We start from the raw sequence: 72,089 nt of genomic DNA on the forward strand, positions 1-72,089 counted from the left end.
TAATTTATTATGTTAAGGAATTTATTGTTTTAATCCTAGTAAATGTAATATAATTAGCTCAAAAGTTCCAGTTTGTTTATTGTTTCCAGAGTTGATTATTGTAACTTGAAGAACCTGTTTCTAAGTGTTAAATGAAACGAAAGAGATATTGTTTACTCAAGTGATATAAAATAAAAGTTTAAAATGAACTGAAAGAAATATTGTTTATTCAAGTGATACAAAATAAATGTAAAAGTGTATATTCATTAAGAAGTGTATTGTCAATTGCAAATAAATGAAGATTTATCTTATTTTGTTCTTTACTTGTGTACAAAATTATACCTGGATTGGGCAATAATTACTTGGACTCCATTTGGAAAAGAAAAATCTATATGTTCTAAATACCTAATGTTCATATCATAATGCTCTTTTAATGGATGATTATGCTTTTCAGCTGACATTACCATATTGCCAAGTGAACTAATAGTATGGCCTACGGTGTGGCCCACTAATCACATTTGTAAATGAATTATGCATACAATAGAGAAATAGCTCTTAAAATATCTTAGGAGTTGAACAATGTGTGTACACAAATAAACATGAAGCAAATCTTTGAACTTGTATGCCACACATGCAAGTGAATTGGTGGTTTTCATATGTAACTTGTGTACTCTTATGGCTTTTGTCTATATTACTTTTAGCCATTTCTATTCACACACCAGAACACAACCTTTTTTGTCTGATTCAGGTACTAATGCAAAACTTATTTCAGCTGTAACTGAAGTATACATAATTTTTCCTGATACTGAGGCCTACTGTGTAGACAGTATAGCTGTAAGTCATCAAATCAAATGGAAGACAACAGTGTGCAGTTGAAGAAAATGATATATACCCAGTACCATTTAGAGTGATCTTAAAGAAAAGTCACAATGCACACTGATACAAGTAGTTTTAGAAAATGCATTTGTTCCACATACATTTTAACTTAACCCAAAAGTTCAGTCTCTTGCCTAAAATTCAATCAGATGTATGCATTTATTCCATAAAACACAAAGATATAATGAACCAAATCATTTTCATTATTGAGTTAGGTAGTAGGCTATGTTAAAGAGTGCAATCACTTTATCAATTTTTTTTTTCCATTACATTTTTATTTATTATAAAATGACATTTCTTAGTGGAGTGCTAGCAACTGTAACTTGAGGAATATTTTGTACATGCTGGCCTAAGTGTCATGAATATACTGTGCTACATTTTGCTTTATTAGGTATAATACTATCATGAGACTTGCTTGATTAAATCCTGAATTTGTCAGTTACACTTACAAGTCCACTGGTAGAATTTAAAATCTGTGACAGTTTGGGAACTTTTTTTGCAGTAACTGCAAATCACTTTGCCTTCACAGTCAATGAATTCAAGCCATTGATAATTGTGAAACCATTGCGACTGAAAATGTGATTGTCTCTTAGTTGTGTCCTATTTGATAATTTTGCTGCCACAGAGTCTGGATTGTGTCTCTGAAGAAATAGTTCATCTAGACTCTGTTGCAGTATTACATTTTATATGTTCAATTTAATGAATTTTATTTCTTTGAATCATTCTTATGTCATAACTTGCGAAAATAGTTTAGTTAACAATATTTATTCAAACAGAAAAGATAACCTCACTTGACAAATCATCCTACTAAAGTGATCATGGCATACACTTTTATCTTTGAAATTCAAATATTGCCCACTCGTTAATTAACATAACTAATATTGCACATTGAAGGTGATCATATGTATCATCAGTTTTAAAAAAATAAAGACATAATACTATCATTTAATCACTGCATACAGGAAACAGACACTTGTGTCTGTAAAATGCCTTTCATTGGATTACTTTGGTTTATTAAAACCAAACAGCGATCCACTCAGGATTTTCTAGGGTAGATACAGAGAATATATTATGGTCATTCAGAACGCTATCAATACATCAGACCAGATTGGTTTCATTATTATTTAGGCAAAATAACTTAGTAAGTCAGATGGCAAACATGAGGATGGTGATAGGTTATGTGGAATTTGCATTGAATCATCTGATCCCAGAAGATTTGATACAATGTCACTGGTTGTGGTAATCATCAAGTGCAGTTGCACGGCACCATAAGACTTATCAAGATACCATAAGCTAGAAAGATGAAGAAAAAGAAAAACGATGACCCAAAGACAAATCCTGCAAACTGTGTGCAAAAACGATTCCACAGATTATAGATGAAAACTTTACTATATTTAGCTTCAAGATATTAATAAATTCGGATTACTTCCTCCAGTCTGCTACAGTAATTCATGCCCATTGCACTCATAAATTGATTATAGTCCTTGCAGTATTTTGTGTGGGCCACAATATTTTAATTGATGCAACTGATGCTCTATTCTTCAGTTCAGTGTTGATTCAAACATAGCAATTATCCTTTGGGATGTGTGCATAAATAAAGAATGCCTGTCCCTTCATTACCACACTTGTTGAATTTATCGTGTCTCTCTGAAAACTGTACCATGTGAGAAAGAATTTTATAAACAAACTGGACATAAGTATTGCTAGACATATACTCAGACCTGAGACTTCATAAAAGACTGCTTACTTGTGAGGCATTATTAGTGCTAGGGTTTGAGGTAATAACTTGCTATATGTTTGGTAAGGCAAAATAAGGGGCCTTATGACTTAAATTGAAACTGTGAAAAAACAAAAGGTTCAAATGCAATAAACTTTTGTTTTTCCTCATTTGTTATATTACAGTGCCATGAAAGGTCATTTCTTTTATCTTTTTAATCCCTTGCCAATTTTAAGTCATCATCACTAACCAAGTCTCTAAATCAATTATTGGCATATTTAGCTAAAATGGTGTCTACTGTTCCATTATATCACTGATTGTTTAGCTTGCTTGTATGGAGCTTAACACCATTTTTCAGGACATCATAGACTTTACATGGCAGCCAACATATTTATTGGAAGAAATCAACACACATAACGCTACTGGCAAGCTTTCCCATATACACACATTGGTTGGACTAGAGAGAGTTGATTAGTGATGTGTATGCCTAGACCATTCTATAATCCAGGGCCCCATGATTGAATACAGCTTAAAGAAATTAACCCTAATTCAATTTCCTTGTTGCATTTAAATCATAACACCCACCATGCAAAGTGACACGTCTCAAGATTTTCAAATTTGTATATGTTTTGCAACTTTTAATTCTGAGTTGATGCATGTGGATGTGGAAATTCAGTTACTGAATACTTAGCTACTTATATAAGGAGCTCTCACACTGGTAAAAGCATGCAGTTGGGATTTTATTTGCAAGAGGGCAATTAATTGTTCAAAATACTGTTTTAGCTAACTACATATGCGAAGGGTTGATGTATAAAAAAGAGGATCAAGAAATCCTAGCTGGTAAAGATAACTGTATCCAACTTGATAGAAAGTCAGAAGGCCTTTTAATTTTGTACAGCAGTTTCATTAAGGAACCAACTATAATACCATTAGAAGTTTATGAGCAGCAAAAACCACATTTAGGACCAACTAGACATCAAAACCATATGCATAGTTCCATTTACGGCCAACCAGACATCAAATAGGTCATCTAGTGAAAGCACAATGTCAAAATGACCAGCCATCTAGGAGAAGTAGCAAGGAAGGGGTTTTCCAGATGCCCATTAAAACAGCCATATTGGAGGTTAGATTGGCACTATTTTCATTTACGTCCAACTAGACATAAGAAGTCTTTCACTGATATGACGATTCATTCAGGAGAAGTAGTTATAACAAGATTTTCAGGATGGCCACATTGGTGGCCTTATAGGATGTCTGTACAGCACCATAATTCTCATTCAGGACCTGCTAGACATCAACATAAGTATTTTGTACACATGTTGACACGCTGACACAATTATCCATTCAGAAGTAGCGATAAAAAGTTTCTTAATATGGCTACTATGGCAACCACATTGTATGTGTGAGTGGCACCATCTTGTTTTTTCTTCCAGATATTTTCACACAAATATCATATTTAAAGATAACATGAATTCATACAAGATCTTGTCGGTTTATTTCATAACAGATTTTTCCCTCATATTAATATAATCTTTTGAAAACATTTATACATTATAGTTCTAGAAATTTTTCATGCTCTCAGAAACTATTAAAATCACAGCAGAAAGTGTTATGTTATATCTTTATTCAGCACTGAAAAATATTTATGAACTCTTAAAGTTTTTTCCCCTATATTAACTTAATTTAATGAAGATTTTCAGACTATAAACTTTCCATTGGATTTATTTTTTCAAACAAGGCGTAAAAAGTATGTTATAGTAACCAATTTTTACATTGCCTTCACCATCGCAGAAATCTCTATAATCAATTTCCTAGTAAAGAAAAGCCAAGAAAATAAATGGACAGTTAATATTCACTTCAGGATCACAGACCTGAGGCAAATATGTCATTGTTAAATCAAACATTTTTATTGTGTTTCCTTAGACCTAAATATATATATATATATATACTTGCTGTTACTCTAAACGAAGGCTGATGATCCAGTTGATAACCTTTTGGGGGTTTTAAGGATGTCTTTAAAATTAAGGCCTTAAAAATGTTGAGATCTTATATTAAAAATGACAATTTGAGCCTTGCAGATTCATGTCCACAGGTGCCCAAATAAAAAAAAAGGGGGGGGGGTGCAAGGGGCAAGCTTGTTGGTGTGTTATAAAATAACTGACTTATCATCGGTGTGCTGACAGGTAATGTGTAATTAAATCACTGTTGTAATATTAATAATGAGTGAGTCTGCACAAAGGAATTTCATACAGCTAAACTAACTCAACAACTAGAGGCAATTAAGAAATATATCCACATTCGTGATTCTGTCAAATGGCAGATACAACAGCATCAGGAAGCTCAAGTGGCATTTACAGAAGGTAAAGAGCCGCTATACTTGTTATCTTTTTAGGGATGTGTTTGGATTTTGCCCTCAAGCTGGAGCAGTCATAGGATATATAATAAATCGCCACGGTCGGAATTTATCCCCAAGCTGGGGTAATCGATGGGTAAAGTCTTATCCACAGTCGGGGATTTATTCAAGCTTCAGGTGCAAGTTTTTGTGCATCTCCATGCCCTTGCATAAAACACAGTTACACGTTTTTTTATATAGATATTTTTCAGTTGTAGACAGGAATAATATGTATTTGCGAGTGTTTGAAATGAATGGGTTCATTATGAATTGAGTGGCACTACATTTCAAAAGCAAAATTGGATTGAAATGCAAGAACTGTAGTACGGAATTAGTGTTGGTTCTGGATCGTAGAATGGAATTGTGTGTGTGTGATTGGATTTTTAACGTAGCTTGAATAATTTTTCAGTCATATTGCTACGATGTCTGCAGTGTGGCAGTTTATAGTGATGTATAGCACTGGGGCATCATGCTGCAAACATGTAGTATGATGTTCCACCCAGTCACATTATCCTGACACCAGGCCGATCAGTCCTAACACTAACCTCTTAATGCTGAGCGTCTAGCGAGGTAGCTGTTAATACCATTTGTGTAAGTCTTTGGTATGACTTGGCTGGGGTTTGAACCCATGACCTCCCGCTTCTGAGGCGGACGCTCTAACCACTAGGACACCGGAGTGGTCAGAATGGAATTGTAACAATTACAATGGAAGCAATTTGTATTATGCTTGTTGGGGCATTCCTCAATGATGGCTGTCAGTGACATCATCATGGGAATGTGTAACAGCCACATTTTGTAAGAACAAGGTGTAGTTGGTGAACAATACAGACACTTTTCTGCCATTTCCACTGGCATCATCTCATATGATGTTATTTAAAGAAACTTCCTACAACATACTCACAACATATAAAACCTATATGCAAATCTGATGAAAGCTGCTTGTGTTTCTGAAACACATATTCCATACTGGTGGCAAGAATGTCCAAATCTACATTACAAAAATGAAAACATTACCATATACCTAGGAGTTGCAAATGTATGAAATCCTCTTGTTGGGTAGTTTTACTAACAGGCTTTACAGCAGGGCCTTCCATTAGATTTAAATGTGGCAGGTAAGTTGACAAAGTAGGGTGGGGGGTTGGGGGGACCTACCCCAATGGGGATAATTCATTTTTTTTTTAAAGTAGCATGGTGTAAAGTAAAAGTAGATGGGCTGATAAGGAATCCACTGAATTTACAGACTAAAGGTTCAGACATTTGTTTTTAAGAGAAAAATGAAAGAAGGAAACAATACAACAGATATTTTAATATGACTTTAATGTTTATTTTCTAGATTTAATTAAGATTATGAATCAGAATCAGTCTCCAACTCCACTGTAAAGTTTATCTATTACTTCTTCTGCTCAGGCACCTGCAAATTAAAACAAAATTGTAATGCTTAAATAAAGTCATATCATCTCAGCACGAGTTACATATGCAGAAGTCATGTTAATCAGCATTATAAAAATGTATGAAATTTTCTTCACTGCACTTGTGCTTCCCTTACTATCGTTAAGCCATGATACAAGATAACTTTGCACTTACTTATCATTTCTGGCAAGTGGATGGTGCAATCAATTTGCACAAAGATGAATTTATTTCATCCAAATATTTCATGTGAATAAAAATTCCAAATGGAGGCACTTGTCCGATCAGACAAGATATATGCATATTGTAGTTAGCTGGACTCTAGCTTTGATAGTCCTGGGCAATAGGATAAGCTGATTTTGTTATCAGTTTAGAAATGCATCCGCTTTGCAAATACTATGCTTTAAAAGACGAAACTGAATCCAATATTGATGAAATAAGAGTCATTTGGATTACCTTGTTTTTTATCATTCTGCGTTGGTTGGGTGCATATTTGAGGGTCTCTGATATGGTCTCTTCCATTCCATTTGCCTTTGCTTTGCCATTAGTTTTCAAGCAGGCTTCTGCAAGAGTAATACAATGTTTTAAAAAAGTTTCACAACAAAGGATGCATTGCATTTTTCTAAATGCCAGCAATAATCAATGGAATATTTTTAAAACATGTACTTTGAAATGTGGTCTCAAGTTACTTTATCAATTCATTTAAAAATCTCTGGCAAGTCACATGAAAAACACAATTTAAATCAAGCCATACTTACTTATCAAAACCTGACATATCACAAGCTCTTGAAATGCTTTTTTCCCTTTACGTCCCTTTGGACTATACTCTGGCCAGTCTTTTTGTTTTAAGCTTTTTCATCATCCTGCAGACACTATCCCCAATTGTAAACCTGCCAAGGGAGCTCAAGTAGCATATCTGAAAATAATAATAATAATAATATTACTATTTTTTGATTTTGATATTATTATTAGTAGTAGTATTTCATGATCGATGTGACAAAATATGCTTGTATATAGTTATTTTTTGCCATGGTTTTGCAAGCAAATTTAATTTCTCTAACTTGAAAAAAATTTGATAACATTAACTATGCAACACAATGTACTAATAGCAATTATAAACCAAATTAACCACCGTGAATCTATTAACTTCATAAATGACATTCACTCAAGGATTGAATTAAAGTAGCCACATAATATGTAATAGTGTATATGTAGTAAAATACCTGTTACATGTTCATCTCTAAACATGTTTTGGCCTACATCCGTAAGACAAAACAGCCGACCACTACATGTTCACCCCACCCCCAAAAATAATTATACAGACACTGCAGAACTTGCATAATGCATATTGAGGTTCACAACAGCAAATAAAGGTTATAACAGTTTTTTTTAAATAGAAAATAAAGCCCCAATTTACCATCTTCTTGGAGAGTTTGGGATTCTCCTCCAACCTCTGGCAAAGGCCCTCTAGTTCCTCCACTGAATTACATGGCATTGCAAGAATTTTTTCTCTATATTCTGTGTCTGGGCCTTGTGTATGAACTTGGAGGGCCAGCTGCTCCAACAAATTCTCAATATTTGTGTCCAGTTTCATAAGTACATTGAACTGGAAATCTGTAACAGATTTGTGATGAAATTAGTTTTGAAAGATCAAGATCATTATTATAAACTCCTTAAAAAGATCTGTACAGTGAACATGGGTTTAACAATGAAATATATTTATGGAATGAAATACATGGTTTTTGTACAGTTTATATGAAAACTTTTCCCATAATCCTTTATTTTTTTATTCCCTGGATATGTTGTTTCACTGCTGGTGTCTGTAAAGTCTGCATTCAATGTAGATGGTTTAGGCGTCTGACTTACACAAGACAATGGTATACATCAGAAAGAAAAATAAAAAAAAACAATGGAATGATGAACAGTCGACACATCAATAAAAAACAATTCCTTGTTTATTTGCACAAATAAGTCTTGAACAGTATGTTTTATGACCTATAATTTAATTAATTAACATCTCACAATGTTCTGAAATAACAGTATCTAAGCTACAAGAGCTTGTGCTTTCATGTCATAATCTTCCATTTTGCAAACAAATTTTGATGTTGAATCAATGTATATGACCTTAGCATTGAACACTAACATTCAAAATGTCTACAAGATGACAAGACTATTATCAACTGAAGTGACAACAAACCAATGATTTTTACGTGCATTGAACATAAGCATTTTTAAATGCTATAAAATGTGTTTTTAGTGTATGGCCACAAATTACCCAACATTTTGACAAACATAAAACAGTTTTACTACCTTAGATGAGAATTAAATTCATAAATACAGTGTATGCTTGACCTACTCGTATTTAGAGAGCTGTAAATGAAATAAGAGATTATATAAAAGTCAACACCTGTAGTATTTGTTTCATTATTCTATAATGTACATTTTTTTCCATCCTCAATACTTACTACTTGCAGAGGAACTGGCAAAGAGAAATCTTTATATTCTCCACTCCAGAGTGGATGGGGATGGCGATGGTGTTGTCCTTCTGGATGCAGCTAAGAGTATAAAGATTATCACTACTCCTTAATTGCAGTAAAAAAGAAACAAAGAAATCAGACTGGATTTTTTGGCATGTAAACAAAATGCATACTGGTTGCAATGACCACTGTATATAAAGCAGTGATACAATATATCACAAAATGCATTCTTTTTTAACAAAACATCTAATCTCATATATACAGCATCATGAGTAAGTAAGTACTCTTAAACACATCTTATTAAACAGACAGAAAAATGATGAAATTTATACATACTTTTGATAAAGAATTTCCAATTGTGGCATGGTATAAAAGCAATTGATAAAAAATAAAAAGAGACCAGATAAACTAAATAGAACATACCAGCAGGATAAGAGGAAATCTTGGAGTCTGCAAAATACTCTCCATTTCAGGAGGTTTTGGATGAGATGGCTGACCAGAAAGGTTTCCACTTGAGATTTTCATCTTTTTTCAGTTCTTCATTTTCATCTGAAATGTCAATGAGAACTTGTAAATACTGTATGAGTCCTTGAATACACTGACTCCTTGTGACATACAGGGTTTGCAGAACAATCGCTAGCAATATTCACCACTTTTAAATCCAGCTGGTGAATTTTCACCATGAAATGCATCCGAATGCAGTGAATAATCCTGGATTAAAGACAAAATAGTGTACAGAAATGTGCAATAAATTAGTCAAGCTCCAGACAAAACAAAGATATGATTTATCTCTGATTCATAATGACTTTTCTTGTGCTACACATTTTACCAATGCAAATTACATTGAATTTTGTAAATTAAATGGTACAATTAAGATATGTATGTCAAAAAATTACTAATCTTCAGCTTTCCAATTAATGCTAAACACAAGTATCAAGTCATGTATTTAGTCTGTCACCACCAATAAATGCATTTTTAAGTAATCATCCTAGAGTGCACCAAAGTCATGTGAACTTGATCCAATTCCAACATTACTGCTGCTTGAGTGCTTAGATCCAGTATTGCCTTCACTAACTGATGTTATTAATACCTCTCTCTCATCAGCATAATTTCCATCATTTTTCAAAACTCCCATTGTAAAACCTCTGCTGAAGAAACTAACACTACACCATAAGGATTTAAAGAACTACTGCCCGGTTTCTAATCTCCAATTCATATAAAAAATCTTACAAAAGGTTGTTCAATCCCAGCTTGCATCTTGTCTGAATTCAAACAGTCTTTTTAGCAATGTACAATCTGCATATCGCCCTTGCCACAGGACACAAATTGTGTCTGCAAATAGATTACACTCCAGCCCAGTTGATCTATGTTGTGGTGTTGCACAGGGGTCTGTTCTTGGACCTGTTCTCTACACTCTATACACTCAGCTGCTCTCAAGTGTCATAGATCATCATCCAGTGTCTCACCAATTGTACACTGATGACACCCAAATATACAAATCTAGCCACCCAACTGAAGTTGATGCTATCATCCAAGGTGTAGAGATGTGCATTTCTGATGTGAAATCATGGATGACTTGTAACAAGCTGCAGATGAATGATGATAAAACTGAGGCCATTCTGATTACAACACAAAGACTTTCTCATTCACATCCTTTACCTCACACAATAAATATCAGCAACACCAACATTAAATTCACACAATCAGTACAAAACCTAGGTGTTACTCTGGACAGTACTCTCACATTGCACCAACATGTCATGAACATATGCAAGGCTGCATATCTTGAGCTGAGACGCATCAGCTCCATTCTCAGATATCTTTCAGTTGATGCCACTAAAACACTTGTGTGTTCATTACTACTTTCAAGACTGGACTATGGTAACTCAATTCTGTCTGGTTCATCTTAATATCTACTGCAGAGACTTCAAAAAGTTCAAAACATAGCTGCTTGGATCATACTTAGAGGACCACAATCAGAGCACATCTCCCCGCTGCTCTGTACCCAACACTGGCTATCCATTCGATCCAGAATCAAACACAACATTAGTTCTCTGTGCTACATTTCACTGACAGACTCTAGTCCAACATACCTATCTGACCTCACCTATGTGTACACACAAGCAAGATACTTACACTCCTCTTCCGACAATCATATACTCATTATTCTCACTATGAAAACAGAGTCACATGGACAGCATTCTGTTGCATACCAGGGCCCAGCAACATGGAATGAATTGCCCACTGAACTTAGACACAAAGACGCAGTGATCCCATTCAAGAGTGCTCTCAAAACTACTTATTCTGACTGCAAAAACAAACTTAATGACTTAATAATGTTAACTACCTTAAATATTCTCAGCATGTTTTTTATGTTTTCTAATTTCGTGGTGTTTGTTTTTGTAATCATATCATTGTGTATGTTTTTATGTTGTCTAATGTTGCAAAGCGCTTAGAGCTTCTAAAGATTAGGCGCTATACAAAGTCCTCATTATTATTATTATTATATTTAGCTTGAATAAATATTTTTTTAAATCAGTGGCCATAACTAAAACAATGGGATTTTGTTTTATGATCATAAAAGTATGTTGGACACCATCCATGATGTACAATGCTGTCTGACATTTCTATGCACCTAAGGTTTCCATCTCAAATATTAAAGCAAAATGCATACCAAATTTGACAGATTGACGAAAATAAAAAAAAGCAATGCTTACCATTTGAAAAGAGGCAATTGTCACTAGAATATTCTATTCAAAATGATATTAATTTTGGACACAGGGGATACCACCCCCATGTTTTCCTGACTCGTGATATGTCGGCCTATTCTGTGCACAGCTTTAAAAGATGTAATGTTTATCCATCGAGCTATAGAAATGAAATACATTTACTGTAGACTGTTTCTGTCAGCAGTTAAGTTGAGTAATTAGGTCAGGTTTATAGCTAGTTTACAAAATTCAATGTAGAATGCCAATAAATGACAAGATATATTTTTGCAAACTAAAGTGATCTTGAAAAAAGATTAGTAAAGTTTAACATTTTATAAAAAATAAGCTATTATGTGGAAGAGAAACAACAATGAAATAGGATGCAATGTGTTTGCGTCTTGTTGATGGGGGAAAATTACTAAAGAATTTAGAAACAGACTATACGCTGGGGAATTTTTTGAGAATTTATGTTCTGGCGACAAGTTTACATATTGGGTAGCAGATGATTTTGCATGTGCGGGACAACTTCTTGCAAAATTGGAAACTTGGATTAAAATGCAGTATTGTTTTAAGGTATACATTACCATATTTTATATAATGTATTGTATGATTCTAAAAGATGCATAGTTAATCGGAATTTCTGGGTTACAGATTCAAGAAGGTCATGGAGTGGGTCTACATGTTGACTAATAAATTACTATTTGATCCCCTAGGTGATATTTCAATTCTAAATTAAAACTAATAATACTTAATGTATAACCAAAAATGCGACAACCTGGTGGAGAGGCGAAAATGGATATAAAAAACTTCCATATAGCCTCAGCAAATTTAAACTGAATAAATAGGGAAAAAATAATTAAACTAAACAACAAGACAAATTATGATATGATTTTCATACAAGAAACACATAATAAGTTGACTAAAGAACTAATAACTTCATATGAGGAAAAATTAAATGGGGTTATAATTGTGAATGATTATAAGGAGATGTAAGGGGAGGGGTAGCTACTTTTATCAAGAATAAAATGGGAGTAACTTGGGAGCAAAAAAACAAGGGAAACTTTTTTGCAGGAAGATTGATACATATTGTGATACAGGACACTCATTTTATAAATGTATAAATACCTGCTAATAAAAACAAAAAGCAACAATTCATTGAAAACCTGTTTAAATATGTAGAAACAATTTCAAAGGCCCCCCTCCAATCTGTGTTGATATTGATGGAAATATTGTGGATCTGATGTGCAATCTTACTGCATGCAAATCTTTCCAGAAAGCACCTATGTACTGTTTAGACACCGGTATTTGGTAACAGCCATATCTAGCGCAAAATTCAAAATGGTCATAGGACAGAAGGTTGAGTAGCTACAATGTCATAGCCTCAATGTCTCCACGAAGTAGGGATAGTAATATTTGTGCTAGGGTTGTGCTATTCCATGTCGATTTACAAGTAACCAAACAGGATTTGATTTGGAAATATTTTTCGCAAAAAGATCTCTTCTGCCAATGGTAGCTCAATGGCTGGGAGAAATACTGGCAAGTCAGATGTGTATAAAATGTACAGCAATGTGTGCAGATAAAATTGTCAAAAATGTTTGCAGGTTTTAATGAAAGGGCTATATCAGCCTTGAAAGTGCCAGAAATTATCATTATAGATGTGGCTTGAGTCTACATGTTTTCAGTTAACAAAAACAGAGTATCAAAGCTAGTAACTGGCATCCTTGTTAATTTGACTAATAACTATTTTTAATTAACCATTTCAGATTTATAAATATATACTCAATAGTAGTGAAGTGGGATGATATAGCATCAATGGGACTTACCATTAAAAACCACCCTGGGACGATATAGCGTCAATGGGAAATTTAACATTATGGAAACCCTTGGGACGATATAGCGTCAAGGGGAATTTAACATGGGAATATGGGACTGTTTAGTGTCAAGGGGAATTGAACAGGGTGGGACTGTACAGCGTCAAGGGGAATTTAACATGGGCAAAAAAAAAAAAAAAAAAAAATCTTGGGCCTGTTGAGCATCAAGGGGAAATGGAACAGGGTCAGGACCCTATTTTAATAAGGTCCCGACCTGATGGGTCTATGGAAATGGAACAGGCGAATATTGAAACAGGGAGGGGTCTCTATTTTTTATTTTTTTTAAAACAAAAAAAAAAAAGAAAAAAAAAAGGGTAGGCAATGAAAGTCAAGATCTTTTCGAGACCTATGAGTGGCCCTGAAAAGGGCCTTTGGGTTTCTTCTTCTTCTAACTCTTCCACTTCTTCAACCATCTTCTAACTTTTACCAATATTCCTGTCATCTTCTTCTTTATTTCTGACTCAGGCATCCAGTCAGGATGACCTATCACTCGGAATTTCTCCTGTATTCTTATCCAGTTATTGTTGAGTTTCTCAAAGCTTTTTTTTCTCTTTCTATTTTCTTCTTCTTTTCTTTCCTTAGACCACTTTTCTTTGATGTTCTTTACCTCTTCCGTCAGCACTTTCCTCATTACTTCTTCCATTTTTGTCAACTGGTCGAACCCCCATTTTACGTATCACCACTCCATCCAATACAATACTTTTTCCAGGAAGCACCCGACTTGGATGACATGGTCCAGTGCTTCCTTCAAACTTCCCACTCTGACATAAGGTGGGTCAGTAAATCCGCTTAACTTGTTGACTTCTTCTTCTATCATCCCTGCGATGAGATCTCCGGCCACCTTTAGTCCTTTGACTTGAATAGTTAACAAGTCTTGCCTATTTCCATCACTCCATTCCTTTTCTATTCTTCCTACAACATATTCAACATCCATTATCCAAAAATAGATATCTCTTAATAGATTGAATAATTTTGTCACCTCCATCTTCTTTGTTTATTCCGTGGAATGGTCTGAACGATTGTTGTTGTTGTTGAGTTGAATTATAGTGGCGTGCGCTTCGCATTGAGCATGTACCACTGGTTTATGATGCCACAGGCACCTAACTGATTACTCCTTGGAGGAAGGAATGGAGCCACTTCCTCCAGGCATATCTGTGTTCACAGAACACTAATTGATTGGGCCGTCAGGTCAAGGTACTTTTGTGTACACATCGATCTGATTGTAAGGCCTATGTTTTGTTTGAGTGGGATTGGACAAAGCACACACTCTGTCATTCATTTGCATTGATTAGCGACTAGTGGGATTGGACCCGATCTAGTCCGTATTTTTAATTTATGATGCGTGCACTGCACGTATGTGTTTTGATGTCTGTCCGTCGCAAAGGGCGAAAGTGGTCAGGCTCGGGCGGAGTTGTCTTGCCACAGGTTAGCAGGGTTTTTCCGATCCAGGGTATTTTTGTTCTAAATTTCCGTCTTTGGAATTTTGAATCATAAAAACTCTGTGCTGTTTTTAAGAGAGATAGAGTCTATTGAGGTCGATGTTAGCTTTTAGGTGACAGTATTTGTCGATTGGTTTTGCAGCCTTGTGCTGCTGGCCCTGGATGGAGTTGGTGTTTTTTCCATCTTACTGAGTAATTGTTTTTGGGTCCTAATTATCTAGTTGTAAATTTTGGTTGCAGCCTTGTGCTGCTGGCCCTATAGTCACTGGTTTTTTTTGACTACCTTATACAAGTAATTTTTGGGGTGGTATTCTATATATTTGTTATATTTGCAGCATTGTGCCGCCGGGCCCGATAGTCGTTGGGTTTTTTTGACTACCTTATATGTGTAAGTTTAGAATCTTAATACGGGGGATCCCTGATGGTCTATTCTTGCGACCACCTTTTACGTTCTATTTTGGGACTATATGGTTATACCTAGTTTTTGTCTTAGCTGTCACCTATGTAGAAGATAGACTTTTGTTTTGTTTTTCCCACCACCCACCCCCTGTATATTTCTTCCTGGTATTTGAACTAGGTGTTTTTTAATTTAATGATATTTGTTTGTAGAGTTTTATCAGTCAGTGGGCTAGTTTTGATAAAATGAGTTTTTCTATTGTTCAGAATTTGGTACTTGTTTTGTGAGTGTATTTATTTTGTAATACTTTTGGCTAGATTCGGATTAGATTCCCTCGTCGATCACACTCGCCTCTCATAAATGGAGAGTTCGGGGAGACCGAATCCTTGTCTTCGCCATTGGTCCAAATTTGATATATATATATTTTATGTAAGTATTTATTAGTGTAATTTAGATAATTTCATTGCTTAGCCGGTTTCGGATTAGATTCTCTCGTCGATCACACGGTCTGAATGACGAATACTGTAGGTTCTTATAGTTAAAGGAAAACATCCCCCTAAGACTAAAATCTTATATTACCAAGATCATCACTTAAAACGTACAATTCACAATCTTCTCCTAGAGCAAAAGTAATCCACATAGTAAGTAATTTCAGACCACTGCCATTCAGGGTAACGTTCAAGAATCTCATTGAACTCTTTTGATGTAAACGGTCTAAAGCGATATTATAGTATGAATGCACCCTTGACCCAGAGAAATCTAACACACTGGTTGACTTTTTTCACTTATCTCTTGTGAATTTCTCGGAATAAAAGTTCTACAGTTATCCATTGAGATTTCACTCTGGCAAGCCCCTGCCAAACTTCCTTGTAAATCTTCTCTTGCAGTTCTTTAGGTAATGATTCAATATCGTTTTTGAAATGAAGTTTAAATACTGGTCTCGATGATGTCCAACATTTGACTCCTAACCAATCTGGTTTCTTCTTTAACCACATGGTAAGTTACTTCAATTTCTCGGTCCCACTAAGGGTAAGTAATGACAATTCGGTGACCAACGAGCATGTTCTAGATAGGCCGAATCTTGTGGTTCCCAGTGGTGAAGTGACACACCGCAACTGAAGCACTTGACTTTATCCCCTTCGTGCAAGTAGAAAAATCTGGCTCTGGCTAATTCTTTGGGGATCGGTCCTCCCATATACTTAGGCCATTTTCCTTTGAATGATTGAAGACGATTTTCAAAGTCGCAGTATTCCGACAAACACACAGGGAACGAATATTCGTCTTTCACAGGTTCGTTTCGATGAGGGCTGGGTGACATGGACAGGAGTTTGCTCAAGTCTGGATGACATCCGTAGGGGGGTAGACGTGAAGGTGAACATCCACATTTAAAATGAAACCCAGTAAAGTGTCCAAGAGGACGAGCAGCATCGCTTTCGCATCCCTCAGGTTTGACACGCACAGCATCACTTTCCATGAGAGGGGTAGTGAGAACAAAGTTCTCATGATGCTTTACGGCATCGCTAAGGTCACAGCGTACAGCATCGTTCCCATCGCAAGGCTCACAATCACATTCCACTTCAGAAGCCCCAAACTTGAATTGTGCCTTTCTGAACTTGTTTTGTGTTTCTCTGAAAGGATTCATCTTGTTCGCTTGGTCTTGGTAGTCACAATGAACTATCGATCTTGACCATAGCCCCTTTTTATACTAGTCACAATGCAGTCTCAAGCTTGTACATCGTTCCTTTTTTATATCTAGTTTTTGAAGGTACTGTCTCTAAGGTACCGTCATAATTGTACCGTAGTGTAATGGGTGGAAAGGCCATAGAAAGGTAAGGGCAGTGCAAAGACCATCGAGTGTGTTCCAGAATAGCTGAACCTTTATAGATACATAGATCCATTCGTAACTTCAGTCCACAAGCGAAACACTGTACTTCGTATCCCAATCCTGACTCAGGTCCGAAGTAGACAAATCCTGTTCTAGCTAAAACATACGAAGAAGGCAATCCTTCCCTATCCATAGGCCATTTTTGAAACATGTCCAATCGACGGGCACAATCACAATAGTCAGGTAAGAAGACTGGAAAATGGTAGGGTTTGAACTTGGAGTTCTCGCTGGATTTCTCACTCGATTCTTGCTGTGGCGAAGTCATCCTTCTGGTGGGTGGCTATCCTCTTACAACCAATGTTTTATACCGACATGTCCATACGGCAAAGTAAAGTGGGTGGGAAGCCGCACTCGCTTCTGCTACACGATTTGATAGACTTTTTCCAAGGGTCGACTGACGATGTGGTGTGTGGGTAAACGTACAATCTTGTTGGGTTGATAGGTGGTCACTTTCTCTAGACTGCAAGGCTTCTTTCAATACGCCAAAGTTGACCACTCGACTGGTACGATAATTCAGAGTAAGTCCTTTCACTTTACACTTCGTGTGCACTTCTTGTTTGTCCCAGTATTCGTAGCCGTAATTTTTGGGACCACCACTGACGAAACTTAGAATCTTGTCATCGGGGTGCTCGTCTGTCCAGGCTCCTAAACGGTTTCCTTCGATGTCAGGGTGCTGTTGACTCGGGTGATCGATATAAATGCAACTGTCCACGTCAAAGTACAAGACACGTTCCCCTAACAGTTCTAAAGCTTCGTACAATTTTAAGCGAGCATGAGCTGTCATGTAAGCTGCAATGATGACATTTCCAAAGGGGTCATCTTCTACAAAGTTCAGATCTTCTTCGTAATTCACCAAGATCAAATCCTCACGAACGACGTCCACGTGTTTCATGAATTTGGCTTTGTCGTGAATCATCTGAAAGTAGCGAGAAGGTTCGGTCAAATACTCCGTCTTGGGTAAACACGGTCATTGTGCCATTTTACCCCACAAGCAATTTAACATCACTTTGGCAAACGATCGCCTGCCTTCGTTTTTCTCAATGTGATCTAAAGTAATGCCTTCTTGTGCCCAGAATTTCTCTCTGAATGTCTTTTGGTCTTCGGGAGTGTGACACCAGGACAGATAGCCACTGGCTTCTTGCTTCAGTTTCAAAAAGGCATCCACGTAGTCTGCGAAAATGCCTTTCTGCGTGGGGTCACCCTTGTGGAATTATTGTGTCTTGGGAAAGTGGCAAATTTCGTACACTTCTAACAGTTGGTATCCCATGTTCAGAGCTTTGAACAATTCTACGCTGACCCATGTCCCCGTCAAGGCCCGTTCTTCCTGGGTGTGATGACAAGGTTGATCTTGGTTGCACGTTTCAGCACAAGTACGGCACAAAGGAAACATAAGTTTGCCTTGGCAATGGCGAGGTAAGACGGGATGGTATAGGTTCGTGGGAGGCAAAACTTTGCACTTGATCAAGCCTTCGTAGTGTCGAATGTTTTTTAGGTCGATGTGTTCCGTGAACAATTGTGGGTGCCCTGCAGGAAAGCAACAATATTTGCACACGTAGGGATACAGTGAACACACGTCCAAGTATTTGATTTCTTCTCCTTTCTCTTCATCAGCTTGGTACAGCAAACAGGTGGCATTGGTCCTTCCTCCGTACAAACTATCCCTCGGGTTCAGGGGGTCCATGAACTGGTAACTTTCCATGAGGCGTTTAAACTCGGGATCGGTGTTCAAACGGTGATCGTATTTGTGTTCCCACATTTCCACCACTTGGTATCCTTCCTGTTCTAACTTTAGGCGTCGCTGACAAATGGCCTGGTACAAGTCTTTCATGGTTTGTTGTAAGAACTGATTTTTAGTGCCGCGGTCAGGGTAACAGACGGGACATCCGTGAAATAAGCAACCGTTAAACTCGTACATGATCTTGGGGTTTTCTAAGTCCCAGCCATCGACCGAATGCATTCCGATGATCTTTTCGCCCTGTCCGTTGCGGGCATGCTGAATCCATTTGTCTTCCTTGTCGCACAAGTAATGCAACCAGCATGGGGCTTTGACCGAGTATTGATGTTTGACATAGTTGGTCGTTTGAGGACTGATGACAGCCACAGTGTTTTCAAGCATGAATCGTTGTCGTTAGACTAAGGAACACGCTTTGGCAATGGTGCAAGCTTCTTTCAAAGGATCAACCCCTCCGTGTTCCATGAACAGTTCTCGAAATTTTCCACAGCATCGCCGTGAAATGTCCACGTCGGAATGACGATACTTTAGCATTTCTTCCTTAAAGTCGAAAGGGTCGGAGGCGTGAGCCTGGTACCAAGCATAGAAAGTTTCTCGTTCGGTACGCATGTTGTCAGGGTCGTAATAGTGAGCCTGAGGCAAATGGGGTAGACCGGCGTGTTGATTGGCTTCTGTATTGAAAAAGTGTGGAAAGTACCCTTTAGCCATTTCTGTCATTCCAAACATTTTAGGCATTCGAGTCAAAGGCATGGCTAAGTAGCTCATCGAATCTTTAAACTGCACTTGTCCCACTTGCAAGAAAATGATTTTGGCTCCGTTCAAAGTGACTTTAGGACGCTCGGTGCCACGTTCCGTATAGCATCTCAAAAGAAACTGTCCATCGTATCCGGAGAAATTATGAGCCATCACCGTGGCATGGTGATGACATTCTCCATAATAATGTTCGATGTCCTCTTGGCTCCACGTCTTGTCGATGGGGTCTAAGACCCATTGTGTGAAATCGGCTAGTGTGTTCGGTCCTTGAAAGATTTTTTCACGCCCTCCAGGAATCTTACTGCAGTGAGGGCAATAACTCAAGATAGGTTCTTGAATCACTTCTCGCACGCTCGATGAGCCACGCAGAAATTAGGAATGTGAATACCGGTCTCTTGCATGCATTCGAAATCGAAAAAGATGAAATTGCCTTTCTTCTTCTTGTGACCATCTTCTTTCTCTGGTTGGGATTGGTATTTTTGCATGTAGCATTGGTGTTCCAAGTCCACGATGCAGTGACAAATGTGACATTTTTTCTTTCCTGAACATACGTGTGCCTTGGTACTGTTGATACATAGACCTTGTCCACACACTGGGCACAATCTCAGGAGTTGACAAGCACATTTCTTCTGTGAACCTTGCATCTTCAGATGTTGTTGGTAACAGGCAGGGCTGACAAATGTGCGCAGACAAGCAGGACAATGCACTGGTTCTTGCCCTTCGCTCAGACAGGGTTGAGAGGCCAAACATCCTGAGCATTTCGATCCACAATGTTTGTGTTGCTCTCGATTATTATAACCATCATAAGTCACATTTCTCACAGTAATATTTGTATCCCAGGAATCCAGTGATAGTGGTAATGGTATCGAAATGGTCATCGTGATGATAGAGGTGAATGTATTTTCCATCCTTAAAGTCTTTCCCTCGAAACAACAGAGACCCGCGCACTTCTTGAGGGTGCACTTTCAAGGTGTATCGTGGAGCTAGGGCATCTTGCAATTTTTGCATCTCAGGAATGCCACAGGATGTGTCTTTGGACAGGCATGCTTGTTGTAACAGAAGTTCTGCTTCATTTCGTTGTTTGGCTCGGTTCGATTTTCGAATGTTCTCCCAGGCTCTTTTCCATTCTACCGTGTCGTTCTTGTTGGCATAGGTTCATCCCACCACGATGGCTCGGGCTAAACACATGTGGTCTTGAAAATTGTTAATTTGGACAAGACTTGTTTTGGTAATGCGAAGGTTGTTGACCAATAAGGTCTTTCTGCATTGTCCGGTCCCTTGAGGAGGAGAGATGTGGGTCATGTCCAGTGTGGCTTTTCCATCGGTGATGTCAAACTGGTCATTAGATTGTTGCACGTGTTGAATCTTGTCCATGACTTTGGAAGTGGTCAATTCTGCAGGGCTGCTAAACTCGATCCAAACGGGGTATTTCAAGCCGTCATGTTGTATGGAAAGTCTCAAGCGATCATCTTCTTTGGGTTGACATTGTCGCTTGAGTGTGGTGAGCAAAGAATCCCACATCTCGGTGATGAACCCTTCTGCTTTCTCTAACAGTACTTCAGACTTGAAATCTTTAAACTTCACTGTGTATTTGTAAGCCGTAGTTCTAAATTTTCTAGAGGGACGCTTTTCCGTCTCTCGAATGTCATAGTACTATTCAGGGTTGACTAAGGGTGGTAAACTTTGTTTAGAGGGTTTGGATTCTGGTTCACTCATATCCTCTTCCAAATCACTGGCATGAATTTGTGCCAAGGCTTCAGCCCTGGTACGAGGCGATAGATCACGTTTCTGTCTCTTACTTTCTTCTTCTTTCTTCTCAAATGAATTGGATCATTTCATCTCGATAGCAAAAAGTCAAATGATTAAAGTTTAAACACCATGGCCTAATTTATATTCATAGCAGACCAGCGTATATAAAGGGTATGTGTCTTGTCCTTTCACTATTCATTTCACTCTCAAACTGAGCACAACGATGGAAGAGACTACCAAGATCGAACGTTTCATCAGAGCTTTGCGAGGGGTCATTAGAAAATTTTCTTCAGACCAGCCGAGGGACTACTCTCCTTCCTTTCAAGATAAAAGTCAAGATACTTGCTATATCTGTCAGAAGAAAGGGCATTGGTCTTCAGAGTGTCCAGACCGTCAAAAAAGAAAAAAAAAGGGGTTAGAAGAGACAAAAGTCAAGATACCTGTTATTATTGTCAAGAAAAAGGACATTGGTCACCAGACTGCCCAAAAAAGAAACAAGAGGAGTCAGAAGAAGAGAGGGATTCTTCAGAGGAAGAGGAAGAAGAAGAGGAAGAAAACAGACAGGTGAAGAAAAAGAAACAGAAGAAGAAAAGAAGGGAAGAAAGTGAGGAGGAAGAGGAGGAAAAGACTATGACGGTGAAGAAATTAAAAAAAACAGAGAGTGAACAATGAGACAGAATAAGTCTATGAACTTTTTAAAGTGCTCTATTGTGAATTGTGAATTGTAAATATTTATAAAAGAATAAATTAATTATAAAAGGTAAGTGTCTTTGGGTTTTGATTTTAAAATAAGAACCTACACTCACGCACACTCATACACAGACAGGTACTATTGGGTAAAATGATTTTTTTTAGTTATTGGCAATTGAAAGTCTATCTCTTTTCGAGAGACGTGGATGGCCCTGAAAAGGGCCTTTTTTGGTGTAAGGGGTGAGTTTAAACAATTAACTTTAGCTGTCTTAAGCCTTTGCCACGGCCAAGTCCTAATTCTGGACTGCGTACTGTTGATGATGATTGAGTTGAAATCACTAAGGGTGGTGCGGTAGGCGTAGTCACAGGGTTGGAGTGTTTAGCTTGGGAAGGTCGTATTCTCTTCAGCCGTAATAAAGAAGTCTGATACATTTGTTTCAGACTTCTTAACTCCGCTAAAATGTCTAACAGTACCGTGACCGTTTGATTTTGACACCCTTGTTTCTTTGCTGCTGCTTCTTCTTGTTGTTGTTTTTTTCTTACCTCTTCTTCTTGCTGCTGTTGCTGTAGGAGAAAAGCTTGTTCTGCTTCCTTTTGCTGTTGTATAAATTTCTCCAATTCTTCTTTCTGTCTCTGTCTAAAATTTTCCATGTGCGGTAATGAAGGAGAAGGTGACGAAGGTTCAGGAACAAATTCTTGCAAGGTAAAAAAATCCACAAAATCCCAATTCACCTCTTCTGAAAGTAAGTCTGGGTTCCCTTGGGTAGTCTCCACCATCAGTGCACCCCAATTGATCGTTTTCTGAGTTTCCGTCATGTTGAAAAACTGTCGCTTAGATTGACTGCGCACAGGCGCTAGCGAATCTATATATACTATGTGACGTCACAGACTGCTCTCTTCGGATTGGACGTGGGCTGACTGAATTTTGTAACGCGTGTTTGGATTGGTCAACAAACTCAATCCGTTTCAATCCTTCTTCTCCCTATAAATAAGTACAGTTCACTGCATTCCTTCACCTGTTACTCAGCACCCCAACATGTGGATCCACGTACAATCTTCAACGCTTGTGTCTTCGATGATGTTCCGGACGGACATACCAATGTATGTCTGATCCAACTGGACAGTTATCCACAGGACAGACACCAGCCTGTGGATGCGAAGAATCTTATGTGGAGCATCAAGGATGCCTCAAAAGAGTCTTAATCTATGGTCCTGCAGTCAGGCGCAGCCTAAGGTCAAGAAGAAGATGTCACAGATGCCCTTTATGTTAAGGGTATAGTAACATAAAACCAAAGGCCCTTTTCAGGGCCATTCCTATCTCTCGAAAAGATCTTGACTTTCAATTGCCTACCCCTTTTTTTATTTTTGTGTTTAAAAAAATAATAAAAAAAATAGAGACCCCTCCCTGTTTCAATTTTCGCCTGTTCCATTTTCATAGACCCATCAGGTCGGGACCTTATTAAAATAGGGTCCCGACCCTGTTCCATTTCCCCTAGTCCCAAGACAGTCCCACGATTTATTCCCCATGTTCAATTTCCCTTGTCCCTAGAGTGAATAGTTTTTTTTCTTTCTCCCATGTTAAATTCCCCTTGTCCCTAGAATGGATATTTTTTTTTCTCCCATGTTAAATTACATAGTCCCCAGAGTGGATATACCCTTTTTAACATGGAAGTTCCCTAGTCCCTAGACCGTCCCTATTCACTACTACCATTGTCATTACCAGCCTGAAACCCAATTTAATGCCATTTGTATAAATTCATTTCAAATAAATAATTGAAGTGTAAAGTCAAGCAAGTATTCTGTTTGCAGATTTTACATTTTAGATATTATAGTAAAGTCATATTTTCTCTTGTTTAGTAAACTTTATTGCAACTGGTTCCAAAATAGTAAATCTTATTTAATGTTCAGTCACCAGAATAGGTATTAATACAATCCCGAATTAACTGTATGGTACTAAAATATACCCTGATCTTGTGTGAGATTGTAATATACAGAACTATACCTCAAGACAACAATAATATATTGAATTTATATTATATCAAGACTGTCATGGTTATGAACTCCAACTTTATTCAGGTTTTTTCATAATAAATGATCATCTTGTGCTATGGTGGAAAGAAATCAAAGTTCAGTTTAACTCCATTCTCTCCACATTTGTCAGTTGTTAAGAGGCATACTCATCCTCAGTGTTATAGTAAAATGTAATCTTATTTGGATCAATCTTGGTGGTGTAATATATGAATGGAGAAAGAATATTATCATCCAGATTAAAATATGTTTTATTCAGACTCTACTAAAATTTTTAGTTGGATATGGGTTACGGAGCCTGATGTGTACGAACAAAGCAATGTGTACCATGACCTTTTTAATTTAACATTTTAAACTCCTGCAGAAGAAAGAGATTTTTTAGATCCATTAAACTGTATTAACAAAAACATTTCTTCAGTATGATTTTCCTTTACTTAGTATTGACAAAACTCATATTTTAAAGTTGTTGTTTTGTTGTGTTTGGTTTGGCCTTTTATGGTAAACCAACACAAGTAAGTTATTTAGTGCCAAGGCACTTTAAGTATAGTGCCTTGCCCAAGGACACACCATGGTAGCTAACCCAGGTTGGTCTGATGGTAGAATTTGAACCTACCTTATTTCACAGGTCCAGAAAGCTAACCACTGAGCCACTACAGCTCCCCATCTTATAGTGGAATGCTGGTATACTTTATGATCAAGAAGGATGGGTTGGGGTATGCATGTTGCATCTGAAAAAAGTGATGGAATTTTTGTTTACATAATATTTTAGTCATACAATATGAATCATTTTCTATAGATTTAAGATGTATCAGATCAAGTTAAGAAAAATCATATATTCTGTTTCCTGGGAATGTACTAAAATTCACTGTTATTGTTTGATTTTTTGGTAGTGAGCTTACTTGGTATTTTTTTCATTTTAACTTGAATACCTAATTTGTTAACATCCTATTCTAAATCTTCATAGTTCTGTCTATTAAGTGACAACTGTTGATACATGTAGGGAAGTTTCTGTTTATATCTTTTGATTTTTGTGATTCTGGAAGTTGCAGTATTTGTTGTTGTATTATTAACCATTTCAGTAATTTAATGAATGCAGAGTATACTGCTCTATAAATGAAATTTAAGGGAAAATAATGTAAAAGTATGTTTCACTGCAAATATAAATTGTTTAAAATAATATATCATTTATCATATGACTATTCAATTGTGGTAACTAGTATTCCATCCAATATCTATATATTAAAATATGTCTTTTCATACAGCTGGTGATCATTTAGATACAAGTCCAATTGAACATAATCAAATTATCAATGCAGGTGTTTTTATTGATAGTAGTATTGCAAGTATAAGTGTTAGTATTAAGATTTCATATACAGGTATGATAAGTGTATCATAATGTTTAAATGATGCTCCTTGTTACAACATAAAATATGTTCATTGAAAAAAATGGTTCACTGGTAAATTGGCAGCAAAGGTCTTCACTGAATTATGTTGCATAAACTATTTTACAATAAAACATAGATGATGCATCTCAATTATGATGAATGTGAGGAGGAGGATTAATAATAATGCAATTTAAGTTATCTTCATAACATAAGTTCTAGCAGATGTGTAATTTTTATGTGGTTCATCATCAGTTTGAAACTGGTCTATGATTTCTGGATCTGGACATATCTGGTCCCCTGCTGTTGTGCTGCTATGGTCTTTACAGTTCATTAGGATATCAGTTACACTTCGTTTACATTTAGAACCCCATGGGATAGAATGCCCAGTTTGAAACTGAGAGAATGGATAATTATCCATAATATAACTCCTGCAGTTATTATTAGGTTTGATATCAAGGTCTTTCTTTAAAAGCTTTTCAACTCAGGTTCTGTTCTACCATACAGATAAATAAAGTCAAATTCAAGGCTTTCAGATTTGTCCAGTTTGTTTCATGTGTTGCGGCAGACAGACTGTATATTGCCACTGTACCATATAAATATCAGTGCTTAGTCTGCTCTCAGTTGCTGTGGTTTGATTAGTTACAAGTGTCATCACATGTGACTAAGTATTGACCAATGTAATGAAACTTGTATAATTAGAAGGCTGGACATAGTACACAATTAATTTTACTATATGTTCTCTACATTTGTTTCTCAGTACTGACCTTTCCACTGTGTGACAATCAATGCAAATCATATGTTAATCTAAAATACCTTCAAAGATGACTTCACGGTGAAGTTCTTGTCAAAGGTTGACGTGCTCTTTTTTTAGATCATTGACTGTCAACATAACAGCATGTAACCAGAACACGTATTTCACTTCCGGATCATCACCAAGGCCTTATTACTCACTGTGCACTGTCGCCAAAATACATACAGACAACAACACCCTGAGCTCATATTATCAAGAATAAACAGTTACCTTTAAATCCCTACCAAAAATGCATAAATAAAACTCTTCTATCACCACCAAAATGAGAGAGGAAAAAATGTTCTAAAAATAGACTAGAACTACATTCGTGGGTACTGAACTGGAAGTATTAATTGTGATGTAATTCCTGACAGGCTCCATGTTTTACGCCAATTTTAGTCAAACTTTTATATTTGCATGCTATACCTATTTCAACTTTATACATGAAGTCTTTTTGAATTTCCTTGCAAGGAAAACATGTGACACCTGTCAGAAAGTATGTAGTGCTGGTGTTCCATAGGGTGCAAGTTCTGGTCCAAGTGCTCTTGAGAAACCAAAACTAAATTTGCTATATCTTCCTTAATTATAGGAATTTTTCAATGCAGTAAAAACCTAATTGTGTTACAAGATAAGCCCTGTCTGAAAATATGTTGAAAGTTACAAATGTTGATAAATTCAGTTTTAATGGCAAATTAAATAAACATTTAAATTTTAAAAACTAAATTTTATTGAAAACTTAAATTTTCATACAAGTTTTAAAACACAGTTTGACAAATTTTAGACAGAAAAGTTGACTAATGAATGATATTTAAAACAAATGGTAGTTTGGGTCTGTATAACTGATAACATTTTCCCCAGGGGTAGTGAAGCATCATAGCTCATAGTGATTTTGGCAGCAAACCGCAATATGCCTGTCCAGATGCATATAGGTGTACACACTAAAGAAACACCGACAGGTGCTATGTTCCACATTTATTGTGTCAGGCACTTAGGCAGTTGTTTCCATAACTAATAGCACATTCAGATTTAAAGTTCTAATGGGACCACTACCATGTTTTATAGCAAAAATGCATTCCATTTCAATGTCGATAACAACAAAAGGTGGCAATGGGATAGGAAAATAGTTTCTAGGGAGGTTCTACTTTACTGAAAAATGGTGCTGATCTCTCTCATGAAAACCTAAGCCATGTCTTTGAGGTGCCATATATCAGTGTGGTGATATGAACTAATCTTGGTCACTTATGGCAGTACACTGCACATGCCCTTATGAAACCATGCTATTACCACCAGACTACTCAGGAGAGCTTCCAAGCTGATCCAACTCTAACACTTTGTTCCAGATACCAGGCTAGACCTGAAAAGATACAATATGTTTCACTTAATTCTAGAAAACAGTAAGATCTATGTAAATGAAGTTAAAATGTGTTAGATATGGTGATTTCAAATTAACATTAAGGTTGCAAGCATGGGGGAAAATATTAAACTTGACAGAGTGACACTCAGAAATGTGAAGCAATGGCCATGCATTAAAGTTAAATTCATCCTAAAAGTATATGAGGTTTCTAGAAGCACATTTAGCCATTTACAAGTTAAATAACTAATCAGGTAGACTATGTATCATAAAGTTTAAGGCAATGTTGGGGTGGTGAGGTTTGATCATTGGTGTAAACATTATTACATACCAGTATACAGGAAAGTCAAGTGACAATGTACTAAATTAGAATGTGTTACTATAAGCATTCTTATTCATGAGGGAAATAACAATTTTGGATATTGCAAGAGAATACAGCCAAATGTGGTCATACAAATCAACTATAAGCACCAATAAATCCTATATCATCAGCTAAATGTGAAATTCTCATCCCCAAAACTTGTAAACAAGGATTGCATATGTGGGACATATACAATGTACTTGTTAAGATCAAATGTGCAAACATAATTCAAATGATCTATTTGAACATTTATATGGTATTTTGAAGAGTGTTGGTTACCAATTATTAAGCTCATTGATTGAGTGGAATCAGATATCAGCTGATGTTTCAATACCACACTCTGTCAAAGTACTAAATTGAAATATGTTACCATACATAGGCATATTCATGATGAAAATAACATTTTAGGATATTTTCAGTGCACATAGCCATAAATGTGCTTTACAGGTTCACTATAGGTACAATGTCAGCCTATATGATGTACTGAATGTGAACTTTTGATCCCAAACATTCTAAAATGGATGGATATTTGTACATGTGGGATATGTAACCATGTACAAAGTTAAATTCAAATAATTTGTTTGAATGCTTCTTATGTAATCTTTAGAGTGTCAGTTAACAAATAGTATTAGTAATTAATAATGCATAAAGCAAGATGGATCATTAGAATTCCCATAACATCATATAGGCCACAATGCCGCACTACACCAATAATATCTTAACCTAACTGAACAATGAAATGGAATGCATTTTATATTCAACTTACATCATTTTGCTTTTTTCTTATATCCAAGGGTAAATATACCTGGGGGAAGCATATTTTATCCATTTGACCTGTATTTCATTCTCAGACAGCTTAAAATGATTTAGTACAGAACTTGAGTAGGTTCTAGTATAAAGTTTTCATCGCTGTCCTCTCACTAAATACCTTATAACTATGTTTATAAAGAATTACTGAAGGCTATACAAGCAGATGTTTGTTACTCAGGAAGTGACCCCATCGTAAACACATAAATTAACTGATTGGACCCCTAATAAATAGTCTGAATGGCCAATACAAATTATAATTTTGTCTTCATGTATTTTTAATGAAGGTCTCATTTTGACTACAAAGATATTTTCTCTGACAAAATGTGACAAAAATCCAACATTGGAGCTTTTATATGGTGTAGGAATACATACATGCTGATAACATTCAATATGATTCCCAAAAATATTATATATGTGCATTTTAGGGGTTTTTTAATTATTTTTTTTAATTTTTTTAAAATTTTATTAAAATTTTTAAAATAAAAATTAATTTTTTACTTTTAATTTCATTTTTATATTTTAAAAGTCAATATACATGACATATTAAAATTTCATGTGTCTATCATTAATAATAAAGATTTTATACCAATTTAAACTTTGCTCCAATACTGCCCTGACAGGACATAGTACACAATTAATTTTACTATATGTTCTCTACATTTGTTTCTCAGTACTGACCTTTCCACTGTGTGACAATCAATGCAAATCATATGTTAATATAAAATACCTTCAAAGATGACTTCATGGTGAAGTTCTTGTCAAAGGTTGACGTGCTCTTTTTTTAGATCATTGACTGTCAACATAACAGCATGTAACCAGAACACGTATTTCACTTCCGGATCATCACCAAGGCCTTATTACTCACTGTGCACTGTCGCCAAAATACATACAGACAACAACACCCTGAGCTCATATTATCAAGAATAAACAGTTACCTTTAAATCCCTACCAAAAATGCATAAATAAAACTCTTCTATCACCACCAAAATGAGAGAGGAAAAAATGTTCTAAAAATAGACTAGAACTACATTCGTGGGTACTGAACTGGAAGTATTAATTGTGATGTAATTCCTGACAGGCTCCATGTTTTACGCCAATTTTAGTCAAACTTTTATATTTGCATGCTATACCTATTTCAACTTTATACATGAAGTCTTTTTGAATTTCCTTGCAAGGAAAACATGTGACACCTGTCAGAAAGTATGTAGTGCTGGTGTTCCATAGGGTGCAAGTTCTGGTCCAAGTGCTCTTGAGAAACCAAAACTAAATTTGCTATATCTTCCTTAATTATAGGAATTTTTCAATGCAGTAAAAACCTAATTGTGATACAAGATAAGCCCTGTCTGAAAATATGTTGAAAGTTACAAATGTTGATAAATTCAGTTTTAATGGCAAATTAAATAAACATTTAAATTTTAAAAACTAAATTTTATTGAAAACTTAAATTTTCATACAAGTTTTAAAACACAGTTTGACAAATTTTAGACAGAAAAGTTGACTAATGAATGATATTTAAAACAAATGGTAGTTTGGGTCTGTATAACTGATAACATTTTCCCCAGGGGTAGTGAAGCATCATAGCTCATAGTGATTTTGGCAGCAAACCGCAATATGCCTGTCCAGATGCATATAGGTGTACACACTAAAGAAACACCGACAGGTGCTATGTTCCACATTTATTGTGTCAGGCACTTAGGCAGTTGTTTCCATAACTAATAGCACATTCAGATTTAAAGTTCTAATGGGACCACTACCATGTTTTATAGCAAAAATGCATTCCATTTCAATGTCGATAACAACAAAAGGTGGCAATGGGATAGGAAAATAGTTTCTAGGGAGGTTCTACTTTACTGAAAAATGGTGCTGATCTCTCTCATGAAAACCTAAGCCATGTCTTTGAGGTGCCATATATCAGTGTGGTGATATGAACTAATCTTGGTCACTTATGGCAGTACACTGCACATGCCCTTATGAAACCATGCTATTACCACCAGACTACTCAGGAGAGCTTCCAAGCTGATCCAACTCTAACACTTTGTTCCAGATACCAGGCTAGACATGAAAAGATACAATATGTTTCACTTAATTCTAGAAAACAGTAAGATCTATGTAAATGAAGTTAAAATGTGTTAGATATGGTGATTTCAAATTAACATTAAGGTTGCAAGCATGGTTCCCCCATGAATGTGCTATTAGTTATGGAAACAACTGCCTAAGAAATCACCATATCTAACACATTTTAACTTCATTATTAAATATAATATTATTAAATTCAATATTAAACTTGACAGAGTGACACTCAGAAATGTGAAGCAATGGCCATGTATTAAAGTTAAATTCATCCTAAAAGTATATGAGGTTTCTAGAAGCACATTTAGCCATTTACAAGTTAAATAACTAATCAGGTAGACTATGTATCATAAAGTTTAAGGCAATGTTGGGGTGGTGAGGTTTGATCATTGGTGTAAACATTATTACATACCAGTATACAGGAAAGTCAAGTGACAATGTACTAAATTAGAATGTGTTACTATAAGCATTCTTATTCATGAGGGAAATAACAATTTTGGATATTGCAAGAGAATACAGCCAAATGTGGTCATACAAATCAACTATAAGCACCAATAAATCCTATATCATCAGCTAAATGTGAAATTCTCATCCCCAAAACTTGTAAACAAGGATTGCATATGTGGGACATATACAATGTACTTGTTAAGATCAAATGTGCAAACATAATTCAAATGATCTATTTGAACATTTATATGGTATTTTGAAGAGTGTTGGTTACCAATTATTAAGCTCATTGATTGAGTGGAATCAGATATCAGCTGATGTTTCAATACCGCACTCTGTCAAAGTACTAAATTGAAATATGTTACCATACATAGGCATATTCATGATGAAAATAACATTTTGGGATATTTTCAGTGCACATAGCCATAAATGTGCTTTACAGGTTCACTATAGGTACAATGTCAGCCTATATGATGTACTGAATGTGAACTTTTGATCCCAAACATTCTAAAATGGATGGATATTTGTACATGTGGGATATGTAACCATGTACAAAGTTAAATTCAAATAATTTGTTTGAATGCTTCTTATGTAATCTTTAGAGTGTCAGTTAACAAATAGTATTAGTAATTAATAATGCATAAAGCAAGATGGATCATTAGAATTCCCATAACATCATATAGGCCACAATGCCGCACTACACCAATAATATCTTAACCTAACTGAACAATGAAATGGAATGCATTTTATATTCAACTTACATCATTTTGCTTTTTTCTTATATCCAAGGGTAAATATACCTGGGGGAAGCATATTTTATCCATTTGACCTGTATTTCATTCTCAGACAGCTTAAAATGATTTAGTACAGAACTTGAGTAGGTTCTAGTATAAAGTTTTCATCGCTGTCCTCTCACTAAATACCTTATAACTATGTTTATAAAGAATTACTGAAGGCTATACAAGCAGATGTTTGTTACTCAGGAAGTGACCCCATCGTAAACACATAAATTAACTGATTGGACCCCTAATAAATAGTCTGAATGGCCAATACAAATTATAATTTTGTCTTCATGTATTTTTAATGAAGGTCTCATTTTGACTACAAAGATATTTTCTCTGACAAAATGTGACAAAAATCCAACATTGGAGCTTTTATATGGTGTAGGAATACATACATGCTGATAACATTCAATATGATTCCCAAAAATATTATATATGTGCATTTTAGGGGTTTTTTAATTATTTTTTTTAATTTTTTTAAAATTTTATTAAAATTTTTAAAATAAAAATTAATTTTTTACTTTTAATTTCATTTTTATATTTTAAAAGTCAATATACATGACATATTAAAATTTCATGTGTCTATCATTAATAATAAAGATTTTATACCAATTTAAACTTTGCTCCAATACTGCCCTGACAGGACATAGTACACAATTAATTTTACTATATGTTCTCTACATTTGTTTCTCAGTACTGACCTTTCCACTGTGTGACAATCAATGCAAATCATATGTTAATATAAAATACCTTCAAAGATGACTTCATGGTGAAGTTCTTGTCAAAGGTTGACGTGCTCTTTTTTTAGATCATTGACTGTCAACATAACAGCATGTAACCAGAACACGTATTTCACTTCCGGATCATCACCAAGGCCTTATTACTCACTGTGCACTGTCGCCAAAATACATACAGACAACAACACCCTGAGCTCATATTATCAAGAATAAACAGTTACCTTTAAATCCCTACCAAAAATGCATAAATAAAACTCTTCTATCACCACCAAAATGAGAGAGGAAAAAATGTTCTAAAAATAGACTAGAACTACATTCGTGGGTACTGAACTGGAAGTATTAATTGTGATGTAATTCCTGACAGGCTCCATGTTTTACGCCAATTTTAGTCAAACTTTTATATTTGCATGCTATACCTATTTCAACTTTATACATGAAGTCTTTTTGAATTTCCTTGCAAGGAAAACATGTGACACCTGTCAGAAAGTATGTAGTGCTGGTGTTCCATAGGGTGCAAGTTCTGGTCCAAGTGCTCTTGAGAAACCAAAACTAAATTTGCTATATCTTCCTTAATTATAGGAATTTTTCAATGCAGTAAAAACCTAATTGTGATACAAGATAAGCCCTGTCTGAAAATATGTTGAAAGTTACAAATGTTGATAAATTCAGTTTTAATGGCAAATTAAATAAACATTTAAATTTTAAAAACTAAATTTTATTGAAAACTTAAATTTTCATACAAGTTTTAAAACACAGTTTGACAAATTTTAGACAGAAAAGTTGACTAATGAATGATATTTAAAACAAATGGTAGTTTGGGTCTGTATAACTGATAACATTTTCCCCAGGGGTAGTGAAGCATCATAGCTCATAGTGATTTTGGCAGCAAACCGCAATATGCCTGTCCAGATGCATATAGGTGTACACACTAAAGAAACACCGACAGGTGCTATGTTCCACATTTATTGTGTCAGGCACTTAGGCAGTTGTTTCCATAACTAATAGCACATTCAGATTTAAAGTTCTAATGGGACCACTACCATGTTTTATAGCAAAAATGCATTCCATTTCAATGTCGATAACAACAAAAGGTGGCAATGGGATAGGAAAATAGTTTCTAGGGAGGTTCTACTTTACTGAAAAATGGTGCTGATCTCTCTCATGAAAACCTAAGCCATGTCTTTGAGGTGCCATATATCAGTGTGGTGATATGAACTAATCTTGGTCACTTATGGCAGTACACTGCACATGCCCTTATGAAACCATGCTATTACCACCAGACTACTCAGGAGAGCTTCCAAGCTGATCCAACTCTAACACTTTGTTCCAGATACCAGGCTAGACCTGAAAAGATACAATATGTTTCACTTAATTCTAGAAAACAGTAAGATCTATGTAAATGAAGTTAAAATGTGTTAGATATGGTGATTTCAAATTAACATTAAGGTTGCAAGCATGGGGGAAAATATTAAACTTGACAGAGTGACACTCAGAAATGTGAAGCAATGGCCATGTATTAAAGTTAAATTCATCCTAAAAGTATATGAGGTTTCTAGAAGCACATTTAGCCATTTACAAGTTAAATAACTAATCAGGTAGACTATGTATCATAAAGTTTAAGGCAATGTTGGGGTGGTGAGGTTTGATCATTGGTGTAAACATTATTACATACCAGTATACAGGAAAGTCAAGTGACAATGTACTAAATTAGAATGTGTTACTATAAGCATTCTTATTCATGAGGGAAATAACAATTTTGGATATTGCAAGAGAATACAGCCAAATGTGGTCATACAAATCAACTATAAGCACCAATAAATCCTATATCATCAGCTAAATGTGAAATTCTCATCCCCAAAACTTGTAAACAAGGATTGCATATGTGGGACATATACAATGTACTTGTTAAGATCAAATGTGCAAACATAATTCAAATGATCTATTTGAACATTTATATGGTATTTTGAAGAGTGTTGGTTACCAATTATTAAGCTCATTGATTGAGTGGAATCAGATATCAGCTGATGTTTCAATACCGCACTCTGTCAAAGTACTAAATTGAAATATGTTACCATACATAGGCATATTCATGATGAAAATAACATTTTGGGATATTTTCAGTGCACATAGCCATAAATGTGCTTTACAGGTTCACTATAGGTACAATGTCAGCCTATATGATGTACTGAATGTGAACTTTTGATCCCAAACATTCTAAAATGGATGGATATTTGTACATGTGGGATATGTAACCATGTACAAAGTTAAATTCAAATAATTTGTTTGAATGCTTCTTATGTAATCTTTAGAGTGTCAGTTAACAAATAGTATTAGTAATTAATAATGCATAAAGCAAGATGGATCATTAGAATTCCCATAACATCATATAGGCCACAATGCCGCACTACACCAATAATATCTTAACCTAACTGAACAATGAAATGGAATGCATTTTATATTCAACTTACATCATTTTGCTTTTTTCTTATATCCAAGGGTAAATATACCTGGGGGAAGCATATTTTATCCATTTGACCTGTATTTCATTCTCAGACAGCTTAAAATGATTTAGTACAGAACTTGAGTAGGTTCTAGTATAAAGTTTTCATCGCTGTCCTCTCACTAAATACCTTATAACTATGTTTATAAAGAATTACTGAAGGCTATACAAGCAGATGTTTGTTACTCAGGAAGTGACCCCATCGTAAACACATAAATTAACTGATTGGACCCCTAATAAATAGTCTGAATGGCCAATACAAATTATAATTTTGTCTTCATGTATTTTTAATGAAGGTCTCATTTTGACTACAAAGATATTTTCTCTGACAAAATGTGACAAAAATCCAACATTGGAGCTTTTATATGGTGTAGGAATACATACATGCTGATAACATTCAATATGATTCCCAAAAATATTATATATGTGCATTTTAGGGGTTTTTTAATTATTTTTTTTAATTTTTTTAAAATTTTATTAAAATTTTTAAAATAAAAATTAATTTTTTACTTTTAATTTCATTTTTATATTTTAAAAGTCAATATACATGACATATTAAAATTTCATGTGTCTATCATTAATAATAAAGATTTTATACCAATTTAAACTTTGCTCCAATACTGCCCTGACAGGACATAGTACACAATTAATTTTACTATATGTTCTCTACATTTGTTTCTCAGTACTGACCTTTCCACTGTGTGACAATCAATGCAAATCATATGTTAATCTAAAATACCTTCAAAGATGACTTCATGGTGAAGTTCTTGTCAAAGGTTGACGTGCTCTTTTTTTAGATCATTGACTGTCAACATAACAGCATGTAACCAGAACACGTATTTCACTTCCGGATCATCACCAAGGCCTTATTACTCACTGTGCACTGTCGCCAAAATACATACAGACAACAACACCCTGAGCTCATATTATCAAGAATAAACAGTTACCTTTAAATCCCTACCAAAAATGCATAAATAAAACTCTTCTATCACCACCAAAATGAGAGAGGAAAAAATGTTCTAAAAATAGACTAGAACTACATTCGTGGGTACTGAACTGGAAGTATTAATTGTGATGTAATTCCTGGCTGTATTTAAAAACTCTAAAGATCTTAAATGTGTGCTAGAGGGTAGGGTTAGCAGTTATACTCCCAATTATGTTTGTGATGAGCAAAAGCAGCTGCACAAATTTGAGCTTTAGTTTGGTTCTGGTAGGGTCAAAGGATGCAGGTACATTTTACATTCATTTTTTACTAGAAATAGCTATTTTCAATATTTTTCTGTGACAAGGCAACTAAAAGAATCAGTATGTGCCTTATGCATGAATAAAGTTCACTAGTACTATAACAAATTAGCATACTTTTCATCACCCCTCTACCATCAAGATTTTTTTATATTTACCTCTGTAGCAGACACAAATAAAAGTCGGCAGCTCATTTGCAGACTAAGTTACGCATATGATCTCCAATGCTCATCTAACTGTGACAGGCAGTCACCAACAAGCCAACCTATTTCCATGCCTAACTCAAAGTAAATCTGAACCACATTATAGATTTAGCTTATGTGTAAATGTATAAATGCTAGGCTTGTGATAATTAGGTTCATGCCTTCTACCTTAAAAATTAGAGGGATGTCAAAATATGAAACTATCCAGTGAGACCTATGATGTTAATTTTAATCCCTATGGGATTTGTGACATAAAAAACCCAAATGCTTTATGTATTAAAAGGTAACTAATGGGGGCAGGATCTGCAGTGAATCAATGGTTAGTATGCTAGACTCCTGATAAAAATGTTTGTGTTAAAATCCTGTTATCAAGTCAACCAGGTTACCTACTGCAATGTACCCTTGCCTTACACCAATTCCCTAAGTACTCAGTAAACAACTAGTGTTGCTGTACATAACAAAACCAGTCCATATTGATTTTATATATTTTACTAAATCCTGACAAAAATAATTCTCTAAATAAAGAATGATTAATATGTGATGGTCTCGCATGTAATCAAACTCTTCCAAGCTTTTAATGATATGAACCGATTTATCAATGTTTATCAAATTTGCATGAAAAACTATTTCTTATTTGTCATCAAATATGTTCAATGTTTTGATCATATAAGCATTTCTGCTACATTAGATCAAAATAATCTTTTTGTCAGAAATAGAGCCCTTATAGTATTTGCAGGGTCAACCAATCAGATGCAGAATTTGAGTTTAATATGAATGAATATTTTTTTAACAAAATTGCTCTTTTGCTATATCTTGATGAGATAAATCTATTCACCAAGTCTGATAAAATTAATGAGAAATAGTTTTAAGAGCAGTAGCAAGAATGGCTAGTGATATGTAGAACCACCATATTACATGCATAGATTTTGCTTATAGCCTCAGACATACAAGCAAATAATTAAACAAGTCAGATCTAAATTGGATCATAAACACTGTTGTGCAAATCATAAGAAACTCTGCCAATCAGATGCAAGGTCACTTCACTACCATACCTTTATCACACTCATAATAAGCATCATTGTGAAACTTGACTATATAAGCCCAATGGCCAAGCATGATCAAACTTGAATCAGCAGTAGTGGTTATAACCTCATGTATTTGTATGCATCTTCACTTCTTCAATCTAGATCTCATTTATAAAAGCATGTATTCTAAGTTTAGTAAAAACTGCACTACATGTATAAATATTGCATGCGGTGGTAACATACTCAGATGAAAGATCACCTTATTATTATTAATGGTTAACACTCATCAAACTTCAAGGACAACTTAATGATTTTAGCCTATATTGTGGAAGTATGGCTTTTAGGCTGGTTAAAAAACTCAACTAATCTTATACATGATCACATGTATATACTTGGATTTTGCTCATTATTAGATTTATCCAAGATGTTGATTTAAGCCCAAAACCAAGTTTTATATAAACAAATTGATCAGAACTATGGACTCCAAAGTAGCTAATTTCTTACTGTTGAAAGACAGAAGGGGATGTGAAATAAATAACACACTCTGGACCATTACATAAACCCACTTAGCCTTTTGACCAGTTGAGATAAAATATCAACAATATGTTAAATAAGATTGATAAATTATGTTTTCTCACATTACCTCTAGCCCTTTTCAACATGGATGGTATTTTTCTTCCACATATGTCAGCTCTTAATTAGTGGCCCTTTCCCATCATGAATGTTGTAGGTGAAACTCTCAGAATTAGGCTTTTTAATTTATATCTGTAGAAGAAAAAAAACTACTGGTCTGCATATATCAATGTCACCATTTCTGTATTAGTTTAAAATACCATATGTGTGTGTGTGTGTGTGTGTGTGTGTGTTAATTTTAGAATTTAAGCAAACTTGTCTCCATGTGTTTATTTTAAAACTGATGATGATAACACATAACAGGTTCAATGGATAAAATGTTATTTCTTACTTCTTACAACTGCTCATTATATCTGAATTTACATTCAATGTTTGTTTTAATTAACATATTTGGGATAATGGGCAAATTATTTATTTTGTAGTTTATCATTATATCATTTACCAGTCTTTTATCATTCAAATATGTAAAATATAGTACCATTATACTGACTTCATATTCTATATGATATCCCAGCAATACATATTAAGCAGATAAGTGCAAATAAAAATGTTCAGAATGTAAAATTTACTCCAAGCTCAAAGAAGATCAGCAAAAGATAATATCCAACAAATTACCAAACAAAAAGCGAAGTTAACGCAGTTACCTTTATTATGATGTCTCCAACACCAACGGTACTGTACAGCTACGTCTTCCGAGTTTTACCGTCATCTTGTCTTTCAAACCAGAATTAATTTCTTGAGCTCTTACAAAATGAAGAAACTTTTAAATACTATAATTTAAGCAGCTTCTTTACATGCCATCAGATAAATTATGGCACAGTGTTATGTCTGTCAGCAAAACGCAACTTCACATTTGGACGGCGCGCTGTGTGGGCATCGCCGACACAGCAACTGACATGAATTCTCTATTAGCAGACAATGATTCGGAATAAATCCTTCGCAAATCTAACATTCTCGATTTTTCATAGTTCCACTTTTCATTGTTGCATCTGTTTGATTGTACAATTGCTAATGATGTTCAATGAATCAACTTCAATTCATCTGCTGTCTGAAATCCCGGTTCAGTTGGTATTTTCTTCCGCGCATGATGCCGTGTAAATAAAAGATACGGTCGACATTCAAAGTGGTTTAGGTTAATTTATTATTTTTCTTTATTAAGGTCATTTGCAGAAAGTGTTTCGCTAGGGTGAGAAAAAAAAATATAACAAAAAGAAAACTTTCTTTTCCAACGCTAATACTGTATATATTTCAATTTGTGATTGAAGCTATAAATGAAAAAAAAATAATAATAAAGCATTTTAGCCCGTGGCTTCGGCACGGCACTCGTTTTTGTGGGTTTTTTAAAATGTTGTTAGTGTTGTTTTGCGGTTGTTTTTTGTGTGTGTACCACACTAAAAAAACATACCAGGTATTAGGCCTAACGTAGGAAAAGAAATTATCCTCTATTTATTACTATTCTTACTGTCAAATGACGCAAAAGTGATCAAATTGCTATTAAGATTTTGTTTTGTATAACACTTACCGCTCGTTTTCCTCGAGATAAAGCAGCCACTTCAAAATGATTATAAAATCTGTGACAGATGAAAAACGTGGTTTAAATAATTCGTAATCGCCTGCCTTAAAATACTGTAGGAATTTGCTAATGTATTTCATGGCCCTCGTTTGAATAGATACCAACGATCATGTATATCGACCAAAATTTGTATATTCCTGCCCACAATCATGTATTTTGTATTAAACCGTATATTACACGAGCGCTCTGTGGCAAACTCGGGGGGGGGTCTCTATTATACCCAGAGGCGTAGCTATGATATTTTGCGCCCGGGGACGAACTATAAAATTGGCGCCCCAGCCCCCTCCCCGTTTAATCACATTTTTGAATATTACCCTTGTTTACTTATTATAATGTAACGTTGTAAGCCTCATTTTGGCGCCCCTGTACCTTGGCGCCCGGGGACATATGTACTCCCCTTCCCCCCCCACCAGCTACGCCTCTGATTATACCTGCTGTATCAGTTGAGAAATATATTCTCGCTCTGAAAAACATTAAAATAATTATATGCAGAATATCGGTAGGTCTCCCTCTTGCCGAAAATGTCAGCACCATATATATTTTGCAAGTAATGTAATGGGTATAATAACACACACACACACACACACAAACACACACACACTTTTTTGGGAGTGGGGTGGGGGCAACGGACAGATGCCCCCATTTCCAAAAAAAAATAAAAAGTATTTTATATTTGTGTATTTCCCCCTCAGATGTGTTCTACGTTTTATTAAAACAAAATTTTATATAAAAAATTTAGTTTTTAGAATTTTTGATGGGGTATTTATGTTTCCATAGTGTTATCTAAAGGGTTGTTCGTCCGAGTCTGGTTTCCCTCACCTTGCTCGAAGTTCCTTCCCTTGAAATGTTTTGTAACCTTTGCTATATGTCGCCTAGGTCTCAGTGTTTGCTATATGTAATGGTGTTATATTGTGTGTATGCTATATTTTCTTTATGTTTGAGACAGCAAGTATAGATCAAATATCTTTCCCAGTTGTATTTCTTCCTTTATGATGTATATTGTATCTTTTAATTTGTTTTATGGTTTTCTAATTTTGACGATGGAATGGTGTACTATTTAGATTTTGTTTTAAAAAAAAATAATTTCGTATTTTATTATTCGAGTGATAATATGTGTCGTTCCTCATAATAGTCTTTAAAGATGTTGATAGCTAGGTTACGCTCGATCCAAGGTTCACGCTTCTTTATTCTCTATGTGTTTTTCCTGGGTCGCGTTAGGCCTCCTTTATTTAGTTTATCTGATTATGCTTTATTGAAAGATCCAAACGTATTTATGAGACCACATTATTCTATAGTGGTCAACCATGCAGTGCGGGAGAAGTTAGTAGGGTTTTAAACTAGTAGGGTTTTAAACTAAGTGTTATACAGTATGTATTTGTGTCTTTATTTTGTCTGTTTATGTTCTACATTGGGTGTTTTCAAAGACTCATGATGGGCCTGTGCACTTCACTGAGCCCTGTGACTTAATCTCGTCTCTATTCCCCTTCCCTTTGTATATAATTTGTTTCTTTGGCTGCTTTGTCTGCTTTCGCTTTGTCTATCCCATTGCTGTTGATAGTAGCGATCCGGAAATTTCTTTCTTCCATTTTTGCTTTACTCCCAGGTGCCGCATCACTTTTATATTGAATTTAATTGTATATATTTCAGTTAAAGTTATTATATTCCATTTTTTTTGTACACACACACCAGCACGCTCGACAAAGAGCGCTTGAGTAATATACAGTTTGATACATCCTACATGGTAGTGGGCAGGAATACATATATAGGTCGTTATCCTTCTCGACCGAAGTAGTAACATTGTTCCAATGCTAACACTCGACGTCCTCGATTTGTGCTTCATCGTATTTGCAGTCTATACACTTAAAGTTACAATGGAAAAGTGTACATGAACATATTTATACCATAGACAGAGCCTTGAAGTACTACTTTTTTCGGTCTAAAACTGTCCCAAAAAAAAAAAGAAAAAAAACCAGCATGTAATAGTTCATTTCGATACAGGTGCATAGAGCATTTGACGTTCATTTTGATGTCAATATATATTGATATCGATTAAGTGCGATTTGTTTTCAAAGCTGCTTTATTGCTGGTAGTGCTTCTGTTTTCAAGTTCGATATATAATATACCCATGGAGCAGTAGTAATACAGAAATCAGAACAACAACCATCATCATCATCATCGGGAGTATTATTATCGTATATGTTGGTCACATCGATGATCATTAATAAAAAGCGGTTGAAATATGAACAATATTCCATCTCTTCAAATAGCAAATAACCAAGCAAAGTGTGTGTGTGTGTGTGTGTGTGTGTGTAATTTTTAACGTAGCTTTAAAAAAAAATGCAATCATATCGCTACCATGTCTGCATTGTGACAGTTTATAATGATGTCTAGCAATGTGGCATCATGCCACAAACATACAGCATTTTGTCCCAACCAATCACATTATCCTCACACCGATATCTTAATGATGGGCGCCAAAAGAGGCAGCTGCTAGTACCATTTTTATGTCTTTAGTATGATTCGGCAGGGGTTTGAATCCGCGACCTCTCGCATCCAAGGCGGACGCTCTGTACAGACACTGCACCACCTGAGCGATCGCTTAGCAAAGAATGTACGATACTGTTTCCTGTTATTCATAACAACTCGACCTGGAGACCTACCTGACGGAAAATGAAAGCGCATTATAACGTTATAATATACGAATCCGGAATTTTTTTGATTATTATAATTTTCAAGAAAGTTAGTGCCTTTTAGCATTTGACAAAGTGTGCTTGCAGTTGCATACTAAGGGGAGGGGGAGTTTACAACATACTTCGATGCTGACTACTGATTTGAAGCATAAAATTAAAACTAAACAACAGCATAACATGTTTATATATCTTATTAAATACGTCTTCATTTGTCTTTCCGTGCGCCAAAATACCTTCCTACACGAACATGTTCCATATAGGTAAATAAGTTGTACCAATCGTAAACAACCACCGATTTCGACATATATGATATCAATTTATAGGTTTCTCATCAGTTTAAATCGATCTGTGCAACAAAAAAAAAAAAAAAAATATATAATTAAAAAAAAATGTGTGAAAATGAATAATAAAAAAGTTGCTATTTGTGACTCATTGTCGCTTGCGACTTTACCGATCTTCGTATCCTTGATGCTTCCATCCTTCCCGTTTAGGGATGGTAGCACCTACTTGGATGCTAATACTATAGATTTGAAGCATATAATTAAAGCTGTACAACAGTAAATAATATGTTTATGTATCTTCTTATTAAGTACGTCTTCATAATGTATGTTCGTGCGCCCAATGCCTTCCTCTACGAACGGTTTCGATATACACGAATAAGTCATACCAATAGTAAATAAACACCGATTTTGACAAATTTCATATTAATATATAGGTTTCTCATCTGTCTAACTCGATCTGTGCCAACAGACATGTGTGAACATGCAGAATACAAAAAAGTGTACTTTTTACTGAATATTGGGTTCGACTTTACTGATCTTCATATCCTTGCTACGTTCATATACCGTTCCCGTTCTGCGATTGTAGCACATACTTCCATGCTAATACTATAGATCTGAAGCATAGAATTAAAGCTGTACATAATTATAAAATATGTGTATGTATCTTATTAAGCACGTCTTTATCTGTCTTTCCGTGTGCCTACATCTGACCTATACGAAAGTTTTCCATATAGGCGAATAAGTCGTACCAATCGCAAACAACCAACGATGTTGACAAGTTTGATATCAATTGATACGTTTCTCATGATTCTAAGTCGATCTCTGCCAATAGACATGTGTGAAAATGCAAAATAAAAAAGATTGTTCTTTTTACTGAATATCGGGTGCGACATTACCGATCTTCATATCCTTGGTACGTGAAACTACCATTGCCGTTTTGCGATTGTACCACATATTTCGATGCTAATACTATAAATTTGAAGAATATAATTAAAGCTGTACAACAGTAAATAATATGTGTGTGTATCTTATTAAGTACGTCTTCATTTGTCTGTCTTTTCTCCTAATGTCTTCTATACGATCGTTTAACAAACAGGTGAATAAGGCATTACAATAGTAATAAACATCGATTTAGCAAAATTTGATATCAATTGTTAGGTTTCTCGTCAGTCTAAATCGATCTGTGCCAACAGAAATGTGTGAAAATGAAAATAAAATAGTTTGTATTTTTGACTCGATATCGGTTGCGACTTTAACGATCTTCATATCCTTGATACGTGCCTCTACCATTGCAGTTTGCCACGGTACCACATATTTCAATTTTAATATTATAGATCTCAAACATATAAGGAAAGCTATACAACAATATATAATATGTGTATGCATCTTATAAAGTACATCTTTGTGTGTCTGTATGTCCGCTCAATGTCTTCCTCAATGAGCGTTTTCCATATAGGCAAATAAGTTATAACATTAGTAATTTTTTAAAAACGCGATTTAGACGAATTTGATATCAATTGATAGGTTTCTCATCAGTCTAAATTGATCTGTGAAATATATAAATGTGTGAAAATGCAAGTAAAAAAGTTGATATTTTTTACTTGGTGTCGCTTGCGATATTACGGATCATCAACGGATCATCATATTCTATATTCTACCTATGTGCCTCTACCCTTGCCGCTTTGAGATGGTACCATATAATTCGATGATAATCATTTGAATGTTAGTGCTCCTAGATCTTTACAACACGAACGTTTATCTTAGAGTCGAATAAGTCATACCAATCGTAAGCACACACAGATTTTGACAAATCTGGTATTATTTGGTAGGTTTCTCATCAGTCTAAATTGATCTATGCCTACAGAAATGTGTGAAAATGCAACCTAGAAAAGTTTATATATTTTACTCAGTATCCTTTGCGACTTTACCATTACCAATCTTCATATCCTTGTTACGTGCCTCTAGTATTGCTGTTTTGCGATGGTATCACATACCTCGATGCTGATACTAGTGATATGAAGCATATACTTAAGCAATAAAACAGTAAAAATTATGTGTATGTATCTTATTAAGTACATCTTCATTTCTCTGTCCGTGCGCCTATATCCTTGCAACATGATCGTTTTCTATAAGGCTAAATATGTCATGTTAATCGTAAAAAAAGCTACAAAGATTTGGACATATTTGATATCCATTTATTGGTTTCTCATGAGTCTAAAACGACCCGTGTCAATATAAATGTATGAAAATGCTACCTTGAAAGTTGCCTTTTTTGTCTCGGTATTGCTTGCGACTTACCGATCTTCATATCTTTGCTACCCGCTTCTACCCTTGCCGTTTTTTGATGGTTTGTATATAACCAAATAAGTCATGCCAATTGTAAAGAACCACCGATGTTAACACATTTGATATCAGTTTATAGGTTTCTCATCCTCCAAATCTTTCTGTTTTTAAGAAACGTTTTTCTAATTCAAGTAACGGGTCATCACGCTAAAATTACGCTACTGACAAATGTCACCTTAATATCCTACATACTAAACTTAGACAAGCAGGTAGTCTCCTGAAATCCGACCTTTACATGGCGAATTTAGTTAACTCTTTCACGTGTGCATGTGCTTATGATAATGAAGAAGTTGAACACTTTGTCTATTGCCCCTTACCTAATGCCAAAGATCCCAGCTCTTTCGCTCTACCTTTCAATACACTTCTTGGTTAAGTCTAGATTTATCATTGAAAAGTGACGTGACTACTCACCTACAATAAGATGTCTTTCTGCTTGTGTGATGACACGTTAGTTAAATTAGAGAAACGTTTCTTAAAAATAGAAAGATTTGGAGGATTTCGGATATCATCAGGCAGAGAGTTCTAAAGACGAATCGTATATGGTAAAAGGTCGTGTGAAAATATAAAGTTTGGTTGAGATTGGTGTGATACTTTGAGAGTAACGTAGACGATAATTAGATGCCTCATATCTCCTTTGTGGAAGAAGTTCGTTTAAATAGTTAGGTACTTGAGTATTTATAATCGAATACATAATGCATAATCTCTTCCTTTTCCTTCGTTGTGCAAACCAAGCAGTTTCCGCATAAAGAGACTATCTAGAAGAATTAATGGGTATAGATCTGGAACGATCCGTGCATCTTCCATCTGATTTTCCCCCCTTTATTCTGATCTTTCCGAATCTTCAATAGAACAATTATCCCAGACTCCAGAAGTATATTCTAAGGTTGGACTTATGAATAGTGTATATAATTTAGCTGAAGTCAACAATTAGTCTGCATTTAGACGGTAGTGTTTTATCTCCTTTCTTATACATCGGTATGTCATACGCTAGCTTGCACTGTGTTAGGAACACGCTGGCTGGGAGTGATTTATTTAAATGTATTTGCAATGGAACATACATTTCTTCAACTATACTTGTACAAGTTTATTACTTATTGGATTGGTTCCAGCGGTTTTGTTTAGGTCAAGACTAGTTACTACATCTATAATTTCTTGTTTATATATAATGATGGCAGAAATAAAAGTTTCATTTCTAACTTCAAAATGCGGTAACTGTTTATCATAATTTTTTAAACGTGTAACATATCAAACTTCCGAGTTCAACAGGTCGCACTTCTCCTGATCACTTGTTGCAAATTTAGATGATCATTTCGTACGTTTCAGTGGAGGTAATAGGTTCCATGTCTTTGTAGAATATACTTGTTATCTCATTATTTTCCAATAAGGTCGAGGATTTGATCCGATGGCAGGGGTTGAACCTGCATCCTTTCGGTCGCAGGTCTGAGACGCTAACCACTGAGCCAATGTTGCTCCTCTTAAGATTAATATACCCATACGATATTTTCCAGTATCATACGTAACTATATGATACGTTTAATAACACCCAATAACTCAGCAAATGCCGGCATGACGACATATGAATTGAAGGTGTAATGACGAATGTAATTTAAAGTCAATTATGTAACCTATTTTTATGCTTTTTATTGAATATCATTTCTGTCATGTGATACACATAACATAATCTTACATTTAAGATTATTTAAAATGAAATTTATGAAATTCGTTAAATAGTTTCAATCTTTTGCGACTCTCGTGAAAAGATCCTCCATTGCTGTTCATGTAATTTTACATGTCATTATATTTTTTTATTGATTTGCACTTTGGTTACAAAAGAGACAACTTTTGCAATTTAAAACTTATTTCATCTATACTACACTAGAATAGCTCATGAAATGAAGGCAGTTTACTTGGCCTCTAATTCATCTATAGGGAATGATACCTGCGGGAGACTGCTCTATCTGACCAGTGTGTAACTATGGAAACGGTAATTTAGTGACCTCTTCTCCAGCCTCGAGCTTTAGGTTAAGACTGAAATTCGCTGTCTTATGTAATGTTCTGTATCTGTAGTTTAAAGCTGGGAGAATTATACAAAGAGAATAGCAAGTAAACCCTTCTGTAAATGGAGCAAACTCGCACTTTTACATTGTAAAACTAATTTATCTTACAATCATTTATGAATAATTAAAAATTACTGAGTAGTAACTAAGAATATATAAATTCTTTAGATGGAGACCCAAATTTCATTTTTTAAATTATCGTATTTTTATGTTTACTTTCCAGATACATTTTTTAAAAAATTCTCAAGAAAATATGAAATCTAACAAAAGATGAACGAAAGTCTTATTATTTTGATTTTTTGTAAAGAGCAAAGAAAGAAAACTATTAATGACATAAGCTTTCATCATGACATATACACACTAGCCTCCACAGAAGTACTTTTATGACAGTACGGTTAAAATAGAAATAAATATGCATATACAGTTGTAAACTTTCCCGATTTATGACTAAACATTTATACTGTGATAGGGTATTCTTAGTAAGTAAAATGTGTATTATACAATGAATGAATAGGAGGTATTCGATGAATGGACTGCACGCATTTCAGGTGCAGTGGCTACTCAAGATTATTTACTGATGCACAAACTAGTTATAGTTGTCATACTGGTTGTCATTCCAGGGATACTGACAGTCAGTGATTTCCACCTTGTAAAATCTTTCCTCTAGGGCGGACAATAATAATAGTTTCTGAAGCTGATTTTATTAGCAATGGTTTGCAAAATAACAACACATATCCTTGTGTTTTATCAACTCATTATGGTTCCGCTGCTTTGGTAGAACAAAAAGGAATGCTCTTTATTGTTTTATGAATTTTATGCCCTGTGACAATGGCCAACATTTTGTAGGTCACGATCACTTTGGCATAAACTTATTTTATGCATGGCAGTTGGAAACTACGAAAATCTTCTTAGAGGCGAGCTGTATAATCGGCAGTTACATTGTTATTCTGAAAGAGTTCTGATAACTAAATAAATAAGTAAATAAATAAAAACACCATCTTTTATCATTAAAAGTTGCCAAGTGTTGTTTATACATTGTACGTGGCGTAATTCGTAAGTTTACTCGGCATATTTTCAACTCGGTAACGCCTGGTAACGGTCATACTTTTACCTAAATATGTGGGTCCTTTGAGAGCATCGTAAATGTATGGAGGAAAAGAAATAATTGTATTTTATGCTCATCTCAAAAGATTTGTTTGTATTTCTGCGAAATAGGCATGCCTAACCAGATAATAGCACAGACCCCCCCCCCCATTGTAACTACAAAGCCTTGAGCAAGTGCGAAGTTACCAGTTAATTTTATTGTTTGTTTCTATTTTTCAAGTTGTCTTCGTGTGTGCGCGCGTAAATTGAAAGCTTGTTATTACTAGTCAATATCGTGAATCATATTTGCTCCATTATTCCATGCAGATAAGAAAAGAACTAATTTTGTGTTGAATTTGTGCCCCCCCCCCCCCATCCCACCCCGCCCCGGCACGGTACAATAAACAAACACTTGATTGAAAATAAAATAAAAGAAACTAACCTTGCATTGTTATAATGTATTCCTTCTTTTTTCATCATGCAAAATTTACAGAACAAAATATATCAACGAACTCCGTAAATGTAGCGGATGCCAGCATGCGTATGCATCCTTACTGTGTGTGTATCGCTAATGTCAGATAAAAAAAAATATCGCAAAAGAGACGAAAATATCACCAGATTGCTTGAAGGCGCCTGCCATTCACGCATGATAAGTTTCAAGGTGCAAACGGACCAAGATTATATTGTATCCAGGTTAACTATACGACGATATCTCGCAAATAAAAAAAGAAATCATTATTTTAAAGAACATACAATGTGAGTGCAAATGATAATCTTTCGCTAGTATGAGTTACGAAAGTATCATGGGGGGGGGGGGCACCAGACAGATGACCCCCCCCCCCCACAGAAAATAAAGTGTTTTCATGTACTCTTGTATACCCCAAGATGTGTGTGCTTGTTTAAAGTTTAAAAAAGGAATTTTGATCAAACTTTTAGTTTATAATTAGTCCTAGTGTTTTCTAAAGGGTAGTAGTCTGAAACATGGGTCTTATTCCCATTTTCAGATTTCATATCCTTGATTTTTAGTGATCTTTGTCAAGAATTTTCTATGTTCCGTGTATGCTATGTGTATCAATGCTATGGTGTGTGTATGCTATATAGTCTGTGTGTAGGGACAGCAATACTATGTCAAATTTGTCTCTGTTGTCTTAATATATATTTTTCTATGGACTTTTCAGATTTATTTGTTTGTCCTGGTATAAATTTAGTTGCTTTTGAATTAATTTGCAATTTAGAATTCATGCGAGTTGAACGGTATACTACCATTTGAAATTAAAATAAAACCTTTTGTTTTATGTGATTGACTATGGTGTGGCGTTTCTCACATTAAAGTCTATTTTCAAAATGAGGTAGGCTGTATTCGAGTCAGGGTCCGCACTTTCTTTCTTTATTTATTTGTGTTTCTCCCGATTCGAGTTAGGCCTCCTCTCTAGTATTTAATTTATAATGTAAAAGAAGTAAATATCCAACCCAAAACCCCTTAGGAAGCTTTATACATTTACTGGTTTGGTTTTAGCATGAAAAACATAAGTGACATCTACAAAAATAATAAACTGGTAAAAAGACTAGAAACAACAAGGACCTTTAGAAGTATAAAGGAACTTTTATGTAAATATAGGGAAAATGAGGAACTTTGGGGAATTGAAACTAAGGAAACATTTAATTGGATAAGGGAAAATTTAACCTCTAAAATTAAAAATAAAGTAGAGGAGGAAATATCTCGGTTAATTGGGACAGACCTTGGAGGTACTGGACCAACATCGGCTCTCCAAAAATACAAAGCTTGATATTCAAATATCTACACGACATATGCATACATGTAAAATATCTCATGTGCAAATGTGCGAACTTCACAAAATATCATGCGATGGCACAGTGCGAGTTTAGGAAACAAGACAGGATACAATTAATTATGGAGATATCCAAGAAATAAAAATACAGAAGAAACCAAGTTTTATATCAAGACGGCAACTTTAACAAAACTTTAATAGGAAAAATAACAGATAACATAACTAAAACCATGATGGCGTGTGACCAAGTCATAAACATAAAAAAAAAATGAATAGGCAAATTTTTTTGTAATCCTTTCAAATTAATTAGAAAAAAGAACTTCTAGGAAGATTTGTGAATGGGAGGGACGGGGCTGCAAAGGGTGAAAAGAAGGGGAGGGAGATGGGGCAATGGATAATCTCCCCTTAAAGGGGACCATCACAAAGTGAACCCTTGCCCTCATACCCCCACCCCGGATTGGAATCTGCTGTAGCCGCCACCCTTTTAATTTCTTATAAATTTTCCTAAACAGCTTCAGTTTCTTTTTATTATCCATTACAATTAAAATTAAATAATTAAATAGACTTTAATTATATTACGTAAACTATCACAAATCCTAATTATCGGGACAGAGAAACTATATGGGAAAAGTACGAGATAATGACGTCATGGGGCTATGAAAGAGTCGGGAAAAACACCTCATATAGGAAACTTTACATACATACACGAAAACAAAGGATCTAATAAGTCTCTCTTCTAATTCTATTTGCTCAAAATGTGCAGCTCTCGCACTGCACGGTAAATCCCCACTGTGTGTGTGTATGTGTGTGTGTGTGGGGGGGGGGGGGGGAAGAACAACCATTTTTAGAGATTTTGGCAGAAATCCAATAAATAATTTGAGACGGCCTAACTCTAGGTGGGAGAAATACAAGCAAATAAAAAAGTGTATGGACTCCAACTCGAGTACAGCGGATTTCAATTTACAAATCCAATATGTGAAAGCAGCAGGGAGGGCGTACAGACCAGGTGGCACAGACGAAATTAACCCTTCTAGACAAATAATTTCCGTAGAACCCTCAGAATTCAAAACTAAAGCCTCCTACGCGAAATAATCCGAAAAATTCCCCCCAAATTTGCATTTTTGGACACAAAAAAAATGGCGGCTTTTTTGGGGGGGGGTATTGTAAAATTTATTTGGTATTGCAAATTCCGACTGCAATTTTATGAGTAAATCTGATCAAGACCGATTCGATACCTACTACGCGGATCATGAAGATTAATCGTGACAAATCCGTGCGGTGTCGCCTGAGCGTGACTAAAGAAATTTTTAAACTTATTTATGTCCATATCGCCGTTGCACCAAGTTTGATGAATATTCCTCAGCGTGTGAGTATCAACTCCATTGAAAACTGATAAAATATTACAATTATCTCTAATTACCTTCGGAATTTGCGTATATCGCTGTGTCACGTAAATCACATCGGTGTTCTTGTGTCGGCCACGCGAGAATATCCTAGCTGGGTTAGTTTGCTTATCCAGCATCACATCATCGAAAACAACAAGATTATTAGTATCGCCGTCTAAACTTTCCACTGATGGAGCCTCATTGATATCCGTTATAAATTCTATTGTGCCATCTTCAGTATTATCGCTAAATTCCTTTAGTACTTGATAACATCGCTGATCATCAACAGACGGCGCAACTAAATATAATTTATCCCATTTTAACCATCTCATTATCAAATTTAGCAACAATTGCGTTTTTCCAGAACCAGATGGTCCAATGATTATCATTCTTATCGAATTTGGTAATGCATCGATGTGTTTCACTTGCTCGCGTTTCTTTGTGGCTGAAAAATCAATTACATTCATGTTATTAGAATATTATGGATTCATATTGTGTTAAGTGTCGTACTCGAACTGCCACGCTAAATCCAATCGAAGTCGTTACACGCAACAACAGAAATGCAATCAAGGGAGAATGTGAAGTTTGCAAGACAATTAAGTTTAGATTTGTAAAAAAAAAAGTAGAACCGGAGGAGACATCGCAACCTCCTTAACAAATCTGCCTGGAGCTCCCTGGGCGAAATATCCCGGAGAGAAACATTTACCAGGATATAATTACTGCGGACCTGGTACAAGGCTAGATATAAGACTTAACGATAATAATCAACCAAATCCTGGCGAGGATCCAGTAAACGCTATCGATAACGCATGCTACTATCACGATCTTGCATATCGCAGCGGAGATTTACAACAAAGACATCTCGCTGATATTAAATTAATTCACGCAATAGATGCTATTCCTGATAAAAATTTCAAAGAGAAATTGGCAACTTGGTTGATAAAAGGAGCAATGAAAGGTAAATTAGTACTAGGTGCTGGTAATTTATAATGGAGCAAATATATTATTCTCCGCGAGGATTTTGGCGAGGAAAATCAGCAATAGCCAAACTTGCTAAGGCAGCAAAAGTAAAGCAATCTGTCGCTGAATCGTGGCTATCGAGGCAAGCAGTTTGGCAAATTTATCTTCCTCCGCCTAAGAAAATATCATATGCGAGTTTCTCTGTCAGCGTCCCTAATGAAGTCCATCAGGCTGATCTTATGTTTCTTCCTTACGATACCGTTGACGGAGTCACATATAAATACGTGTTGACGGTTGTTGATATTGCTAGCAGATACAAGGAAGCGGAACCGTTATCGAATAAAACAGCAACAGATATTGCTAAGGCGTTTAGCGAAATTTATTCACGATCTCCATTAACATGGCCGAAGCTTCTCCAGGTTGATCCAGGTCGAGAATTTCTTGGCGCGGTTACTTCACTGATGAAAAAGAATAATGTTAAAATCCGTCGCGGTATTGTAGGTGTTCATCACAATCAAGCTATCGTTGAGAGATTCAATAAAACTCTTGCAGAACGATTATTCGGATATCAGTATGCGAGAGAATTTATTCAAGATAAACGATCTCACGATTGGGTAACAAGATTACCTCACGTGATTAACGCGCTAAATAATGAAGTAACACGAACAATATCAATGAAACCCGCAATTGCAATTACAAAACCAAATATACCACTAAAGCGAAGTTCAATAATTTCGCCGGTGCTAGGTAGCGTTATTGTAAGGTATTTGTATAAAGAAGGAGAAGCCGAGGGTGGCAAAAAAAGAGCAACCGATCCAAACTGGAGTGTTACAACACATAAAATATCGGCCGTAACAAGATCATCGGGAAGGCCAGCAATTTATTTTCTAGATTCATTAGCACCACAACGAGGATTTACCAAAGAGGAACTACAAGTAATTCCAAAGGATACTCAATTACCGCCATCTTCGTTAATGTGAAATCTAATTCTACCTAACTGAGATAATTTTCTTACTCGAGACACGGCCAGATAAACTAAATTTGACCAGGAAATTCTATCATCGACAATCCAAACTTGGCCATCTACTGTTAATCCCTGTGACGAGTGAATCGTTGCTGCGTATCCAAGTTTCCATGGCGATCTTTCTGCGTTTATCGCATCATTGACAAGATTAATATCAACGAAAATAATATCGTTTAAAACTAATATTTTTTCTTCTCCACATGGCAAAATAACATTAATATTTTGTTTTCTAGTATCAGCGGGCCTGTAGCATAACGGAACCTTCAACGTTGGAAATTTCTCACAGTGAAGTTTGAATAGTATTTCCTGAATAGTATCACGAATAATTTTTCTGCTAGCAACAATCAAATGATCTGGACGCCACAAAGTTAGAAAATTATCCATCGGAGTCTCATCAATTATTTTTCTCATCACATCACATTGAAACTTATTAGGTTGCAACCGAATCATTTTTTTAAACTCGGTTAGTAAAATATCATTAGATCTATAATCAGTATCAATCTCTTCATAATAATCCACAAAATTTCTAAGCCATCTATGAGGAGATTCGCCATCAATAGGATCAGGTTGGCCGTGATCGCCGCACATTATTACTGCGGTGTTTTTCTCTTCCAACCAACTTAGGAATGATTTTAGTATAACTAAATTTACTGTGCAAATTTCATCAAATATTATAATCTTATTAACGTACTTGTTTCCCATTCGAGCCGGATCCCACAATCCACCACTATATTTGAAATAACTGTGATAAGTACAAGAATTAACACCACGCTGCTTTATTTCTCTTGCTAGTCTGTGAGTTGGAGTTAACACGATCATATCAGAATTTGAAAATAAGTTTATTGCTCGTGTTGTTTTACCACTACCGCCAGGACCATTTAGGTAAACGAATTTGTTTCGTGAAATCGGATCAAACGCAGATGATGCTGTTGATATTTCATCACATTTATCTTTATGAAACTTATCGCAATCTTCTACATCCGCGTCCTCACAATAATCTAGAATATCCTCGTTTTTTATTCTCCAAGTTCCCCAAGAACCATCGGTGATTAAATTTTCTAATCTGCACTGATATTTCTTATCAATATAAAATGAATCCGTTGCAACCCTTACCGCGATATCAGAAAATTTATTTATCATTGACAGCAAATTAATACTCACATAAGCGAGCATCGATGATCTTAAATGAGTATACTGCGCGGATTCTCCATCGAGATAAGTGATCACTGTACCCAATTTTTCTCCATCAATAATAATATTTTCTCTACTGCAAAATATTCCACGAGACACTGTATCAGCAATAATAAAATCCATCTCGGCATCATTGATAAATAACCTAGCGTGGCGATGTTTATGATCAACTGATCCTCCTTGAGTAAATTTACCAATTATTTTTCTTCCAATATCTTTCGCGTTCTCACAATCCGTGGGTAACCACACCTCGGTCTGCTTTCTATACGATATAATCGCTTCACTTACCGTCAATGATATCAACATCGACGAATCCAACATAAATCTCAACAATACCGTAGGGACCCATCTGCGTTGAGATAAATGCCGACCAAACCAAATATAACAAATTTTATGCAAATTTTCAGCAAGTTCGAATGAAGTAACATGAGCGAATCCTGTCATTACAAAATCAGGTAATTGTCCGTTAATTGCAACTCTAGTCATCTCGTTGGTGGGATGGCCGAATTTAGCAAAGTAATCTGCACAATCGCCATACCCAAGGAAACTTCCAGGATAGCATGCGCTCATATCAACGGAAATCATATCTTCGAAATAGTATTTGGTATTCCATAGTCCTCCATGGCCGTATTCGATACAGCTAAGTTGAATATCATTGAGAAATTCATTTCTTGTAGGTTTCCACGAATTTCTTTCTCTAGCAGCATGAGCAGCAACAGACGAAATGGTAAAGCAATTTGTCAGTAATCGATCTGGATTTGATGAATACTTCACCGCGATATTTTTCATCGATTCATGTAATATTTCATCTCGGTAAATATCTCCGCGTGGCAAGATAAATTGATCGTATCTTTCTTCGCTCGAGAATAACCAAATCGATATTGGATCGGACTTGGCTAATAGTTTGATATATCTAAACATTGCATCGGAACTATCTTTGGATTCCACGGGATAAAACTTAACAACACGATCTCGTGGGAATATCATTACCGACTGACTCCACGCATGTGAATTATGATCAACAATTTCGATTGGTGTTCCTCGAGAATTATACGGCGATGAATATAATATTTCACCCGATAGTGTTTTAACCGTAATAGGAAATTTAAGTTTCTTACTTAACGCAGCAACATCATCGATTGATGCGCCATCAACAACTGTCTTTGCCCATGAATTAATTTTATCCAATCTCAATTGAGTCAGACCAGATCCGCGACGAGCATTTTTCATGTGCTCGATAACTCGCTCAGCTACACAATTTATCATCGGAGATTCCCTCATCGCAGGTAGATTTTTCACATCAGGATTATTATTCAGTCGATAAATTCCATAGACAACAGCACTAGAAGGATACGCCCTAGCATAATAAGGACCATCAATCCCCAGCAGCAATCCCGGTTTCGAATTTTTATCAAGAACAACATTTTTCTTACCGCCACGTACCGGATCTCGTTTATCACGAATAATCCAAATGTCATCGGGCATTTGTGCAATAAATTTTATTCCGAAAATAAATCTCTCTTCTTTGTGTGAGTTTTTTATATGTTCGATTATCTTCTTCGCTCGCTCCAGATTCATCGTAGCATCAACGAAATTAGTTTTCCATGTCGACCAAACATGAATCGCTCCATCATCGAAAAATTCCTTCTTCGCACTATCAACTTCAGGAATGATATATTCTGCCTCATCAAGATCAAATAAATCCATTATTATATTTTAGACAAATATCTAAATATAATGAAGCAATGCGCGTGGATAACAGTTGGATCAACAAAATCATGTAACAAATCCTGCAGAGGTGAATATTGTGGCGCTCATATATACGAAATTCGACGAGGTAACAAAGGACCACAGCGATGTTTAGTTTGCCAAGTTGGTATTCGAGGAAAAACAAGATTATGTTTCTCTTGTGGAGGGAAAAAATATCGTGAGTTACGGAGATATTATGAAAAAAGATCCTCGTCAGTGATAAAATGTGAGGAAGATTATATTAATCGATTCAAAGCAAATTACGATTTAAACAAACAGAATATCATATATGAATCACAAATCAACGATCCCTGCAATGAAAATCTCACACGAGTATAGATCTCATCCTACCATTAAGAATTACGAAGCATCTGCCGATGGTAATATCAGAAATATCAAAACAAAGTATCATCTCGGTAATGTTTGTAATTCGGGGTATTTGGCGTGTAACTTCAACGAGAATAAAAGAATAAATTATCTTTCTCACAGATTTATATTCGAGTGTTTTCATGGAATCATCAAGGATAATTTGGTTATCGACCACATTGACGGAAATAAACTTAACAACAAACTTTCTAATCTTCGCGCGGTAACTCCGAGTGAAAATGCAAGATTTGGTAATACCAGTAGCGGACGGCGACCAGCTAAGGCGGTTAAATCGATAAATCGAGAAACAGGTGAGGAGATCGCTTTCGAATCGATGAAATCAGCTGCGAAATATTATAATATTAGTTCAGCATCAGTGCGGCGAGCGGCAGAAAAAATAATCCACGCTACATTTTCATATAATCTCGGCAATTGGATCGAATTCTCCTATGTACCAATAATATTTGATTCGGAGAGTGACGAAGAATAATTGAATATCTCCGCAAAACAAAAAAAAAAGATTAATTTTTTGAAAATTCTCCTGGGTTTTATTTATTTTTTTCCCCAGAAATATTTCTGGGATACAGATTTGGAAAATCTCACTTGTGATTTAAAAATCAGAGATTCTCACGATTTCACCAAAAGATTGATACTTACAGTTTCTCCTCGTATATCAAGTAAATTTCCTTTCTGATCCGTTAGTTTGAAATTTATTCTTGTCAATAATCGATTATGACATCGCAGGTAAAACGGATTCATTGGTTCTTTTATTATCAAAAAACCAGGAGATGCGCTAGGTGAAAATGAATATAAAATAAAACCCTGATGAGCTTGATTTGATTCTGACGCATCAGCATTATAACTACCCTCGACAACATCCGCGTGAAGATAAATCGCGATAACTTCCGTTATATTAACGATACCCGGCGATATATGCCGTCCACCTTTGTCAGGATCGTTATTGTGTTTAAGAATCAATTCTGAATGTATTTTTTTGGTCCATGTGGCATGTAATTTCGGAAATAAATCATCGATGGTATCAGTGACGGATTTTCTCATCGCATCAAAATCAGAATTAGGAAATTTAAATTTTGGCAGTGTTTCCTCGGTTAATTCAAATACTCTCATGAATTTTTGTTTCTCACCCGAGTTCTTGATCAACTCGAATTTGCTAATAGGAAGAACATAGTCGGCAATTGATATATCGTCGACTATCGCCTGAATAAACATATCATGATAATATTCAATATCATTTGCAAGTTGATTTAAAATTTTCACGTGTTTTATAATTTCGCTACATGAACCAGATTTATTTAGGATGCATTCATGAAATGATCCGCGCAATAAATTTAATTGTAATTCGTGTTCTTGAATAAACTCGTCTAGTGTTCTTCTTACCAAGATACCGTCTATGGGGGCTATTATCCTGTTAATGTGGGTAGCGTCGAAGATTTTCACATCTGGGGGGATTTTAGGAAGAGGCAACCATGAGAGAATTCTTTCGTTAATAAAAGTGAAAGCGAACATTACCAGGTTAAATTTGTGGTTATTCATGAGATTGATGGCGCTGTGGATCAGAGGCTTGTGTTTGATATCTCCATACCATCCTTCGTCGGTTGTAAAATCTTCCTTTTTTGGTTCCGGTAGTTCTGGAAGAGTTTCATCATACCAACCTGGAATAATAACATCCGATTTCTTTGGTTTTATCAGAGGTGCAACCTCGGGCCAACCTAATATATTTCTAATCGATGATTGGTAAATATCTACCACGTACGGTGATTTCACTTCTATCATTGACGATAGTGTTGGATCATGTGCAGATATTTTTATTCCCGGAGTAGCATCGCCGGTTAAATTTGATATTCTAGTGGTAAACTCATTATTCAGTTGATCAATTTCATAACTGCCCGTTGGTATACCAACAACGATCCAATCGGGTGTTCCATCGGGTTTATTTTTATTTGCAAAAACAAGTGAATTATTTGGCATCAAATTACCAAATGATTTCGATCTAACATTGGGCCAGCTATTGTAGACACGCAACTGTGTTAATGCAATTTCGTTAACGTTAATTGGTGTTGAAAAATTAATACTAAACTCGGGTTTCGTTGAACTTAGCGATATTAACGTTGTTGTCGGCGGTGTTGTGTTTGTCACGATCTGGGCTAACTCGGACATTATTAATATTCATTTGTTCAATCTCCGAGTAAATACTAATCATTGAAGAAAATTCTAGATCGGATATAATACCATCGTTGAGACTTTCAGAAAGTAACAATGATAATTTCGAGTATGCGTCATTGATTTTAGTTAGTTTACTTTTGTACGAAGATAACTTTTCACTTGTGCACGATGATATTTTTTTCGCGATGATATTAAGAACACCCGCGATTGCTGTTGTTGACGATATTATTATTGTTGCTACGATTGGCGCTATCATTGTTACCGCGGATAGAATTATTCCTGCACCAGCGACCACAGCAGATACTGCGTAAACAGCAACATCAATGATAACTAATTTGCGCTGGTATTTATTTATTTTTATCTGATAATCGTCAAGTTGTTTTCGCAACGAATCCTGCCATGATCGCGCCTGATTGTAACGGTAATCCGATGCGGTCATTTATTAATCTACGATAACAATTGCATAATTACTTCCTATATTCGGCTAAAAATTCGAAAACTATACTATAACCAAACGGTCCCATATTGGTTCTATCTGGTGGTTCCAACACAAATATATTATCATAACCTTTGTGTATAATATAATTAAAATTTTCTCCGTAGGTGCCACTATTAGTATTTACCTTAAAATTTGCCATAGATTGAATAAATATTCGATAATATCCACTAATTGGCGGGTTAAATGTAAATGTGTTATTCTCGGGTGTCCACCATGCCTCTTTTCGTACCTCTACCACAAGTGGCACACTACAGGTAAGATTTTTTGTTTCTACCTCCGTTGGTATCGAAATTCGCGATAATCTTCCAAGGTTCATTGACGATATTTTTGTTTTTAAATCTTGAATTTTTTCATCGTACGTTGATGTATCTAACTTTTGACGCGCTAATTCACGTACCACGTTAATTTCATCGTTGATGGATTTTATTTGTACTTGCATCGCGTTAATCCCCCTGGTAAATTCAGGAACAACAACATTACCAAGTTTAATAATTTCCTCGTTGATTTTTTTGTTGAGATCGTCGATCGATGGTTTCTGACCCATCGAGATATTTACTTCGTTAATTTTGGCAAGAATATTAGTAATTTCCTCGTTGATTTTTTTTATTTTTTTGTTGAGATCGTCGATTGATGTTTTATCGATTTTCTGACTCATCGAGATATTTACTTCGTTAATTTCGGCAAGAATATTAGTAATTTCCTCGTTGATTTTTTTTATTTTCTCGCTAAGATCGTCATATGATGCTTGATCTGATGCGGAGGAAGTATCAATGGATGTTTTTATATTCTCGTCAAATTTTTTGCTAAATTTAGCTAAAATATCGTCAAGTTTTTTAAGATCGTTATTTAGTTTGTTAAGTCTTTTTGTCATTCTATCTTGAAGTTCGTCGTGTAATGTTTTATCAGCCTTCAGGGGTAACTTTGTTATAATATCGGCGATATCAGCAACAGATTTTAATACCATCTCCGATTGGCGAGTAAATTGACTAATGTGATCGCGGTATTCGTCTCGCTTGATTATGTCAGTTATTTTGACGTTGCTAGTTTGTAATCGCCCTTCTGTATTTTGAAAAACAGCAACTTCGCCAGGATCCACCTCTGACAGCGATAAAAGATTGTTAATATCGCTCTTGGTTGCAAACTTTGATGTATCGATGTCGACTGCTCCCTTTTTTTCTTTTCTGAAGAGAGATCTACCGTAAATATCAACCATGATATTTATCTACGGTATATTCAAATAAAATTTTGCGAAAAGGACGAGATGATTTTGAAATTGCATCAAGGACGTTAATTGACTCCGGGCCGCATATTGGTGGATCCGCTAATGTTTGTGTTGGAAGTGTTGAATACCAAATTGGAAGTTTTAATTTTGACACATATTTGATAAATTCATTTGGCGGTGCTAATCCGTATGAGTCGAAGTAAATGATTTCGCGAGGATTAATCGCATACGCAACCCAGTGAGTGCCAGGACCAGAATTTTTATCAAGATTTATTATTCCTGTCTCGGTGGGATTTGGTTTATCTGGTAGTTGATCTCGCATAAATACGCCTCTGAAAAATTTTATTTTCTTTTTTTTTGCTTCACTTATTAAATCTAAATTTGAGGCTGGTAGACTCGACTTAGACCGGATCCGTATGGGGGTCGTCTTAGGTAAAGTCCTGATCCTTGTTGCGGCTGCATCAATTTTGCGAGAAGAGAGGGGAAGAGAAATCCTCCCTTTTTTTTGCGATATCTTCCTCCGACGACCTTTCTTCCTAATGCAGAACCTATCCCTCCAAGTGCACCTAATCCTACTGCCTTTGCAATCGCGGGAGCCGCCGCAGCTATCAATCCTGGAATAGCGGCGAATAAAGGAAAAATACCACCTACTTTGATCATATCTCTGATTGCACCTATCGAGAGATTCAAGCGAATACCAGTATTTGCTGATCTGGCTCTGGTGAAATGTCCATGTTGATTTTTAGTTAACGATAGTTTGTTAGGTCCACCGTGAAGTTGATTACTTTTTAAGGTTAAACTTAAACCTCGTCGCGCTGTTGTTGCTGTATGAAGTTTTTTCACCTGACCGGGAGTCAGAGTTACGCTGACGTGATCGTATGGCATTATTAATAATCACTTAATCTAAATTTAGAATTTTGTTACATGTTCTCTACGGGTGCATCGATGACTCTCATTCTTCCACTAATACCTTCTAGGATCATTGTTCTATCACTAAGAATAACTGCGATTGCTCTTGCTGGTCCTCCTGTGTTAATTCTGGCTTTGAAATGAATATCAACGACAGACTGCTTTACCAAATCGAGATGTTCCAGGGAAAAGTAATAGATGGGATAGAGAGTATTAAAATCTAACTGTGATATTTGCAATCCGGTATCAATATTTTGATCACGTCCCATAAAACTTAATAATCGATGATACGCGCGTGCCGTCGAATTGTTCTCAAAATCGATGGCTATTTCCTCGGATGGCTCCTGTTGGCCATTTATTCTCAACGATACATTTGTTGCCTCTAATCTATCGAATATCATGTTACTATGTAATTGATCGTCTCTAATCATGCTTTGCAGAGCAACAAAGATATGTCTAGGTGCGGAAGAGCCTTGCTGTGAAGCAATTCGCCAGGTAAAAATTCCGTCCAAATTAACATTTTCGTTGGAGTCAGTCATTGTTGTCAACCAAGACATGATGGATTTTCCTCCTTGATTCATAAATGATAATAATTTTTCTTCTATGATCATCGATGGAACTATTGCTGGCATCCACAAGGTAATTTTTTCAAGGACAACTTTACCAGGATCACCAGGATCTCGCCAAATGGCTCTGTCATCATTGGCATCTCGAACGAAAGATATCGTATGCTTCGCTCCGTAAATAACTTTTCTGAAATGTCTGCAAAATCCAAAAATATGAGATAATGGAATTGCACAGGAGAATTTTCGTTCATCTCCCTTCAACATATTTTTTCTTATGGCAAATCCAAGATTGTAATTGCCATTGGGGGCAATCATCACTGAATGAACATCAGCGGGTTGGCCAGCGGGGTCTACCGGTCTACCAATATCAAATGGTAAATGTTCAGGGTAGTTGGAATTATCCTTGGCAAACATCATACTAGGACCGGCTGATCTGGTAAAATCATCCGAGTATCTTGCTAGACCTATGATAGTCGTTGCTATATCAACGTTGTTCGTAATTGATTCAATCTCTCTTCCATCAATCATGTAAGTGGCATTCTTGAATAATGCCATGATACCATTATTGACAAAACCAACACCAAAATTTGCATCGTAGTTGGTACCATCAGCTGCCTTTACAATTTTACCAACAAATTCGATATACGCCTCAGATGGAAGAAAATATCTTGTTGTATCGTGGACTTGAATTTCCTTCCGATTTCTTGAATCTGGCTCAACTACATCGTACGAGAAATACTGAAAATCTCGCACTGATGTGTCCCTACCTACTGGCTCGTCCATATCAAATACTTCATTTGACACTTGTGCGAACATTTATTACTAATAATATCGTCTAAAACGAAGACCACTACCTGAAACAAAACTTGTATTTGCTAAATTTGTATTAGCAACATTCTGCGCTAGATTTGTATTAGCAACTTCCTGCGCTAGATTTGTTATAGCAGCTTCCTGTGCTAGATCATTTATTTTTTTATTTGCCGCATCATTTATGGCCTTACTGACTTCAGGTGGCATTTCTCTGGTAATAGGTAATTTAACAGGTTGCTTTTTGCGTACTAAACTTAATATTTTATTTTTGATAGCGTTGAAGCCTTTACTGGCCAAATTACCGATACCAGAAATAGCAGTCTCACCGATCTTTCCTATCGCTTTCAACCCAAATTGCTTAATCACGGGTCCAATTTTAGGTATTACTCGCGTGACAAGACTTCCAATGATATCGCCGAATCCATTACCGTGAATATATTTGTATACTGGCAATCGAGAGTTTACTATGCGGACCTGATTAGGTCTGCGTTGATGTTTATGAATAATCATGTTATTTCAATTGTATTGATTTAATCGATGAGTTCATCGACAAACTCCTTGTAAATGTGAGAATCGATGATACCACCACGGAATAATCGCTGACAAATATCTGATGCTTCGTTGACTATCTCACGGGAGTTATTTCCGGCTCGCTTTCCTCCGATTAATACTTCGAGGCGAGATACATCGTTGACAACACTATCGGGACAAACTGAATATCCACTTCCTGTTTTTTTTGTTTCTGGAGATTCCAATGGCGTTACGTAAAATAAATCGTCTGACGGCGTTGAAGATTTCTTCTCCTCTGATGATGATCCCGGCGATGTTCCCGACGACGTCCGTGGTGAATATATTTCTGGTGGAGATGGGGGAGTCCCAGCCGGGTGTCTTTCTAGTTTTTTACCCTCAGGATCGTATAATAAATATTTCTCAGTGGGACCCCTGTAGTTTGAAGCTGTTGGTTCCGGAGGTGGGTCCATATACCAGGGGCGTTCTACGTGAGGATAAAACTTTTCACGTATTTCAGGAAATTCAATAGAGTGGCGAATATCAAAGGAGGATGAATCAGAACTTTCATCTTTAGGTGACGAACTTTTACTTTTAGGTGATGAACTTTTACTTTTAGGTGATGAACTTTTACTTTTAGGTGGCAAACCCTCAGGTGGTTGTCCTGAAGGGGTATGGAAGGAAGGAGGAGGAAACTGGGGGATAAATGTCTCTTTCGCCATTACAGGTGATTGACGAATTTTATACTTCTCATCTATTATTTCTCTTCTTTTGTTACCAACATCCCTTATAAATTTCATAAAACTTTTATCTCCATAAACTACTGGTTTTTTCAAACTACCAAAATACATTACCGCCAGCCATTCAGCATCTTCAGTGATTTTATCAAAAATTTCTCCTTTCAAAAAAAATCTTTTATTATCTTCAGAATCATCCGCAGCCATTCCAACTGTTGAATCATAGTTACTGATTAAATGCGAAATTCCACTCCTCAAATAGTTATCGGCGGATAAATTAGGATCGAATTCATACAAATCAACAGCGGGTGATTTGGATTCATCACTCTGATCTTTTTTCTTTTTCGATTTTCTCTCCTTTTTCTGAGGTGGAGTTCTTTCTTTTGGTCTAGCTCCTAATTCCTCTGGTTGAATTATTGGCTCCTGTGGTTGAATATCTTCCTGTGGTGCTGCTTTTCTTCCTCGTTTTTTAGGTGTTGGTCTAACTCCTAATTCCTCTGGTTGAAATATTGGCTCCTGTGGTTGAATATCTTCCTGTAGTGTTTCTTTTCTCCCTCGTTTTTTAGTTTTTTCCTTCTTCTCCTGTTGTTTTCTTTCTTTCTCCTCTTGTTTTCTTTCGTCCGCTACTTGCTTATTAAATCTTTGTGTATCTCTTGCCGCTTCTAAAAATCTTCTGTAACGCGGATCCGTTACTACACTCACATGTGTTTTTCCCGTATAAACTTTATATACCATGCTGTACCAATTATCACGAGTCCCATATCTTTTTTTTCCTATTGGAGTCAAATATTCATTTCGATCGCTAAAATAATTTTCCGCAAAATCACCAATTTGTTCTATAGTATACAATGCCGAGAGAGGTCGCGATATCATATTCCATCCCTCCTCGGTAAAATTTTCTCTTAAATTCTCAATATTAAACTTTCCTTTTATCATTAAAGGTTTTCCTCCAGGTTTTTTTCCTCCAGGTTGTCCTCCATCATCAATTGCAAGTTGTTGCGCCGCTGCTGCTATTGCTAATCGCTCGGGTAATGTTCGTGATTGATCCTCAATACCTTTCAACATAGGAAAGATTCCACGTTTTCTGGCATCTGGATCTTTTTCGTCGCCATATACAACCTGCTCAATTGTTCCGGTCACTGGCTTCAACCATTTTGCCGAAGTTTCTGAAATTCCATGCTGCATATCTTCGTAACCACGAACATTTCTCTTAAATAATCGTTTTGTCGGAATGAACTTCTTTAATGCCGCTAATTGCTCTCGCGCTAATCTGGCAGAATGAGGTTCTCCAACTGTGCTAACTTTTCGACTCATCTTATTTTCAACTATATTGTTTTATTGTGAAATAAAATTAGCATCCGCAGTCGGAATTTGCAATACCAAATAAATTTTACAATACCCCCCCCCAAAAAAGCCGCCATTTTTTTTGTGTCCAAAAATGCAAATTTGGGGGGAATTTTTCGGATTATTTCGCGTAGGAGGCTTTAGTTTTGAATTCTGAGGGTTCTACGGAAATTATTTGTCTAGAAGGGTTAATTTCGTCTGTGCCACCTGGTCTGTACGCCCTCCCTGCTGCTATGTGAATAATGACACAATATATTTGCACACAGAACACATTGTTTTTTTTTTCTTAATTAAATTATAATACACCGTTACTTAGCCAAAATTCAAAAATATATTAAATAAATAAAAATAAACCTTTTCTTGATCCGATTATAAGGTCCTAAGATTACTGGGGAGATTTGGGAAAAAATAAAGGCTATCCCAACATGGAAGCAAAATATAGCATACACAAACTATAGCATATACATATATATATATATATATATATATATATATATATATATATATATATATATATATATATATAGCACACACGGGATATAGGCGACCTCTAGCCAAGGTCAACCAAGAGTATAGGGAAGGGATTTCAAGTCAGGTGATGGAAAGATGGAAACCTATTCGGAAAAACAACCCTATAGATAAAACTAGGTTTTAAAAGAAATACCCCGTTAAAAAGGAGAATTAAATTTTTTTGACCTAAATTCTTTTGCATAATATAAAACATACAACACATGGGGGGGATAAATACACATAAAACACTATAATTTTTTGGAAAAGTGGGTTGGGGGGTCTGCCTGGTGCCGCCCCCCCCCCCCCGTACTTCGACCTTCGCGTTATTAGCACGACGCTCTAACCAACTGAGCTATGCGGCCACTTGCTAATCAAAATCCTCCTACACAACGTCTTGTGGGGATAAATGTACGTCATTTCCTGCTGGCGTCCTCTATAGGTGGAAAATCGTATCTAAGTAACAGTGATGTATACTTTTATTTCGAGAAATTAAATTATTTTTTCTGTACACTTTATAGGTTTTTTTTGGTTCTTTTTGTTCAAGTATAACTACTTTTAATCATGTTATGCAAATCTGATGTATAAAGAAAAATGTTGGTGCATGGCCGGTAACTTTTATACGTCATGGCAACGGAAAATAAATTCCGCGCATGCGCATTTTGTGTGGGAGCACAAAAAAAACCCACACAAAAACAAGCAATCTACTAAAACAAGCCATTACGTGAGAACTTGGCCTGAAAAGAGCAAATATAGGTACTATAAAATATTGCTAGTCTCGGATTTGACAATCCTTAGTTTTTTATGCTGATGAAACATTTTTCAGTAGAATTTTTCTTCCTACAGTTTAAATGCCTAATTTTACTGTTTATAATCATACATGTTCAAATGTACTGGTCACATATAACAATATCGTCGAAATATTAACTGATACCATGCTGGATTTATATAGAATGTCTAAATAATCATAAAACTAAAGGTGTAATTGTTTATAACCAATATATATTTTTTGCAATAACAAGATAATGAGATCCGAACATTGACCAAACAGTACTTAGAGAAATTCAATATCGATTTGTTCATCCTCAACCTCCAACTGATATACTTTATTGCAAGGGGTAAATGGTACCGTATTGAAAGACGTGTTAGGATAAAAGATACCGTTGTTAAAGAATATCCTGACCGACTGAGATCTTAACATCGTACATCATAGCTGAAAACAGTGCAAGCCAGTATACATATTTGCATTATGCTCACGCAAGAAATATTGTATCAACCAAATGGGTTTCTTGACCGAGCGATGTCAAGCCCTTGCGCGAATCCCGCTACGAGTCATAGGTTTCCCCGATTCAAAGGAATCCTGTACAACTACTTCTGCAAACTGGAAAGTCCAACGCGTCCAATCTATCAGTACTGTTACTCTAATTAATACATGACCACAAATCCCAACTTCCCAATTGTATGTCAATGTCACAACTGCAAAGCTTCTCTTCGTTAACTTTCCGTAACTTACCGCCAGTATTTCACGCCGTGAAACTATACAACTCAACAACCTAATACAGGGAACCGTTTTTACTACGCCACCTTAGGCCTTTTAAATCATTATTTTTAGCTTCATTTCGCCTGTAACTTTGTAACATATTTACCACCACAGCAACAATAAATGGCGCCCGCCGACGGCGGAACAGTCCTTTTCTGTTGATTCCATTGTATAATTTACCAATCTCCAGTCATAAATACTGCACCTGGAGTCACACGATCAATTCACGCAATTAGATTTGAATAGGGACTACTGAGTGACAGGGATACTCATGCGGCTCTTACATGAATTCACCAAAAGTAAACCATGTCATCTTGAAACTCACTTACACTTCACTCCGTAACGTTTGCCCCTAGTAATTGGCTAATTATTTTGGTCTAAAGACTATAATCTCAGCACCGACTTCCCATATTCAAGCAAGTATATAAGGAATCCTTAAAATGGAGAGCGGTAAACAAATGCGCATACTCCAAAATATATTACAATATTATACATACCTTGGAATTTTATTAACTATTTTTGTTTACATATTTTCATTGTACTCGTGGATGGGTAATGTGATTTTGCGTTCTGCCTTGCTTATAAAATGTATTGTCTTTGGTCAACAAAAGTTGATTTAGAGAGGATAAGAAAAGAAGTTTTGTTAAACGATGATGGAATTAAATAAACACTGGGGACAATATCGTACGTTGCACATAAATCGCAGAGATTAATTGAGATTTTGCTTAACGGTCAATCAGTCCGCACTCGAAGTAGGGAAATAAGCGAATAGTACAAAAGCCGACCATTGTCTGATAATCGACGTACATCTGCCACAGCCATATATTGTAAAAATCCCATTACTACAGGTAAAAAAGAATTAACTACAACTGCTTCTTTGGGGCGTCATGTGTGACCAGTGTATATTAGTACTGTGTTAGAAAAATATTGCGACAAACCAAAGTAAAGAAAACAGTCACTTTTATCAATCAGTCCATATCGTTTTACAAATTATACTGAATAACTGACTTAGGTAGAACTCAGAAGAATGTATTCCTGTAAGCACATCACGATTGCGGTGTTTGTACATTTATATAAAGTGGGATCATTTTACAAGCAAAGTATACATTTAAAAATTAACACTACAAATGAGACAACGCTTAAGTACATACGGATTATAATCGTGAGATGGCAAAGAATGGTTCATATGTTGAGAGGTAACCAATACACCAACAAAATAAGAGTTTGTAAGAACATCTTATTTCCTTCTTAGATATACTTAGCCATAATGCAAATTGTTTCCTAATATGAAACATGTAAACATATTCCGACCATGCTGGAAACAAAAATAGTAAATTTAATTTAGTTCAGCGTAAACTGTAAGTTAGTTCTTTCCTTTTGGCATGGTGTCTGAATAAAAAAGTATATTTCTCAAATTTGCTAACCACTACACTGTCATTATGTAATTAGATACCTAATTGATGTACCATGGTTGTATACATATATCTATAAATATATATAGTTTTGTGGACGTGTACGGTTGAATAATACCATCCCGTGTTTGTGTAGGGAAATGCGTACATCACAATCGCACTCGTAAATTTGAATCAATACCATCTCATGAATGGTTAGGGGCCGTCCATTTAGTATGTACGCATAGAGGGGTGGGGGGGGGTAACCCAAATGCATAGGCTTGAGCATGGAGGTATACTGATAATATATGTACGCATTTAAGGGGGGGGGGGCGCTGAAACCTCGAAAATAAGTTGTATAATACGTAACCTGTTCGACTTGGTTCAGTAGGCTTTTGCATTTTAGCGGACATAAGACAAACTTGTCCCACCCAGTCACACTATCCTGACACCGGGCCGACTAATGCGAACACTAACCTCTTAATGATCGGCACCAAAAGAGGCAGCTGCTAGTACCATTTTTATGTCTTTAGTATGATTCGGCCGGGGTTTGAATACGCGACCCCTCGCATCCGAGGCGGACGCTCTATAGACACATTGCACCATCGGAGAAGTCGCTTAGTAAAGAATGTACGATACTGGTTCCTGTTTTTCATGACAACTCGACCTGGAGACCTACCTGATGGAAAATGAAGGCGCATTATAAGGTTATAATATACGAGTCCATAAATACATAAATATTTTTTAAATTATAATTTTCGAGCAATTAGTGTCTCTTAGCATTTGACAAAGTCTGCTTGCAGTAGCGTACTAAGGGGAGGGGGGTTACAACATACTTCGATGCTAATACTACTGATTTCAAGCATAAAATTAAAGCTAAACAACAGCATATAGCATGTTTACATATATTATTAAGTACGTCTTCATTTGTCTTTCCGTGCGCCAAATACCTTCCAACACAAAGATTTTCCATATAGGTAAATTAGTTGTACCAATCTTAAACAACCATATATTTCGACATATATAATATCAATGTATAGGTTTCTCATCAGTTTAAATCGATCTGTGCCAAAAAAAGTCGAGAAAATTAATAATAAAAAAGTTGGTATTTATGACTCATTATTGCTTGCGACTTTACCGATCTTCATATCCTTGATATGTGCATCTACCCTTCCCGTTTTGCGATAGTAGCACATACTTGGATGCTAATACTATAGATCTGAAGCATATAATTTAAGATGTACAACATTAAATAATATGTGTATGTATCTTATTAAGTACGGTTTCATATGTCTGTTTGTGCACCCGATGCCTTCCTATCCGAACGGTTTCCATATAGGTGAATAATTTATACCAATAGTAAACAAACACAGCTTTTGACAAATTTCATATTAATATATAGGTTCTCATCTGCCTAAATCGATTTGTGCCAATAGACGTGTGTGAAAATACAAAATAAAAAAGTTCCACTTTTTACGGAATATCGGGTGCGACTTTACCGATCTTCATATGCTTGCTACTTTAATACACCCTTCCCGTTTTGTGATTGTAGCATATACTTCGATGCTAATATTAGAGATCTGAATTATAGAATTAAAACTATACAATATTATAAAATGTGTGTATATATCTTAATAAGCACGTCTTTATTTGTCTGTCCGTGCGCCTAGATCCGACCTATACGAAAGTTTTTCATATGGGCGAATAAGTCATAACAATCGCAAAAACAACGGTTTTGACACATTTGATATCAAATGACAAATTTGATTTTAATTGATATGTTTCTAATCATACTAAATCGATCTGTGCCAATAGACATGTGTGAAAATGCAAAATAGAAGGTTTTGTTCTTTTTACTGAATATCGGGTGCGACTTTACCGATCTGCATATCCTTGCTACGTGAATCTACCATTGCCGTCTTGCGATCGTACTACATATTTCGATGCTATTGCTATATATCTAAAGCATATAATTAAAGCCGTACAACTGTAAATAGTATGTGTATGTATCTTATTAAGTATATCTTCCTTTGTCTGTCATTTCGCCTAATGTCTTCCTATACGATCGTTTTCCATACAGGTGAATAACTCATAACAATAGTAAATAAACCCCGATTTTGACAAATTTGATATAAATTGATAGGTTTCGCATCAGTCTAAATCGATCTGTGATAGTAGAAATGTAAGGAAATGCAATATGAAAGTTTTGGTATATTTGACTCTGTATCGCTTGTGAATTTAACAATCTTCGTAACCTTGATACGTGCATCTTCCATTGCCGTTTGTCTCGGTATCACAAACTTCAATGTTTATAGTATAAATCTGAAGCATACAAGGAGAGCTATACAACAGTATATAATATGTGTATGAATCTTATTAAATACATCTTGATGTGTCTGTATGTCCGCCCAATGTCTTCCACAGCGAGCGTTTTCCATATTGTGTATTGTTCCACTTCCTATTTTTACACTACCTAATTTTGACCTAGTTTAATAAACACCCATTTATACAGAGGACACATCTGTCGCAGCCTCGACATTTTTTTACACTTATCAGCACTGAGTCACTCGGACAAAAAGATTTGTCAAAAGTCATATCATTATTATTAATGAAGTGAAACAAGGACACATACGATGAAAAAATAATACATTTCTCCAATTCACTTTTTTCCAACCAGGAAGTCCTCTTAAAATCTTTACCAACTATTCTGACAAGGCAAATACAATTCGTTCCATACCAATCATCCAGTCTGCTACTCAACATGTGTTAGCTATGTGACTCACAGCTGATAACTGCATCTCCATCACTTTTTTAGAATTGTGTTTTGTGTTTTACGTGAATATGTCATTACTGATTTTCTGAGGTGGTTCTTGGGTATTTTACTTTGGAGTAATGAACATGAAACACACGTTTATGGTATATTTCATAAATAAATCAGCATCCTC

At 35.7% G+C, this 72,089-nt stretch overlaps 1 long non-coding RNA gene across 11 annotated transcripts; it reads right to left on the reverse strand.

The window, feature by feature from the left end:
* Positions 1-6,266: 6,266 nt before the first annotated feature.
* Positions 6,267-39,516, reverse strand: LOC149774257 (uncharacterized). 11 transcript variants are annotated; one of them, XR_016416906.1, is made up of 11 exons: positions 39,081-39,513; positions 38,447-38,568; positions 34,108-34,177; positions 27,423-27,629; positions 24,714-24,828; positions 9,272-9,397; positions 8,837-8,926; positions 7,789-7,985; positions 7,130-7,287; positions 6,828-6,934; positions 6,267-6,375 (listed from the first exon to the last, which is right to left on the reverse strand). It is a non-coding gene; the product is annotated as an uncharacterized LOC149774257 (long non-coding RNA). The 11 variants fall into 11 exon arrangements; XR_016416909.1 differs by lacking the exon at positions 6,267-6,375 and having other exon boundaries at positions 6,471-6,934; positions 27,560-27,629; positions 39,081-39,515; XR_016416908.1 differs by lacking the exon at positions 6,267-6,375 and having other exon boundaries at positions 6,471-6,934; positions 38,442-38,568; positions 39,081-39,514.
* Positions 39,517-72,089: the final 32,573 nt, after the last annotated feature.

The sequence above is a fragment of the Sinohyriopsis cumingii genome, unplaced genomic scaffold (assembly GCF_028554795.1).
Source record: "Sinohyriopsis cumingii isolate HCF-2022 unplaced genomic scaffold, ASM2855479v2 utg000360l, whole genome shotgun sequence".
NCBI classification, from domain to species: Eukaryota; Metazoa; Mollusca; class Bivalvia; order Unionida; family Unionidae; genus Sinohyriopsis; species Sinohyriopsis cumingii.